The sequence below is a fragment of the Ornithorhynchus anatinus genome, chromosome 7 (assembly GCF_004115215.2).
Source record: "Ornithorhynchus anatinus isolate Pmale09 chromosome 7, mOrnAna1.pri.v4, whole genome shotgun sequence".
NCBI lineage: Eukaryota > Metazoa > Chordata > Mammalia > Monotremata > Ornithorhynchidae > Ornithorhynchus > Ornithorhynchus anatinus.
The window spans coordinates 66758900-66827925 of record NC_041734.1 but is presented as its reverse complement, the minus strand read 5'-3'; the positions used below and the strand labels follow the sequence as shown (position 1 = coordinate 66827925).

The 69026-nt window shown below is 54.1% G+C and overlaps 3 protein-coding genes across 7 annotated transcripts; 1 reads left to right on the top strand and 2 right to left on the bottom strand.

Moving 5' to 3' along the window:
• Positions 1 to 8347: 8347 nt before the first annotated feature.
• On the top strand, positions 8348 to 21944 carry MICAL1 (microtubule associated monooxygenase, calponin and LIM domain containing 1). 5 transcript variants are annotated; one of them, XM_029069356.1, is made up of 26 exons: positions 8348 to 8545; positions 9444 to 9566; positions 10364 to 10747; positions 10912 to 11119; positions 11319 to 11423; positions 11612 to 11716; positions 12566 to 12721; positions 13632 to 13732; positions 13853 to 14110; positions 14356 to 14471; positions 15293 to 15419; positions 15980 to 16064; positions 16164 to 16311; positions 16600 to 16790; positions 16913 to 17007; positions 17216 to 17257; positions 17443 to 17583; positions 17799 to 17955; positions 18272 to 18333; positions 18454 to 18784; positions 18897 to 18982; positions 19472 to 19585; positions 19786 to 19879; positions 21100 to 21205; positions 21291 to 21364; positions 21698 to 21944. In XM_029069356.1, the coding sequence occupies exons 3-26, from the start codon at positions 10490 to 10492 to the stop codon at positions 21847 to 21849; spliced, it is 3312 nt and encodes a 1103-aa protein (XP_028925189.1). In that variant the 5' UTR covers positions 8348 to 8545; positions 9444 to 9566; positions 10364 to 10489; the 3' UTR covers positions 21850 to 21944. The 5 variants fall into 5 exon arrangements, with proteins under 5 accessions (XP_028925189.1, XP_028925194.1, XP_028925190.1 ...); XM_029069361.2 differs by having other exon boundaries at positions 8461 to 8712; positions 9478 to 9566; XM_029069357.2 differs by lacking the exon at positions 8348 to 8545 and adding an exon at positions 8651 to 8712.
• Positions 21945 to 22005: 61 nt separating this feature from the next.
• SMPD2 (sphingomyelin phosphodiesterase 2) lies at positions 22006 to 27374 on the bottom strand. Its single transcript, XM_029069362.2, has 11 exons — positions 27248 to 27374; positions 26668 to 26746; positions 26003 to 26099; positions 25825 to 25901; positions 25456 to 25549; positions 25116 to 25205; positions 23583 to 23665; positions 23026 to 23158; positions 22818 to 22922; positions 22562 to 22700; positions 22006 to 22419 (listed from the first exon to the last, which is right to left on the bottom strand). Exons 2-11 carry the CDS (start codon positions 26715 to 26717, stop codon positions 22028 to 22030), a joined length of 1260 nt encoding a protein of 419 aa, XP_028925195.1. The 5' UTR covers positions 26718 to 26746; positions 27248 to 27374; the 3' UTR covers positions 22006 to 22027.
• A 12398-nt stretch (positions 27375 to 39772) lies between these two features.
• TEAD3 (TEA domain transcription factor 3) lies at positions 39773 to 68640 on the bottom strand (the record flags this gene model as incomplete). Its single annotated transcript, XM_029069662.1, has 14 exons — positions 39773 to 41989; positions 42671 to 42823; positions 43357 to 43497; positions 43704 to 43877; positions 44456 to 44589; positions 44878 to 44939; positions 45274 to 45323; positions 45546 to 45689; positions 45949 to 45960; positions 48599 to 48661; positions 48795 to 48857; positions 52858 to 52922; positions 55753 to 56029; positions 68470 to 68640. Coding segments are annotated over 14 exons (1623 nt in total), but the record flags the coding sequence as incomplete, so codon positions are not given.
• Between the last annotated feature and the right edge of the window lie 386 nt (positions 68641 to 69026).

Sequence of the window (69026 nt, the reverse complement as noted above, 5' to 3'; positions counted from 1 at the left end):
GCAGAGGGCAGCGGCCAAGCCGAGACAATGAGAGGGGCTGCCTTGTAAAGAGTTCAATAGTAAACAAGTCTCCCACCGTGGGACTACTGGGTGACTACTAAGTGAAGACGCTCAATGTAGTCACGGAATGAATTTAAAACAAATGGTGGGTCGCTGAGGGAGAGATTCCAGTTTAGTCCTTGGGCAAATCACTTATCTTCTCTGGGCCAAGGGTTCTCATCTGTAAATGGGGATAAAATACCTGTTCTTTCTCCCCTCCTTAGATGCAGACCCCTCCGCTGTGTCCAAACTGATTATTTGTATCAACTCTGTAACTCCAGTGCTTGGCACAAGAGTAAGTCCTTCAGTGCTTAACAGATATCACAGCTATTAATGGGAAGGAGTTCTCTCCTTAATGGCACTGGTTGATCAGGGCTTAAAAAGAAACTAAAGATTAATAATCCCAAGATCTCAAAATTTATCTGAAGTTCAAGGGTCACGTAAGAGGTGGGGCGGAAGACGTTTCTTAACAGCTGAAGAATTGAAGCCAAAGCTTGCAGTTTGGGAATTCTAGGATTTCTTTGTTAATGAGCAAATAGTGATTAGATTAAGCCATATGGATCTTCAGGGAAAACTAAGTGGATAAATAGTTTATATGAAATCCTTAAAATCAAGAAATCAATGGAGTTTACTGAGCACTTACTATGTGCAAAGCACTGTACTAAGCACTTGACATGTTCCCTGCCTGTAACGAGCTTACAGCCTAGAGGGGGAGACAAGCATTAATATGAACAAATAAATATTTTAAAATATATTATTTAAAGATAGATACCTAAATGCTTTGGGGTTGGGGTGAATATCCAATGTCCAAAGGTCACAGATACAAGTGAAATATGTTCCTGTAGCTAGTTTATTTTGGGGACACAATTGGCAAGGAAGTATGACAGAGATTAACCAGAATGAAATTATAATGGTCAAATAAGCTCTGACAGTTGAGGGAATGGAATGGATGCTATATTGATTAAAAAAAACAAAAAGCACAAGTGTCCTGCATATGAAAAAGGGGTATTCATTTACTCAATTGTATTTATTGAGCATTTACTGTGTGCAATGCACTGTACTAAGCACTTGGGAGAGTACACTACAACAATAAACATCCACATTCCCCACCCACAATGAACTTATAAGCATCCTATAAGTCTCATAAATATCATTTTTCATTGGTTTGTGTTAGAAAAGTCAGAAAGTCAGGAACTAAAAAGAACAGCAAAGACTTAACGGCTGGATCCTTGAGCCAACTGATTATTGGTTTCAAAGTTCTCATCCATCACTCTCCAATATCCACCCTCTTCCACTGCTCCACCCAATCTCATTTCCTTACTAATAATAATTGTGGTATTTGTTAAATTTTTACTATGCGCAAAGCCCTGAGGTGGATACAGTGCAGTCAGATCTAACAAAATCCCTGCCCCACATTCTAAGGCATGTGAGGGGAAAGAGAAGAGGAAACTGAAATCCGGAGCAGTTAAGTGACTTGATCTAGGTCACACAGCAGGCAAGTGACAGAGCAAGGATTAAAAGCCGGGTCTCCTGACTCCCAATCCTGTGTTGCTTGCAAACTGTTTCTCGATTGGGCCCTTCTCTCATGTTGTTCCCACAGCCTAGAACTCCTTCCTCAAAACCCATCAGATCTCAGCTCTCCTCATCTTCAAAGTCTGCCTAAAATCTCCCCTCTTTACATAATTTTTCCCTGATGAAACTCCCAGCATCTGAAGTGTTTCAACCAATAGCCACCTCTAGCCTTCTTACCACATTAATATTTATTTATACTCATCCTCAGCACTTGGCATAACACTTTAAACCCAATTGCGCATTCAGTTTTTTATTCTAATTCTACTACTTGTAAATATTTTAAAATCTGTCACCCCCATTAGAGTGTAAACTTCTTGTGAGCAGGGAATGTGTCTTCTGCTTCTGTTCTACTTTTCTGGGTACTTGTCTTATGCTGTCGAGTCGTTTCCAACCCATGCAATCTACTCAGTCGATGCTCAATAAATATCATTACTCCTCTTGCAGTGGCTCAAAAACAAGAGAGATTTGGGCAGACCCATATGATAACAGGACATTTAGAAAAGAAATAATACATATCGGAGTCTAAAGCCCAGATTTAAATGAAATTCAAGTAGACTTTTTGCAAGACATGTGCCCAAGTAAATACTACACCACAGCAATCACAAGAGGTTAAAGATTAAACTAGAACCACCTGAGGGTAAGGTGGTAATAATCAGATCATCCACTAGAAAAATAATCCAATATAATTTAAAGGTAAAAAAAAATATTGTGCAACTTATTGCTATGCAGAGTAATAGGATGGCAGTGTAGGGATGACAGGCATGTTTAGTTATGTTAGTTATAATTTACTACAGCTAAAAATAGGTATCAAAAAGTACCTGAAGGCAAATTACATACCAGCAATAATCTGAGTTTAAAATTCCAGTAGTATGTGTTCTGTGGAATGTACTATTCATTTTAAGGTGAAAATTTAAAGATGACTAATGAATTGGGAATACACCGACTGATAGAGAAAGTTGAAAGACTTTTGGAAAGAGTCCATGTATTAGATATTCATTCATTCAATCCTATTTATCGAGTACTTACTGTGTGCACAGCACTGTATTAAGTGCTTGGAAAGTACAATTCAGCAACAGAGACAATTCCTGCCCACAGCGGGCTCACAGTCTAGAAGCGGGGAGACCGGCATCAAAACAAGTAAACAGGCATCAATAGCATCAATATAAATATAATTATAGATATATACACATTATTAATATGAATAGAATTATAAATATGAACCTATATTTATTTGCTATTGTTTTAATGAGATGTTCATCCCCTTGATTCTATTTATGGCTATTGTTTTTGTCTGTCTCCCCCGATTAGACTGTAAGCCCGTCAAAGGGCAGGGACTGTCTCTATCTGTTACCGATTTGTACATTCCAAGCGCTTAGTACAGTGCTCTGCACATAGTAAGCACTCAATAAATACTAATGAATGAATGAACGAATGAATGCACAAATGCTGAGTGGGGGGTAGGGCAAAGGGAGGGAGTCGGGGGGATGGAGAGGTGGATCAGAGGAAAAGGGGGGCTCACTCTGGGAAGGTCTCCTGGAGGAGGTGATGCTTCACTAGGGCTTTGAAAGGGGGAAGTGTGATTGGCTGATTTGAAGAGGGAGGGTGGTCCAGGCCAGAGCTAAAACGTTGGCCAGGGGTTGTCGGTGGGACAGGCGAGAACAAGGACCAGTGTGAAGGTTAGCGGCAGCAGAGGAGCAGATTGTGCGGGCAGGGCTGTCGCAGGAGAGAAGGGAGGTGAGGTAAGAAGGGGCAAGGTGATGGAGAGCTATGAAGCCAATAGTGAGGAGTTTTTGCTTGATACAGAGGTTGATAGGCAAACGCTGGAGATTTTTGAGGACGGGGGTGACGCCCAAAATGTTTATGTAGAAAGACAATCCGGGCAGCAGAGTGAAGTATAAACTCAAGTGGGGAGAGACAGGAGGTTGGGAGATCAGAAAGTAGGCTGAGGCAGTAATTCCGTTGGGATAGGATGAGTGATTGTACTAATGTGGTAGCGGTTTGGATGGAGAGGAAAGGGCGGATCTTGGCGATGTTGTGAAGGTGAGACTGGCAGGTGCTGGTGACAGATTGGATGTGTGGGGTGAATGAAAGAGCGGAGTCAAGGATGACACCGAGGTTACGGGCTTGTGAGATGGGTAGGATGATAGTGCCATCCACAGTGATGGGAAAGTTGGGCAGAGGACAGGGTTTGGGAGGGAAGATAAGACTGTAAACCCACCAATGGGCAGAGACTGTCTCTATCTGTTGCCAATTTGTACATTCCAAGCGCTTAGTACAGTGCTCTGCACATAGTAAACGCTCAATAAATACTAGTGAATGAATGAATAAGGTGCTCAGTCTTGGACACGCTGAGATTTAGGTGGCGGGAGGACATCCGCCTGGTCTGCTTCTTCTCTATCTTCTGATCATTGCCCTCCCTCAAATATGAAAGTGCTTCAGTTAAAATTTGCACTTTTAACTGAAGGAGATGTCCTGAAGGCACGAGGAGATGCGCGCTTGGAGAGAGGGGAAGAGAACAGGGGAGGAGATATAGATTTGGGTATCATCTCCGTAGAGGTGATAGTTGAAGTCGGGGTAGCGAATGATAAAAGGGTGGATCATTGTAATGTGTTTGAATCACAAAGAACTGAATTAAGATCAGTAAAGCAGGATATTTTTCCATTACAGGATGGGGTGAGATAGGCAAATATCAGGGATCAAATATTTTTCTTTTCTTGCCTTATCTTCAGGATTCTGACTTACACTACTGAAAGGATCTAAGAAGCTAAAGTGTGCATTTTTTTCAATGGTACTTGCTAAGTTTTTACTATGAGCCAGGAACTATTCTAAGCACTAGGGAAGCTACAAGATAATCAAGATGGACACAATCCACATGCCACATGGGACTCACGGTCTTAATCTGCATTTTACAGATGAGGTAACTGAGGCACAGAGAAGTTAAGTGACTTGCCCAAGGTCACATAGCAGACAAGTGGCAGAGTCGGAACTGGAACCCGGGTCCTTCTGACTCCCAGGCCTGTGCTCCGTCCATTAGGCAACACTACTTCTCTTGCATTCGTACCATATTTGTGTAGACCGGAAAATGAATTTTATAAATACCCATTTTAACTGAAGCATTTTTATATTTGAGGGAGGGCAATGAGCAGAGGGTAGGGAAGAAGCAGACCAAAGCAGAAACAAGACCATTTCAAACACGACTGTTCTGAAAGACAAGGAAAGGTTCCAGAAGGCAGTGGGCAGGTTTAACTTGGAGGAGAAGACATTTAAAGGTTTTATTGGAAGTGCAGTGCTGTTGGGAAAGAGACCATTAAGACAAGATTGACTAGCTAAAAGGGTTTATTAAGAGAGCAGAAATCCTAGCAGGAATGAACTTTTGACTTACTCTGAGATGCAGCGCGGCTTAGTGAATAGAGTACGGGTCTGGGAGTCAGAAGGTCATGAGTTCTAATTCCAACTCTGCCACATGTCTGCTGTGTGACCTTCTCTGGGCCTCAGTTACCTCATCTGTAAAATGGAGATTAAGAGTGTGAGCCCTACATGGGACAGGGACGGTATCCAATCTGACTACCTTGTATCTACCCAAGAGCTTAGAAGAGTGCTTAGCACATAGTAAATGCTTAACCAAGTACCATACTTACTGACAGAGAGAAACCCAACTATCAACAGATGCGCAAAGCCAAAATGGTAGGACCAATCTGCACCCAGACAGAAGGGTCAGGATGGTAACCATAATAATAATAATAATAATAATGTTGGTATTTGTTAAGCGCTTACTATGTGCCGAGCACCGTTCTAAGCGCTGGGGTAGACACAGGGGAATCAGGATGTCCCACGTGGGGCTCACAGTCTTAATCCCCATTTTACAGATGAGGTAACAGGCACAGAGAAGCTAAGTGACTTGCCCACAGTCACACAGCTGGCAAGTGGCAGAGCTGGGATTCGAACTCATGACCTCTGACTCCAAAGCCCGTGCTCTTTCCACTGAGCCACGCTGCTTCTCGTCCACTTTCACATATAATTGATAATGATTAATAATGACAGAGAGAAATGCTTCCTCCGAAGAAGACTGTGAGCCCCAGGTGGGTCAGGGACTGTGTCCAACCTATCTTACGTCTACTCCAGTACTCCCGGCCTGAATGTTTAACAAATACTATTAAAAAAAAAAAGAGGTTTTAACACTTGTCTTCCCACGTGAAAAAAGTTCATGTCTTTTTAATATGGAAGGCCATTTCTTGTAGAAATTGACACTAAGCTCCTACTCCACTAGTCTTCAGTACAGTTGAGCAATAAAGAGAGAAAATCCCTACTCAAATCGGGCTTTCAGTCTAGGGGGGGAGACAGACAACTAAACAAGTAAACAGGCATCAATTAAAATAGAAATATAGATACACATAAAACAAGCAAATAGTCATCAGTATAAGTAAATAGAATTATAGATATACGCATATATACCCAAGTGCTGTGGGGCAGGGAGAGGGGCTAGAGCAAAGGGAGCGAGTCAGGGCAATGCGGAGGGGAGGGGAAGCTGAGGAAAAGGGGGGCTTAGTCTGGGAAGGCCTCTTGGAGGAGGTGAGCCTTCAGTAGGGCTATCTAACAGGTCACCACACTCTCCACCTTCAAAACCCTCTTGAAATGACATCTTCTCCAAGAGGCCTTCCCTGACTAACCTCTCAGGTTCCCTTTCCACCCTTCCCTCTGTGTTGGCTGTACACTCAGACCTGTACCCCATATGCATTTTCTATTTACCTCACTCACTGCCTCACAGCACTTAGGTACTCTCTGTGGGGCAGAGAGTGAGGTAAATAGAAATATTTGAATGTGTCTCCCATTCTAGTCTGTAAGTAGTGATCACATCTACCAACTGTATTGTACTTTCCCGAGCGCTCAGTGCTCTCCACGCAAGTGGTGCTCAAAAAATACCACTGATTAATTAGAAAGCAAAAGTGAAAACAGTTCCAGGCTCTGTAAGCATCAAACATGTCAACACAAGAGACTACCTTCATTTGAGTCCAAAGTATCCCCATTTGTAGGTCCTTCAATGGCCTTTTCAGCCACACACACACTCCCATACCTGAGGATCATTTGTGGGATGGAGAAGTGTCAGAAAAGAGTGATTGATGCTATGTGGTAGATGCAAATTATGAGAAAGCTGAACTTCTTAAAATGAGTGAATTTATGTCATGTAAATAGACAAACAATGTTGGTGGATCAGGAAGTGCTGAGACCCATATCAAAAGACAAGTCGATCAACACACGATTGGCTTGGGAAAATTTAAGATTTTAGTTATTGATTCCTAGTCTAACTTTTCACAGATTTCAGTACTGCAGAGCAATACTATATCAAATAAGATCATTCACATTAAACCTATTTTTGCAGGACACAGGACACCACCTCAGTTGTGCTGAATTTAAGAAATCTTCAGTGAAATGTGACTTTACACATGTCCTGTCCTGCCCTGAATACCCTGAATCCTACGGGTTAACTGAAAATGGGGTCAAAGTCATTAAGTGATTATTTTCAAAAGCAAAAGATTCAGGCGACACCCCATTTATGATATTATTAAATTACCAACCAACCAATGGGACAGTCACCAACTGGGTTATTTGAGAGGAGAGGCCAAACTAGACTGTCAACAAATTTGGAAGCAAAACTGGGGAAGGGAAGACATTTAAAGGGAGAGAAGTCTAGATAATGCTTAACAAATACCATTAAAAAAAGAGACTTTAACACTTGTCTTTCCATGTGAAAAAGGTTCATGTCTTTTTAATATAGAAGGCCATTTCTTGCAGAAATTGACACTAAGCCCCTACTCCACTAGTCTTCAGTACAATTGAGCAATAGAGAAAATCCCTACCCACAGTGGGTGTTACGTTCTCTGTTGGAAAATATTGGGAGAAATATGCCGATAATGTGGGACGAGTCTTCAATCTCGTATGAGGTCAAAGCTGGATAGGAATGGGAGTCTAGAAGGAATGAAGATTTTTATCTTCTGTATTATGAGCTGGGAAGAGTTCAAGCGTATTTATTGAGCGCTTACTATGTGCAGAGCACTGTACTAAGCGCTTGGAATATACAAATCGGTAACAGATTAGACAGTCCCTGCCCTTTGACGGGTTTACAGTCTAATCGGGGGAGACGGACAGACAACAACAATAGCAATAAATAGAATCAAGAGCAATAAATAGAATCAAGAGTGAAACTACAAGTAAAAACTAGGGTGTCCGTGAAAAAAACCCCACAAAACAAACCGGGATAATAATAATAATAATAATAATAATAATAATTGTGGTGTTTGTTAAGCGCTTATTTTGTGTCAGGGAGTGTTCTAAGTGCTGGGGTGGATACAAGCAAATCGGATTGGACACAGTCCCTGTCCCACGTGGCTCTCAGTCTCAATTCCCATTTTACAGACGAGGTGACTGAGGACCAGAGAAGTGATAAGACCTGCCCAAGGTCCCACAGCAGACGTGGGATCCAGGTTCATTCAATCGTATTTTTATCCTCTATCCTGCTGGACTACGGGATAAACCCTAGGTACAGAGGCAATACCCAGGGAGGAAAAAAAGCCTCAAGTGCAAGATGGGTTTGAAAAAGATTGCTCGTGGGAGTAATTTAAACCGTTTAAAGTTTTGAATTCTTAACGGCAACAAAATAGAGTGGGGGTGGGGGTGGGCTGGGCCCCCTCCAGACCAAGAGGGACGCCCTCCAACCAGGCCCGGCCCGCCCACCCACCCACCCATTTCCCGGCCCTCCCCACCATAAGGGGAGGTCCAACAAAGCCGGGATTCTTGATCGGGGGAGTCACACCAATATGGTGCAGGGTTAGATGCGGACGAAGTGACCCCCCCCTCCCCAGTTCCTGGTGTCCAGCCTCAGTTTCCCCAGGGAGGCTTTCCCCAGGGAGGCTGATGCTCTGAATTCCAGGAGTGGAAGGTGGGAACTCGCAGGCCAGCCGTCCCGGCCCCCTCCCCTCTCCTCCTCCTCACCCCCTTTTTCTTCCTTCCTCCCCCCTGGTTTGACTCAGCCTCCCCCCAGCCCCGCCCCCAGCCCGGCCCGGCCCCCGCCCATCTCCTTCCCCGGTACCTTCGTCCTCGGAGGCGGTAAGTCCGCTGCCCTCGCTCGCTCTGCCGGGGGTCAGGGGTCAGGGGTCTCCCCCCAGGGGGAGGGGAGGCCGCTGCCCGGCTGGGCTCAGCGATTAGGGGAAGCCGTTGCCCGGGGATTCGGAGGAGCCGGGCTCGGGTACCGCCCCCTCGCTTCCCCCTGCGCAGGGCACGGGCGATGGGGATAAGGGATGGGGGTTGGGGACAGACCGAGGGAGGAGGGCAAGGATGCTGCGATAAAGCTGGGGGCTCCTTCCTCCTCCTTTCCCCTTCTTCTCTTCCTCTTTTTCCTTCCTCCTTCTTCCCACTTCATCTCTTTCGCATCCTCCCTTCGGTTTCCCCCTCTCCTACACTTCTTTTTCCCCTTTGTCCCCTTCCCCATTTTCTAGCTCTTCCCTCCCTCTTTCTCCCCTCCTTTCCCGTCTTGCTTCTCCTCCCTCCCTCTCCCTCTTTCCCTGCCCTCCTTCTCCCTCTTTTCCCTGCTCCTCCCCATTTCCTTTCCCTGTGCGCCTCCTCCCTTTTCCCTCTCTTCCCTGCTCCTCCCCTTTTCCTTCCCTGCCCTCCTCCCCCCCCCCACCACTTTCCTCCCTCTTTCCTCCTGTCCTCCTCCCCACCTCTCTCCTCGCCTCCCCTATTCTCTCCCCTTCCCCTATTCCCTCCTCCCTCCTCCGGGACCAGATGGAAACTCTGATGGGGCTTCTCCCAGCTGCCATCTCCTGTGACCCTCCCAGGCCAAAATTCACTCCCCCTCTCCCTGGTGTGTAGTCGTGCCTGCGTGGTCATGCCCCTGTTTCCACATCAGCCTCCCTGGAACAGCTGGGGCTCATTTTAATCCAGAAGCAGCTGCAGGAAAGGTAAGAGGCTGACAGTCCGCTGCTGAGTTGGCTGAGACAGAAACCGGTCCCTTCCCCCAGCTGCTCCCACAGCCTGGGACAGTTGGCCTGGAACAGCCGCCCTCTCTGCCTAGTGGTCAAGGTGTCCCGGCCCCTCTACCCTACCCTCAGTAAAGGCTCCGGGAGGCCTCTGCCCACCTCTGCCCTGTGGCATACTGGCCCCATTCTCAGCCTCAGCCCCCTTCCTCGTTTGGCCCCCTCTGTGTCCACCCGTCTCCCCGGCCCCTTTCTTCATTCGCCCCCTCTGTGTCCGCCCATCCTGGCCAACCGAGAAACTTTTCCTCTTCAGTCCTCCCAGCCCGGGGGTGGGGGGACAAAGGAAGCCTTGTGTGTGGGGAGGGATGGGGGAGCCGATGAAGGGACTAAGCGGAGCTTTGAGACCAGCCAGGGGCAGGGGTGCAGGGCTGGAGTGCTGGCGGGGGAAGGCGGGGAGTCGAAACCCTCCTCCGGGGGTGAGGGAAAAACTAGAGGCCCTACCTCCCTCCTCTGATCTGGGACCCCACCCTCCCCCAGTAAATTTGTCCCTCTCTAAACCTGTTCGCTGTGCAAGTGTCTTCCGCTTAACGAAGCTAGGGAAATGACCCAACCGCAGTGAGTCAGGTGCCACATGCAGACTTCCTGGGGCCCGGCCTATTCTGGGGGAGTGGAGCCTGGCTAGCAGCGCAGCACAGACCCCTGGGAAACTGAGGGCTGTAGTGACCGGAGTGAGGGGCCGGTGGGGGCAGTGGGGCTAATCTGTTCCCATTTCACATCACCAGGGACCAAAGCGGGCGAGGAGGCTGAGTCGGCGTGGTCTCTCCAACTGCCAGTCATCGGGATCCCCTCCGCAAGAACCATCTCCTCACTCCCCACGCCCGCCTTGGCCTCCTCCAGCCGCTGGCCCCATGGCAGATCCCACTTCTCAGACCTCAGCCCAGAGTCTCTTTGAGAACTTCCTGCAGGCTCAGTGCTGCCCGGATGTGCTGAGTAGCTTCCAGGCCCTGTGTGGGCGGCTGGGGCTGGAGCCTGGCGGGCAGCTGCCAGGCTACCATAAACTCAAGGCAAAGCTCAATTTCTGGAGTGCCAAGAACCTCTTGGACAAGTTGGACAAGCGGGCAGGGCAGCCTGCCTACAGCCAGGGTCAAGCCTGCACAAATACCAAGGTGACTAGGGGGTGAGTCCTGGTGGAGGGGCATCTTTTGGGGCGAGGGGACACGGAGGGGCACGGAGAAGGCCTGGAGGTAGAGGGAGAGGGTATGGGGGAGAGCGAGCAGAGCTGGCCCTGGCCCTTTGCCCCACTAGCCCCCTTCCCCCTTGGCTATGGCAGTGCCTGGTGGTGGGCGCAGGGCCGTGTGGACTGAGGGCAGCCGTGGAGCTGGCACTGCTGGGGGCTCACGTGGTGGTGGTGGAGAAACGTCACGACTTCACCCGTCACAATGTACTGCACCTGTGGCCCTTCACCATCCATGACCTGCGGGCTCTGGGTGCCAAGTCGTTCTATAGACGCTTCTGCACCGGCACGTTGGACCACATCAGTGAGTGGGCACTGGAGCTAAGGAGGGTGGGCACAGGGACCACATCAGTGACTGGCCACGGGGGAGCCATAGTGGAGCCTGGGGTTGGGATTGTGGGGGCCCGGAACTGGGCTGGGGCCGCCGGGGGGAGGGGAGTCTGTGGTTGGGAGGGGCTGGGTTGCAGCAGCAGACCTGCTCCCCCCACCACTGCTCCCCACAGGCATCCGACAGTTGCAACTGCTCCTGCTGAAGGTGGCCCTCCTTCTGGGCGTTAAGCTGCACCTGGGCGTCAGGTTCACCGGCCTGCGCCCCCCAACCCACTCAGGTCTGTGCATCCTCCCTGTGGTTCCCATGCCCCAGGGGTCAGTGACCTTCCCCTCCCCTCCTCCTGATGAGTGTCCCTCCTGGTAGCATTGCCCCACCTAGACCACAGACACCCCAGGGGCTCTATCCACCCTACTAAGGGAGTGGACCACCCTCTGTCTTCAGCTGTTGGGACGCCTTTCTTACCAGGGAGTGGCTGGCAGGCAGAATTCCAGCATGACGTCCCCAGCGCGCTGGCCCAGTACAAGTTTGATGTCCTCATCTCAGCAGCTGGGGGCAAGTTCGTCCCTCAGGGTGAGTGACTCCGTGCTCTCCCTCCCCCTCCTTCCTTCCAGTGTCCACAATCTGGATCCCTCTCTAGCTTTCTTGACACCCTCAACCTTTGCCCCACTCTGCCCGTGCTACCTCCACCTGGCTTTGTGGGATAAGGGCAGGAGAATGGGGTAGTTGCTTCAGGGCCAAATGGGGATAGGACAGAGAGTGTGGTCATCCATCCTCTTCTTTCCGCCAACCCCTTAGCAGCCCCCACTCTAGTGTCCCTTCTCCCAGTAAACTGTAAGTTGGTTATTGTTGTATTCTACTTTCTGCACACATTAAGCGCTCAATAAATATGACTGAATGAAAGAGTGAAAGGCTTCCAGATCATCTGCTTTTCCTGATGCCTCTGGTGCCCACAACAAGCCAGGCGGAGTTGGCTGGATACCAGGAGGCTGCTCCCTTCCACGCTTTCCATTTCTCCCAGTCTGTCCCTGTGATAGTGTCAGAGTGGCCTGGGGAGGTAACACTTGGCAGGGCCCAGGCTCTGACCGTCACTGCCCACTAGCCCCAGAGCGGCCCCTCAGCCGCAAGATAAGCCCTGGCTCTGATCATTACTGCCCACCTTCCCTAAAGCAGCTGCTCAGTGAAGGAAAAGCCTGGGCTCTGACCATCAGTGCCTGTTTGCCCGAAGTAGCCCCTGGGGCACAGGTAAAGCCCGGGCTCTGATCATTATTGCCCATCTGCTTCAGGGTGGCCCCTCGGGAGCAGGCAAAGCCCAGGGCATCCCGGGCTCCGAATGTACTGCCCACCTGCCCCAGGGCTGCCCCTCGCTCGGGAGCCGGCCCCAGGAATGTGCTGACTTAGATAGCCCCCACGGCCTTTCAGGTTTCACACGGCGGGAGACGCGGGGCAAGCTGGCCATCGGCATCACGGCCAACTTCGTGAACAGGCACACGGCGGAAGAGACCCGGGTTCCTGAGATCAGCGGCGTCGCCCAGATCTACAATCAGAACTTCTTCCGGAAGCTACTCCAGGACACTGGTCAGTGTTGCCCCTTACCAGGGCGTCCCCCTCAGGGCCCCATGGGGTCTGGGCCACAGAAGGACTTCAGGCCAGAGGCCTGACCCCATTACCTACCCCTCTCCTCTAACTCCCCACCCTTCCCCTGAGGCCTCCTTGGGCCATTGGGATGAACAATGGGACACTGAGGGCCTGCCTAGAAGGACTCGGCCCAGCCCCTCTGAGACACTTCATGCCCAGGGTAACCACTGGACAGCAAAGGCCAGTGAAACCACTGGGCAGTGGGACTTGGTCTGGCTGAGTCTTCTTTTTTACTTTCATTGGTATTCGTTAAGCGCTTACTATGTGCCTAGCACTGTATTAGCACCGGGGTAGATACAAAATAATCGGTTTGAACACAGCCCGTGCTCCACAGAGATGAGGTACCAGAAGCAGAGAGAAGTTAAGTTCCTCATACAGCAGACAAGTGGAGAAGCGGGTTTAGAACCCAGGTCCTCTGACTCCCAGGCCTGTGCTCCTTCCACTAGACCACGCTGCTTCTCAGACCCTCCCTCTTGGGGACTGGCCCAGGAAGACCTAAGGCCCCTTAGGGAAGAGGGGAGGGGCCGGGGGCAAGATGCTCCCTCCACCCTTTTCCCCACCCCCCTGCCACTCTAGGAAGCAGCATGGCATAGTGGTAAAGCCCGGGCCTGGGAATCAGAAGGTCTTGGGTTCTAATTCCAGCTCCGCGATGTGTTTGTGGTGTGGCCTTGGGTAAATTACTTCACTTCTTTGTGTCTCAGTTACCTTAGCTGTGAAATGGGAATTAAGACTGTGAGCCCTATGCGGGACAGGGACTATGTCCAACCTGATTTTCTGTATCCACCCCAGTACTTAGTACAGTGCCTGGCACATAGTAAGTACTTAACAAGGACCATAATTTCCATTTCAGGCATTGACCTGGAGAACATCGTGTATTACAAGGATGACACTCATTACTTCGTGATGACAGCCAAGAAGCAGAGCCTGCTGCGGCGGGGGGTGCTGCGCCAGGTTTGCGGGGGAGCCTGCTGTAGTTGGGGGGTGCTGGGCAGGAGGAGGGTAGCAGTGAGAGCCTGGTCTGCCTCCCCCTACCTCCTCAGCCTCTCCTCCAGCCCTCCCCCTTCTCCCCAGGACTGGCCCGAGACAGAGAAGCTGCTGGATGCAGCCAACTTGGTCCCCGAGGCCCTGCAACGTTTTGCCCTTGACGCCGCCACCTTTGCCACTGAAAACCAGCTGGGGGACCTGGAGTTTGCCCTCGATGCCCGCGGCCTCCCTGACGTCGCCGCCTTCGACTTCACGGGCATGATGCGGGCGGAGAGCGCCGCCCGTGTGCAGGAGCGGCACGGGGTCCGCCTGCTGCTGGGGCTGGTGGGGGACTGCCTGGTGGAGGTGAGCCAAATCAGGAGATCCTGCGGGAAGGGAAGGGGAAGTCCCGGGTGGGGGTTGCTTCTGGGAGCACCGCTTTGATGCAGGGCAGGATGGGGATTCTTCCGGCTCTTATGACCAGGAGCCAAGGGAACCATGAATAGAGAGTGGGGCTGGAGCGGACACGTGAATAAAGAGTGGGGTGGTCCAGGGGCTCGATGCCAGTGCCGGCCACGTCCGCCTGACCAGCCCTTCTGTCCTGTCCCTAGCCTTTCTGGCCCCTAGGCACAGGAGTAGCCCGAGGCTTCCTGGCAGCCATGGATGCGGCCTGGATGGTGAAGCGTTGGGCCGGGGGCGTAGGGCCTCTGGAGGTGCTGGCTGAGAGGTGAGCAGCGAGCAGACGGGCAGCTGAAGCGGGCGGCGGGGAGCTGGGCCAGCCACTGGGAGAACCTGATCCCTCCGTGCCCCCTGCAACCCATCTACCCACCCCCGCCAAGAACCCCACTCCCTGGCTCTCAATCATTCAGTGGTATTTACTGAGTGCTTACGGTAGGCAGAACATATGCTAAGCACTGGGGAGAGCATTCACTCATTCAGTCGTATTTATTGAGTGCTTACTGTGTGCAGAGCACTGTACTAAATGCTTTGAAAGTACAATTTGGCAACAGATAGCGACAATCACTACCCAACAACAGGCTCACAGTCTAGAAGAGGGGATACACTCCATCTGGTATTTGAGTGCTTACTGTAGGCAGAGCACTTTATTAAACACTTGGTAGACTACAGTCAATCAGTAGTATTTATTGCTCACTTAGTGTATGCAGAGCACTGTACTAAATGCATGGGGAAAGAACAGTACAATGAGAGTTGGTAGGAGGATCTTACAGTTTAGAGGAGGGGGCAGACCTAAAAATCAGTTACAGATATGTACATAAGTGCTGTGGGGCTGAGGGTGGGGTGACTATCGAGTGCTTAAAGGGCACAGATCCAAATGCATGGGAGATGCAGAGGGAGGTGGGTAGGAGAGAGGAGTGATTAGTCAGGGAAGACCTCTTGGAGATGTCCACTCTCCTGCTCTCTGAGAATCTGTCTCCTCTTCCCTTCCCATCCCATCGATCCAGTCCAAGACTGTCCCCACCTAGGGCTCGTCCCGTTGTCCTCCCTTGACCCTCTCTCCTTCCCTGACTCCACCCTCCTCCCTACCAGGGAGAGCCTGTACCAGCTCCTATCGCAGACGTCGCCGGATAACATGCACCGGACCGTGACCCAGTACAGCTTGGACCCTGTCTCCCGCTACCCTTCCCTGAATCCCCGGGCCGTGGCTCCCCACCAGGTTTTTCCCATGGCGCTTGACCCTATCTGTTCTGTCAGGCAGAAGTCTGCGGGGTGGGGGATTTTCTGGCCGGGCTCACTTGACTGGGGCTACTATCCCCAGCAGCCCAGCATTTGGTGACCCTGGCCCCTGTGGGGTAATGCCACAGGAGCCAGTGGCCTCTCCAGCCTGAACCTGTTTCACAACCAGGTTGGGGGAATGAAAGGGGTGTCTGGCCCAGCCCAAACCCAATGGGAATTTGGGGTTCAGTAGGCAGTGGAATCAGCTCCTGACCTTGGGGGTTCATCTGAATCCTCACCCATTCTTCTACACTAGCCTCCTCACCTCCTGTCCAGACTCCTCTTCCTTGTCCACCCCTGCCTCCACCCCTGCCCCGGCCGCTTCCCTCAGCCTCCGTCTCCCTTCAGCCCATGCCTCCCCTCTCAGCCCGTCCTTCCCCTCAACCTGTCCCTTCCCTCAAATCCAATAGTCTGTCCACTCTTCCCTATAGTGGAAGTGTCAGGGCGGCCGGGTGGGGCAGAAAGAGAGAGGAGGTCAGGGGCCAAATAGAGCTGTTGCAGGTGCGGCACCTATATGACATGGGGCAGGAGGAGCTGGAGCCGAGTGGGGGTGACGTGCCCGATTCCAGAGAGACCCCCGACCAGGGTGAGGTCCCCCTTGCCCCCTCGCTCCCGCCCCCCTATTTCCTCCCCAGCCCCCTAGATGGGGCCGCCTCAGGACGTGGCCACCTTCTTTCTCCCCAAGGGCTGGCAGTCACCCCAGAGGAGCTGCTGCGCTGGTGCCAGGAGCAGACGGCCGGATACCCGGGAGTGCAGGTCACCGACCTCTCAACGTCCTGGGCTGACGGGCGGGCCCTGGCAGCCCTGGTGCACCGAATGCGGCCGGACCTGCTGTAAGTGAAGGAGGGGGCAGAGAGGCAGTGCACAGGGAGGGAAACAGATGGAACCTGGGGCCTTGGGAGGATGTGGGTGAGATAAAGGGGGCCCTGGAAGAGATCTGTGGGTAGGAGGGTGGCCAGGTTTAGGCTGCGGATGACTCCTCCAATAACCCCCGCCTCAAACTTCCCCTGCCCACTCCCAGGCTTTGCTCATCCAAGCCTCAGGATTTGAGCGTCTGACTCAGAGGGTGGGAGCGGAGGGAGGGTCGGTCCAGTTATCCCCTCCCTTCCTCTTTGCTCCAGGGACTTCTCGGCTCTGGAGGGGCACCCGGCCCTGGAGACCACGGCGCGGGTGCTCCGGCTGGCGGAGCAGGAGCTGGGTATTGCTCCCGTCCTGTCCGCGTCAGAGCTGGTGGCTATGACGGATCAGCTAAGCCTTGTGGCCTACCTGAGCCATTTCTATATGGCTTTCAGCAAGACCTCCCGCCCCCCAGGTGAGGTGGAGAAGAGAAGGCCAGGGCAGGGCTGGGGACTGGGGTTGGGGCCGGCCGGAGTGGGACGTTGGCCATCTGTCCAGCCTGTGGTTGTGGTGCCAGGCTGATTATCTGCATTTCAGGCCCAGCCCAAAGCCCCGTCTCCCCCAGGATCCCCAGTGCCATCCTGTTCCTCAGCAAACTGCAGAGGACGCTTCAGAGGAACCGCTCCCAGGTGGTGTGTGTGTATGTGTGTTTGTGCACACACGGGTGTGTGGCGGTGGGGGGTAGAAATCAAGGCAGCCACGTCTGAGGAGGGGTTAGCGGGAATGGGGCTAGGATGGCTCTGAGGGACCAGCGGGGAGACGGACCCCTCAAGAAGCAGTGCTTGGGGACAGTGGGGCAGGACGGGGCAGGGCCTGAAGACTGCTGCTGTGTCATTTCAGGAGAACAAAGAGGATGGAGGTGGCAAGAAACCTCGGCTAGAGGTGATTTTATGGGGAGGGGCACCTTCCCCCCCCCCCCTTCCTCTTCACTCTTAATTCCCGTCTCCTCCCCATTCCTAACCATCCCTTCCCGTTCCCTCTCTTCAGCTCTTCCTCTTCCCCTCTTTCCCCCTCCTCTGGTCCATCTGAGCTGTTCTCACCCGCCATCTCCGTCTCTCTTCCCCCAGGCTCCTGCAGCCAGCCCTACCAGTCTGCCCACCGGGTTGAGCGCCGCTGCCTTCCCCACCGAGCCTGAGCCTGGGTCTCTTCCCACCCTGGAGCCGGCCCTGCCCGAGCCCCCAGGTCCCCTGGCTGCGGCCGACCGTGAGGTGAGAGTGCCGCCGTCCTGGAGGAACGGGAGGCAAACCTGACCCGGGGAGCAGGGGACTGATTTTCCTGCGTCTGGGGAAGTTCAGCCTCGGGAGCGGGGGACCCTCTGGGATGGCTCTTGTCAGCCCTCTGAGTCCCAGCCTCCACAAGCTGCCATTTGACCTGGGCCCTCCCCTTGCTCTCCCTCCTTTTCCTTCCCTCTCCTCCTCTTCAGCCTGGGGAAGGAGCACTGTGCTCCTTGTGCGGGGGGCATCTGTACATCCTGGAGCAGCTTCGAGCCGACGGCCGCTTCTTCCACAGCAACTGTTTTCGCTGCCATTTCTGTGAGGCCAAGCTGAGGCCCGGCAACTACAGCCGGGACCCTAGAGATGGTGAGGACAGCAAGGAGGCCACCCAGGGAAGGTCCCCCAGAGCAGAGCGGGGCAGGGAGAGGGCTTTGGGGCTCCCACCCTGCCCCCCAATCAAGGGCCTAGGGTGCTGAAAGGAGTGACTGACTAGCTGGGCGGAGGCAGGCTCATCTCTCACCTCCCAGAACCCTTGGGGCCCAGATCAGGAGAGGGTGGTTGGGGAATTGGACGGGGGCCCTGGGCTGGAACCCCAGCCAGGGTTGGGGAATCTGCTTTGGTGGCTAGAGAGCTGGACGGGGGACAGCGATGGTCACTCTTATCTGAACTTCCCCGGCCCCAGGTCACTTCTACTGCTCCTTGCACCTTCCTCCGGCCAGCAGTGATGTCCCCACTGGGGAGCAGGTGAGCATGATGGGCAAACATGGTGGGTGAGGCAGAGGGCATGGATCTAGGGTTCTAGAGAGGCTAGCGGGGAGATGTAGGGCCTGACTTCTAGCCTGGCATCAACTTTGATTTGGACAGGAGCCCCCCAAGGAGGAGGAGATGATGGAGTCTCTGCCCCCAGCTTCGCCACCCACAGAGGCGGGCGATGTCCTGGACGGCCCGGTTTGCCCCCCACTCCGGCGGATCAGACTCTCCAGTCTCGAGCGCAGGCAGCTCTCCTCACTGAACTTCGGCCCCGAATCCCAGAATGACATGCCCACGGCCCCGTGCCCGGGGGTCCCGCCCCCCAAGCCTCCCCGCAGCATCATGGTCGAATCCCACCACGCCCTGGAGCGCAGCTTCGGGGGCTGGGGGGTGTCCAGCCTGGGAATGCCCGGCCTGGTGGGGATGCCCGGCTTGGGTCTGCCAGGTAATGTAGCGCTGCCCAGATGGATGTGTGCTGAGTCCAGTGGGGAGGAAGGGAGGGATGGAGGGAAGGTGAGCTCCCTCCAGTCAGATGGATCTGGATCTTGCCCCCACAGGGCAAGAGGATGACAAGGACCACGAGGAGGAGGAGGAAGAAGAAGAGGAGGAGGAGGAGGAGGATCATTTGGGGGAGGTGGAGCAGGTGAAGAAGGAACTGTACCCCTGGACCAGTAGTGACTAGTGACCACCCCCAACCCCAACCTGGGACTAGCCACTGAGTCTGGTCCCCTTGGACTCTCTGAATCCTTTTGTGCTGGTCCAGCAAGTTCAAGAAGGGCTGGATCAATTTGGGGCTGAGTGGTCCACAGTGGCTCACTAGAGGGAATGTGGGGGTTGGGGAGATGTTCCATCCAAACCGTCAGGGGCCTTTGTCCAGGAAGGCTACCATTGCAACAGTTGTTGCCGAATTGTACTTTCTAAGCGCTTAGTACAGTGCTCTGCACACAGTAAGTGCTCAATAAATACTACTGAATGAATTGCAAGCTTCCTCCCAAGGACCTGGGCAGGTAGGTGGGCTAGCCCTTGTTTTCATTCATTCATTGATTCAATAGCATTTATTGAGCGCTTATTATGTGCAGGGCACTGTACTAAGCACTTGGAATGTACAATTGAGCTGCCCTGTTGTCCATAGGGCCTGCTGACTGTGGCTGGGAGCTCAGACCCACAGAGGCAGTATCCCACTTGGCGGCGGACACTGATGCGCAGGGCCCTGGAGGAGCAGAGGAAGAGGTTCTCCAAAGCTCAGGTGAGGCTAGGGGTGGGCGAGGGCAGGGGGTGGGGGGCTCGGGACCTTGGACTAGAGCAGAGTCTGTTGAGCGGGATGGAGGTCAGCGGTGGGGGTAGGTATCCTCTGCTGGGAGGATCGCTGCTCTTGCCTAGCAGAACCTGAACGGTCCCAGATACCCCCCACCCTTCTCCTCTCTTCTTCTGCACCCCGTTTCTCAGGCCATCCAGAGGCGCCTGGATGAGATAGAAAACACCATACGGGAGTTGGAGGCGAAAGGTGTGACAGAGGAGCTGGCACTGAGGAAACAGGAGCGTGAGTAAAAGCAAGAGGGTCGGGCCTTTACCTGGGTCCAGGTGTGTCCCGGGGTGAGCGTTATCATTGACTCATCTTTCTCATTCAACCCCCAAATATTACTAAATCCTGTTCGTTCAACCTTCACACCACCACTAAAACCTGCCCTCTCCTCTCTATCCCTACTGCTACCAAAACCTCTCTCACCCAAGTCCTGGGCTCTGGCCTGGAATTCCTTCCCTCCTCCTATCTTCCAGCCGTTCACTCTACCCACCTTCAAAGCCTTATGAAGAGCACATGAAAAGCAGCGTGGCCTTGTGGTTAGGGCACCGGCCTGGAAGTCAGAAGCTCTTGGGTTTTAGTCCCGGCTCTGCCACTTGCCCAAGGTCACAAAGCAGACAAGTCACTTTGCTTCATTGTCCTTCAGTTACCTCATCTGTAAATTGGGAAGCAGTGTGGCTCAGTGGAAAGAGCACGGGCTTGGGAGCCAGAGGTCATGGGTTTGAATCCCAGCCCTGCCACTTGTCAGCTCTGTGACTGTGGGCAAGCCACTTAACTTCTCTGTGCCTCAGTTCCCTCATCTGTAAAATGGGGATTAAGACTGGGAGCCTCACGTGGGACAATCTGATTACCCCGTATCTACCCCAGCGCTTAGAACAGTGCTTTGCACATAGCAAGCGCTTAACAAATACCAATATTATTTATTAAAGTGGGGACTAAGACTACGAGTCCCATGTGAAACATGGACCGTGTCCAATTTGATTACCTTGTATCTACCCCAGCACTTAGAATAGTGCTTGGCACACAGTAAGTGCTTAACAAATACCCTTAAAAAAAAAAAAAGCACATCCCATCCAAGCGTCCTTCCGTGACTAAACCCTCATCTCCTCTTTTCTCAATCCCTTCTGCGTCACCCTTGCATGAGGATTTTCACCCCTCCCTCAGCCCCATAGCACTTATGTACATAGTCATAATTTATATTAATGGGAGTCTTCCCCTCTACACTGTAAGCTCACTGTGGGTAGGGAACAGGTCTACCCACTCTGTTATATTGTAGTCTCCAAAGCGCAGTGCTCCGCACACCATAAGTGCTCATAAATATAATTGACCACAGGGAGAACCTGTCCCTCTTGTGCTGGGTGACCTGTTGAGGTACCATGCCCTGTGCCCTGCCCTCAACCCCCAGGGACTCCCTGTCCAGCGCCCCTCCCCAACTGAACTCCTGGCCCTGTGCCCTGCAGTGCCAAACTCCTCGAAGGACCAGAAGTTGCCGGGGGTGGAGAAGCTGTTGCAACTGGTGCAGAGAAAGAACATGCTGTTGGCAGAAGAGGCAGACCTCATGATCACGTGAGCCCTAGGGAAACGGGGTGGGGGGCCTGGGCAGGAGTCAGCTGTCCCCCCCGGGGCTTCTTCACACCGTTTCGACCCAAAGGGTGAAGGAGCTGCGCCTGGAAGAGGAGCAGTGCCAGCTGGACCAGGAGCTGCGAACCTACATGAACCTAGAAGGCGAGTGTCAGTGTGGAGGGGACGGAACTGGATTTGCTCCCTCTATTCACCCAACGTCAGTCCCAATGCACTTCTGTACATAGCCGTAATTTATTTCTATAAATGTCTGTCTCTCTAGATTGTAAGCTCCTTGCAGGCAGGGAATGTGTCTGCCAACTCTGATACTGTTGTCTCCTAAGTGCTTAGTACAGTGCTCTGTACACAATAAGCGCTCAACAAATACCATGGATTGATTGATGGGGGCCGAGTGGGGTCTGCCGGGCCGAGGGGGGTCTGCGTCAGCTGCTGCCTCCCTGCTCCCCGTCTCACCCTCCCCGCGCCCTCCCCTCACAGAGGCCCTCAAGACGGACACTGAGCGACAGGCAGAGAAGCAGACGCTGCAGCGGCTGGTGGATGTGGTGAACCAGCGCGATGCCCTGATCCGTTTCCGGGAGGAGTGCCGACTGGGCGAGCTGCCCCCGCTAGGGGCTGAGGGCCGGGGCTAGGGCCGGGACTCGGACTCGTCTGGAAGCTCGGCCCCCCCGGAGCCATTTTCGACAGGGGCCAGCACGACGTCTACAATAAAGAGGCTTCTGCTGGAGCGGGCAGCCTGCTGTGAGTCGTGTAGGCGGGGCCCCCTCTCTCAGGGATGAGGTGCAGGCTGCTGACCACTTAATCCTTTATTTATTTAGCTCCCCCATCCAGTTTGGGGTCGGTCCCGTCCCCTCCCTCCAATAAGGCCCTCGGCCCTCCCTTGTTCAGGCCATCACTGCGGTCCAGGATCTCTATTACCAGCTGTAGCTCCGTCTCCGCTTCCCCCAGAGCCTTGGCTTCGTAGGTGTAGAAGAGGTGGCGGGCGGCTGCCCCCATGAGCAGGGCCAGGCCAGGGGCCCCTAACAGGAGCCAGGACCACCAGGCCCCCCAGGAGCCGGCCACGGCTGGCATGCTCCCGAGCAGCAGCGCCAGCCCCAGCCCCAGCAGGCCGGCCGTAGCCATGCCTCGCTGTCTGGCCCTGGCCAGGCCCCGGCCCAGCTCCTCCCGTGCCTCGCTCAGCACGTCCACTAAGGGCGGCTCATCTGCAAGGAAGGAAGAGACGGGTGGCAGGGCCGAGGGGCATGAAAGGAGAGCACAGTCAAGAGGGGAGGAGGAGAGGGGAGGGGGGCCTCAGTTGAGTCAGTGGGACGGGGGCGGAGCGGGGGGAGGGGAGATGTGACTCACTGGAGCTGGGCTGGGCGGCGGGGCTGGGGCCCGGCTGGATGCACAGAGTGGCCATCAACGCCTCGTGGTCCGAGTAGGAGGTGCTTCTGCCTGTGGTGGTCCGGAGGGTCTCACAGGATATATGGAGCTCAGAGGAAGCCTGGGAAGGGGCCACAGGGTCACCCCGAGCCTCCCCTCAGAGCCGGTCCTCTCCCCGACCCAAACCCCAGACTCCTGCCGCGGGTGGAGCGGGGCCCTGGGCGAGGCAGGGCCTCACCTTGAAGAGCACGTAATCGATGCGGATGCCTTCTGGAAAGGGTCCCAACTCCTTGGGGTTGACAAAGTAGTTTTCGGGCACCAAAGTGTAGCCTCTCTGGCATCCCTAAGGGTGCAATCCACTCAGTGGCCACGGTCAGGGTGTTGGGGGTCAGCAGAGGCAGGGAGGGAGGGAGGGGTGGGGCCGGGGTGATAGGATAGATGCTGACCTCAAAGGATTTGGTCTCGCAGAAGGCATCTAAGAGCCCGGTCCATCGCCGCAGGAGGCGGCAGCCCACATCCTCAGGGTGCATGTTGAGGTCTCCGCAGAGCAGCACCACGTCGGCAGTCTTGGAGGTGTGGCTTCACGGACAGCCGAGGGTGGTGAGAGGGAGAGGTTCTGAGCTCCGACACCTACCCCCAGCCCCGCTCCCAGCTCCCTCCCTCCCAGCTCCCTCAGAGAACCCGAGGGAAAACAAGCCTAAGGCCCAGGCACGGAGACGAGGGGAAACCTCCCTCCCTCCTCCCCCGGCCTCCCCTATTCCCCCCATTTTGGTCGGCATGGGGGTCAGGCTTTTAACATGGTGGGGTCAGGCTCCCGATGCCCCCAGTTCAGGCCGAGAACTCTAGTGCTCGCCCAACTGCTCCGGACTGATCGACACCCTGTTGTGTAGGATCCCCTCCCCACACCCAGCGTCCCTTAAGCATAGGTAGGGAGAGGGACCGGAGCTGGATTCACTGCCTGGACAAAACTTTTCCTTCCCATTCCCACGCCCGGCTCACACACTGGATGAACTGGGCCAGCTCCCAGGCCTGGGCCACTCGGTGCGGCAGGTAGCAGTCACTTTCACGGTCATATTCGGCGTGGAGCTGAGAGAGAGAGAGAGAGAGAGAGAGAGAAACCACCGTGTTTCCGTGGATCGGGCCTGCCTTTAAAGTAATAATATTTATGGTACTTGTTAAGCACTTACTATGTGCCAGGCACTATGCTAAGCGATGGGTAAATACAAGCAAATCGGGTTGGACACAGTCCCTGTCCCACATGGGACTCGTAGTCTCAATCCCCATTTTACAGATGAGGTAACAGACACAGAGAAGTGAAGTGATTTGCTCGCGGTCATAGAGTAGACAAGCGGGAGCCGGGATTAGAACCCATGACCTTCTAACTCCCAGGCCCGTGCTTTATCCATTATGCCATACTGCTTAAGGCCCAGCCTGGTTCAGCACAGCCCTTGGGATAATAATGTTGGTATTTGTTAACCGCTTACTATGTGCAGAGCACTGTTCTAAGTGCTGGGGTAGATACAGGGTAATCGGATTGTCCCACATGGGGCTCATAGTTAATCCCCATTTTACAGATGAGGTAACTGAGGCACAGAGAAGTTAAGTGACTTGCCCAAGGTCACACAGCTGACATGTGGCAGAGCCGGGATTTGAACCCATGACCTCTGACTCCCAAGCCCGGGCTCTTTCCACTGAGCCACGCTGCTTGTAACAGATCCACCCCTGTCCCCAAGCCCTGTCCTGACTCCTCGGCCCCTTGGCCGGGGAAAGCGGCAACCCTTGGCCCGTGGATTAGCTGGGCACACACTGGGACCACCAAGCCCACCAGTCCGCAGGAGGGAACCGCTCCTCCCTTCCCCCTGGAAGTCTGCAGAGCAGATTGGTCACAGGGTGGTGGAGTTTGGGTCAAAGCGCACCCAGCTTTTGTGCTGCTGTTTGTCCTGAGCCAGGCTCCAGGATTTCAGTACCTTAAGACTTCTACCTAGGGAGGACGGAGTGGGATTCTTTCAGGAGCAGAGCTCAGAGGATGTAAAATCGGGGAAGAGCTCCCGAGTCGGGGAGTGCAGTTGCAGATCTTCCTCCTGGGTCCAAGGTCTGCTGTGTGACCTTTGGCAAGTCACTTAAGTTTTTTGCACCTCAGTTTCCTTATCTGTAAAGTGAGGACTCAATACCTGTCCTCCCTTTAACTTAGCGAGCCCCATGTGGGACAGGAACCGTGTCTGACCTGATGCTGATGATCTTGGATCTAGTCCACTATCTAATTTTGGCTCCACCAACTTGTCTGCTGTGTGATCTAGGGAAAGCCGCTTAACTTCTCCGTGCCTCAGTTCCCTCATCTGCAAAATGGGAATTCAATATCTGTGCTCCCTCCTTTATTCTAAGAGCGACGGGTGCGCCCTGATGATCTTGTATCTACCCCAGTGTTCAGAGCAATGCTTGGCATATAGTAAGCACTTAACACAAACTACAGTTCTTCTTATTAGAATAATAACTCTCTGAGCCCCAGGCCTCTGTGCCCAGACGGTTCCACACTTACATGGGTGACATAGGCATTAAGCTGGAGCGTGCCGATTTGCAGCCCCAACAGTCCCACGGCTTTTCCACAGAACCACTCTCCGTGCTGCAGCTGGGGGAGAATGGGGCATTCAGGAGGATTGCGGAGGGCCCCCGGCGGCAGCAGCTGGGGAGGAAGTCCTGCCCATTCCAGGCCTTCCTCCCCTGCCAGAAGAGTCTCCCACGGAGAAGTTGAGGTGGGGGTGGGGAAGCAGGAGGGAGAAAGCAAGGGAGTTCAAGGTTGATCCTGGGAAGAAGAGGAGCCAAAGATGAGAGACTGGCTTACGGAAAGGCTGGGGAAGGGGATCGGAGGTCAGACTCACCATGTAGGGGTAGCCATTGAGGGTGAAGGGGTGCAGGAACACCTCACGGAGGGGATGTTTAGAGAAGATACAGAGGCCGCTGCCTATGAAGCCACTGCAACACAGAGCCCATTCAATGCGGCACCCCCGCTTCCTCCATTCCCCCCACCATTACCCTCCCCCACAACAGCCATGCACACTGATGACAGACATGATGAGCTTAGTATCAGTTAGACCAGGCAGTTTAAAGTTCACCGAGGTGGGTGTGGGGCGGAGAAGCACCAAGCTGCCGCCTTGAGTTGCTAACGTTGGCCTTGGGAGGCAGAAAGGTGGGGGGGCTCGTGAGGGAAAGGGGTGGGGGGACCCTGGTAGACGGAGAAGGGCTCTCACCTCCTGAAGTAGTGGGCGGCGGGGTACGTCTTCGAGAGCTTCCGTCTCAGCTCCTCAAAGTCTCGCTCGCTCCACACCTGGGGAAAACAGGATAGGCTGCTGGTAGTGGGGGGCTCTGGCTCAGAGCTCATCCCAGCCCCCCGGCCCGTGGACACCCCACCGTTCCCTAACCCTTCACCTCCTGCAACAGCACCAGGTCGAAGTGCTCCTGGCTCAGGAAATCCGTGAGACGCTGCAGTCGCTCTTTCCGCTGCTGGCTCAGGTAGCGGATGGCCCTGGAAGGGGGGAGGGGAGGATAAAGAAAGGGGTGTATCTAGGCGCCCCCTAACCCCCCATTCTGCTCTGGCTTTGTTCATTCATTCCATCATATTTTCTGAGCACTTACTGTGTGCGGAGCACTGTATTAAGCTCTTGGGAGAGTACAATACAATAATAGATCCGTTCCCTGCCCACAGTGAGCTTATGGTCTGGAGGAGGGGAGCCTGACAAGGCCTAGGTCCAGGGACCGGGGACCAGGGACAGAAGCTAGGGACGGGGTCAGAGGCTAGCGACCTCCGGCACGAGGAAACCAGCTCCCTCTCAGGATCAGGGCTTGTGTGTGGCCCTACTAGCCTCCCCCTGGTCGTCCCAGGGCTGGGGTCAGCCAGGAACAGTTGTTGCGATTCCAGGACCGTGGCCGGGTGCTCCTGGACGGTGGCCCAGGGCTGGAAAGGAAAGCAGCCTTCCTGCTCCCCGAGACTCCAACCCCAAGGTGTCTCGGGGGGTGAGAGGCACGTAACCTTCTGGGACACCCCCAGATCTCCCGCAGGAGGAGGGGCGGGTTCCCAGCCTCTTTTCACTCACCAGCAGTTGAGGTCGAAGACCTGCAGGCGGAGGGCATGGCTGGGCTCCATGGTGGGTTTGCGCTGAGGTGCCCGGGGGCCTGTGGAAACAGAGAGGTTTAGCAGGGGCTGAGGCTGGAGGTGGGGGGAGACAGTCTCAGTTTCCCAGGAAGGAGGGCGGGGCTGGCTAGTCCTGGGTAGGACGGGCTAGTCCTGGACAGGACCCAGCAGGTGAGGGCAAACTCGGGAGGCTCTTCCCAGGGGATGGGGGATGGAGTGGGCTCGGGGAAACCCATCCTGGTCTGGCTCTCCTTGCCATGGGAGGACCCCCCCCTCCCAGTGCCTAGTTGGGGCTCCATGGCCCCCAGGCCCTAGGGGGTCGGTCTTAACTGGGGGTCCTCCCCGAGCCACAGGTCTGGATCTCAGCAGCAGCGAGCAGCAGGGGGAGAGGAGACGGCTGAGGGGGGAAAAAAAGGGGAGTCACAATGGGACAGGGGGTTGTCTCCATGGAGAGGCATGAGCCCCTTGGGAGCTGGAGGGAGAAAACGGTCGGGCTCCTTGGGGGGAAGCCGGGGAGAAGGGATCCTGGGCCCGGCTCCCACCTGTTGAGGGAGTTTAAAAACTCTTCTTCCGAGGAGAAGAAGGAAGGAGCAGCTTCTCAAGCCCCCGCCATCGGTTGCCCCGATCACCCTCTGGACTTCGGGCTCCAAGCTGGGGCGGGGCGCGCGCGAGGGCGTCTGGGAAATGTAGTCTTTTCTCCGGAAGGGGCCGGCCCGAACTCCACAGCGCCGCCCGGAGGGCGGGAGAAGAAACGCAAGCGGCGAACGCGTCAGCGACGGCCGCGAAACTGCAGTCCCAGCTGGGGAGTCCGAGGACGCGGGTTCGAATCCCGCCTCCGCCCCTGGAGAAGCAGCCTGGTTCAGTGGAAAGAGCCCGGGTTTGGGAGGCAGAGGTTACGGGTTAGAATCCCGGCTCTGCCACTTGTCAGCTGGGTGACTGTGGGCCAGTCACTTCATTTCTCTGGGCCTCAGTGACCTCGTCTGGAAAATGGGGATGAAGACTGGGAGCCTCAAGAGGGACAACCTGATCTGTGTGACTGTGGGCAAGTCACTTCACTTCTCTGGGCCTCAATGACCTCATCTGTAAAATGGGGATGAAGACTGTGAGCCTCGTGGGACAACCTGATTACCCTGTATTATCCCAGCGCTTAGAACAGTGCTCTGTACATAGTAAGTATACCAACATTATTTATTACCCTGTATATACTCCAGGGTTTAGAACAGTGGTTTGCACGCAGTAAGCGCTTAACATACCATCATCATCAAGACTGGAAGCCCCACGTGGGACAACCTGATCATCTTGTATTCCATCCCCCCCAGCGCTTAGAACAGTGCTTTGCACATAGTAAGTGCTTAACAATTGCCATTATTATTACCATGCTCCTAATTCATTCATTCTTCAATCATATTTACTGAGCAACCACTATGTGCAGAGCACTGTACTACGCGCTTGGAATGTACAATTCAGCCACAGAGACGATCCCTACCCAACAACAGGCTCACAGTCTAAACGGGGGAGACAGACAACAAAATGAAATTATGGCCATATCTGTTCAGCGCTTACTATGTGCCAAGCACTGTTGTAGAAACAAGGTGATCAGGATGTCCCACGTGTACTTGGGAAAGTACAGTACGGCAATAGAGAGTGCCAGTCTCTGCCCACCACAAGCCAGGAAATACAGAAGCAGCGCAACTTAGTGGAAAGAGCCTGGGCCTGGGAGTCAGAAGGATCTGGGTTCTAATCACACCTCTGCCACTTGTTTGCTATATGACTTCAGTCACCTCATCTGTACAATGGGGATTAAGACTGTAAATCAGTCAGTCATATTTCATGCATTCATTCAATTGTATTTACCGTTACTATGTGCAGAGCACTGTTTGTTTATTGTTAAGTTTTATTCTTCCAAGTGTTTAGTACAGTAAAGTAAGTGCTCAATATGACTGAATGAATTAATTAATTAATGCACTAAATTTTTGGGAGAGTAAGATATATCATATCAGCAGGCACATTTCCTGCTCACAATGAGCTCACAGTCTGGAGGGGGAGACAAGACATTAATAGAAATAATAAATTACAGATATGGACATAAGTGCTGTGGGACTGGGAAAGGGGTGAATAAAGAGCAAGTCAGGGTGACGCAGAAGGGAGGAGAAGAATAAAGGAGGGCATAGGCGGGGAAGGCCTCTTGGAGGAGATGGGCCTTCAGTAAAGATTTGAAAGAGGGGAGAATAATTCTCCGTCGGATTTGAGGAGGGAAGGAGTTCCAGGCCAGAGGCAGGATGCGGTAAAGAGATTGGCGGTGAGATAGATGAGGTCGGGGTTTACTGAGAAGGTGAGCATGAGAGGAGCGAAGTGTTATGGCCTGGGTTGTAGTAGGAGAGTAATGAGGTCAGGTAGGAGGAGGCAGGGTGGTTGAGGGCCTTAAAGCCCCCACGTGGGGCATGGGCTGCCTTCAACCTGATTAGCTTTTATCTTCCCCAGCATTTAGTAAAAGCAGCATGTTTAGTAGAAGCAGCAGCAGGAGAAGCACATGAGAAGCAGCATGGCTCAGTGGAAAGAGCCTGGGCTTGAGAGTCAGAAATCATGGGTTCAAAATCCGCCTCCGCCGCTTGTCAGCTGTGTGACTTTGGACAAGTCACTTCATTCATCTGGGCCTCACCTCATCTGTAAAATGGGGATTAAGACGGTGAGCCCCAGGTGGGACAGGGACTGTGTCCTTCCACCTCCACATCAAACAGAAGCTCCTTGCTATCGGCTTTAAAGCAGTCCAACACCTTGCCCCCTCCTACCTCACCGCGCTCCTCTCCTACTACCACCCAGCCCGCACCCTCCACTCCTCTAATGCTCACCCTGTCACTGTACTTCCATCTCATCTATCTCGCCACCGACCTCTCACTCACATCCTGCTTCTGGCCTGGATCATTCTCCCTATTCGTTTGTAGCCACCCCAGCACCTAGTAGAGAAGCAACGTGGCTCAGTGGAAAGAACCCGGGCTTGGGAGTCAGAGGTCATGGCTTTGAATTCCAGCTCTGCCACCTGTCATCTGTGTGACTGTGGACAGGTCACTTCACTTCTCTGTGCCTCAGTTACCTCATCTGTAAAATGGGAATTAACTGTGAGCCTCATGTGGGACAACCTGATTACCCTGTATCTTCCCCAGCGCTTAGAACAGTGCTCTAATAACCCCAACCCTAACCCTAACAAATACCAACATTATTATTATTATTACAATACGTAGCTAAGAGTAAGCACTTAACAAATACCACAATTATTCCAGCACTTAGTACAGTGCTTGGCACATAGTACGTGCTTAACAAATGCCATCATCATCATCACTATTATTATTATTATTAGTGCAGTCCCTCGTCCACAGGAAGTTGGGCTGCCGGGCCTAATGGATTCGTTCTGGGGCACCTGCGTCCATCTGTAAAACGAGGATTGAGACTATGAGCCCCACGTGGGGCAAGTTGATCACCTTGTATCCTCTCCAGCGCTTAGAACAGTGCTTTGGACAGAGTAAGTGCTTAACAAGCGCCATCATTATTATTATTATTATTAGTGCAGTCCTTGGCCCACAGGAAGTTGGGCTGCCGGGCCTAATGGATTCGTTCTGGGGCACCTGTGGCCATCTCTAAAATGAGGATTAAGACCATGAGCCCCATGTGGAACAAGTTGATCACCTTGTATCCTCCCCAGCACTTAGAACAGTGCTTTGCACATAGTAAGTGCTAAACAAATGCCAGCATTATTATTATTATTAGTAGTAGTAGTAGTAGTACGGTCCCTGGCCCACAGGAAGTTGGGCCGCTGGGCTTATGGCTTCGTTCTGGGGCACCTGCAGCCTGGTCTTGACTGGAAGCGGGCCCACCTTCCCTTGCCAACGAAGCCATTGCCATTTCCTTCCCCACTCTCTGGAACCGCCCCCCTCTCATTACTCCACTGCTCTGGGACTTAAGGTGGGCACCTCCTGGGGGCAATGGGGCTTCTGCTCACCTCTCCCTCAACTCCTACTGAGAGCTCACCTCCTCCAAGAGGCCTTCCCAGACTGAGCTTCCCCTTTCCCCTCTGCTCCCCTTCACCTCCCCTCAGCTAAGCCCCCTTTCCTCTGCTCCTTCCCCTCTCCCCCTCCCCTCAGCACCGTGCTCATTTGAATATATTTTTATTACCCTATTTATTTTGTTAATGAGGTGAACATCCCCTTGATTCTATTTATTGCAATTAAGTTGTCTTGTTTTTGTTCATCTGTCTCCCCCCCCATTAGACTGTAAGCCCGTCGATGGGCAGGGATGGTCTCTATCTGTTGCCCAATTGTCCATTCCAAGCGCTTAGTACAGTGCTCTGCCCATCGTAAGCGCTCAATAAATACTATTGAATGAATGAATGAACTGAACGGTTCTAGCCAATCAGGCCGCGAGGAGTTCCGGGTGCGTCATCGGTTGCCGGGCAGACTCTCCCTTCGAGGGGCGTGGTCTCCTGCTGCGGCCCGCGCGCCCCCTGGCGCCTCTCCGACCTGAGGCTCGGTTGTCCGGGCGCATGCGGGGCTGGGGGAAGAGGTCAGGATTAATAAGAAGAAGAACAATAATACTAATGATAATGGTATTTGTTAAGCGCTTACTATGTGCAGAGCACCGTTCTAAGCGCTGGGGTAGATGCAGGGCCATCAGGTTGTCCCACGTGAGGCTCACAGTTTTCATCCCCATTTTACAGATGAGGTGACTGAGGCCCAGAGAAGTTAAGTAATAATAACAATGTTGGTGTTTGGTCAAGCACTTAGTATGTGCACAGCACTGTTCTAAGAGCTGGGGTAGATACAGGGTCATCAGGTTGTCCTATACGAGGCTCACAGTCTTAATCCCCATTTTACAGATGAGGTAACTGAGGCCCAGAGAAGTTAAGTAACAATAATAATGTTGGTATTTGTTAAGCGCTTACTATGTGCAGAGCACTGTTCTAAGCGCTGAGGTAGATACAGGGTCATCAGGTTGTCCTACACGAGGGTCACAGTCTTAATCCCCATTTTACAGATGAGGTAACTGAGGCACAGAGAAGTTAATAATAATAATGTTGGTATTTGTTAGGCGCTTACTATGTGCAGAGCACTGTTCTAAGCGCTGAGGTAGATACAGGGTAATCAGGTTGTCCCACATGAGGCTCACAGTCTTAATCCCCATTTTACAGATGAGGGAACTGAGGCACAGAGAAGTGAAGGGACTTGCCCACAGTCACACAGCTGACAAGCGGCAGAGGCTGGATTCAAACCCATGACCTGTGACTCCCAAGCCTGGGCTCTCTCCACAGAGCCACGCTGCTTCTCTATACAACAATAATACTAATAATAACAGTATTTGTTAAGCGCTTTCTTTGTACCAAGCACTGTTCTAAGCGTTGGGGTAGATACAAGGTAACCAGGTTGTCCTAGGTGGGGCTCACGGTTCTTAATCCCCATTTTACAGATGAGGGAGCTGAGGCACGGAGAAGCAAAGTGACTCGCCCAAAGTCACACAGGCAGGGCAGGGACTAGAACCCACGACCTCTGACCCCAAACAGGTGTTCTTTCTACTAAGTCAGGCTGTTTCTCAGGGAATAATGGGAAGGCGGGAGAAAGGGGGTGGCTAGAAGAGGCCAAGAGTGGGCCCGAAGGAACTGGAAACTGTTGGCGAGAAACTCAGGGGCAGGGAGATTGTCACTGAAGGAGAGAGAGATAGAGATGAGAGGACATTTTACCTCAAGTAAGCACCCTGGGGGCTGGGATTCGATAAATGCCTGCAGAGACTGAGAAGAGGGAGAGAGACAGTGGCAGCAAGGGAGGGACAGAGTGGAATTAGGGATGGGGGAAAGGTGATTTGGTGCCAGACTCTTGGCATTCAATCAATCAATTAATGGTATTTAGTGAGTGATTACACTGTGCAGAGCACACTATACCAAGCATTTAGAGAAGCAGTGTGGCCTAGTGGGCTCTAATTCCAGCTCTGCCACTTGTCTGCTGGGTGACCTTGGGTGAGTCACTTAACTTCTCTCTGCCTCAGTTTTCTCATCTGTAAAATGGGGATTAAGATTGTGAGCCCCATGTGGGACAGGGACTGCATCCAACCTTATTATCTCGTATCTACCCTAGTGCTCAGTACAGTGCCTGGCACAATTATTATTAGTAGTAGTCAGTCGATCGTATTTACTGAGCACTTACTGTGTGCAGAGCACTGTACTAAGCTCTTGGGAGCGTACCATATAACAATAAACAGACACATTCTATGCTCACAACGAGCTTATAGTCTAGAGTCTAGTTGTAGGAGTAGATTGAAATGGAGTTAGTAGACACGATCCCTCTCTCAAGAATCTTATAATTTAGTTGGAGAGACAGATGCTAAAATAAAGTACAGGTAGGGGGAAGCAACAGAGTTTAAAGATTTAAATCCAAGTGCTGTGGGGGGAGGAGGTGGGGGGAGTATCCAAGTGTCCTCCAAGTATCCTCAAGAATCTTCCTTCTCAGGCTCAGCAGAGAAGAGCAAGAGCAGAGAACAACCGGTAAGCACTGGAAATTTCCTTTTTTAAGGTTATTGGCTAAGGATTATTGTCCTTCTCTGGATCACACCTGCCGAGTTTCCAGTCCTCTTCCAGTTGTGACTATGGGTGGAAAGGTCAAGCAGAGGCCTACTCATTTCTAGCTTGAGCAGTGGCTAGCGAGTGGAAGGCAATCTGCTACAAGTCATAACTCACCTGTGCCGGGCAGCAGCAGCACAGGAGAGAATCAAGGATGGAGATCAAAGTTTACAGCGCGGAAAGAGGCAGTGGTAAACGACTTCCTTATTTTTACCAAGAAAACTATGGATCCACTACCGGAATGATTGCAGATGGCAGTGGGGCGTTCTGGGAGAGATGTGTCCATGGGGTCTCTGTGAGTCAGAGGCGACTCGACTGCATAATAATAATAATGATGGCATTTGTTAAGCATTTACTATGTGCAAAGCACTGTTCTGAGCACTGGGGGACACAAGGTGATCAGGTTGTCCCACGTGGGGCTCACAGTCTTAATCCCCATTTTCCAGATGAGGTCACTGAGGCACAGAGAAGTGAAGTGACTTGCCCAAAGTCACCCAGCTGACAAGGGGCGGAGCCGGGATACAAACCCATGACCTCTGACTCCCAAGCCTACGCTCTTTCCACTGAGCCACGCTGCTTTTCCTTACCGGCATAAGACGAGACAAGTTTATCCCTAGGGTCTCCAGAGTTCAGATTGGGGCCAATTTGAGGTATTATTAGAGGATTATCAAAACTGCTCTCCGGGCCTCAGAGTAGGGAGGGCTGTATATTCCAGGCACATAACTTCACCGATGTTTCATGCGAATGCAGTGTTGCATAATGACTTTAAAAGTACCATTTTGTGGAAGTCAATCTCAGGTTCTTGAAAACAGAGTGTTTCTTCATCCCTCCACTGGCCCCAGAGCCTTTGCGTGTCTGTTTCCAGGTCTCTGTGAATGCGGGTGCCGCTTCCCAGCTGTCAAATTGGGGGCAGTAGGAGTCAAGGCTGAGGGAGGCCGGGTGTTCAAAAACAAAAATTCTAGATATAAAGGCCGTTCCCTTACCAGGTTAGGGTAGATCAGCTGGAAACCAAACTGTCCAGTATAAAACCGGATGAATGGCTATCCTATCTCTTAGATTGAGAGCCCTGTGTGGGACTGGGACCTAGCTTAGTGGAAAGAGCGCAGTATTGGGAGACAGGTCGTGGGTTCTCATCCCGGCTCCGCCACTTGTCTGCTGTGTGACATTGGGTAAATCACTTCACTTCTCTGTGCCTCAGTTAGCTCATCTGTAAAATGGGGATTAAGACTGTGAGTCCCATGTGGGACAACCTGATGACCTTGTATCTACCCTAGTGCTTGGAACAGTGCTTGGCACATAGTAAGCGCTTAACAAATACCATCATTTTTATTTTTTATATTTTTATTTATATTTATTTGTTCCGATCTGATTATCCCGTGCCTACGCTCTCAACACAGTGCTTGGCACATGGCAAATGCTTAGTCAATTTCATTATTATTATTATTAAGACCGAATTATTACTTCTTTGTAGAAGACCAGCGTTCCCTCCATCTCTGGCATGGTCAACTGGGCTTCCTTTGTCCTAGGAACAGTTATCATCCAGGCCACTTATGCCTTTTGTCCCATTCTTTCCATTATGTTTTTGTCCCTCCCGCTCCTACATACCACATGGTTCTCAATGTTCTTGTTTCCAACTGTGGGATAGGCACTTTCCCTTATTGTTCTAAATATAGGAATATGCTCTACAGTGTTTTTACCTTTAGTTCCCTAGACTCTGTTTGGTTTTACTAGTGTTTTCTTGGGTTCCTACTACATATTTTCAAAACTGGTTTTATAATGTTTTATGCATATTAACTTTTTGGATTCATAAATGTACTACGCAAGATGATATCTCAAGATGATGTCTCTTACTGCTTTCCTTGCTTGTGCTCAGACTTCCTGGGTTTTTGCCGTTTCATTCTCAGATGGATCATCAGGCCTTCTAGTTGTAATTTGCCATTTTAAAGGGTCTCTTCTTGGCAGGGGACTTTTTTTGTTTAGGTTTTTATATTGTATGTTTTTGCAGTTCCACAAGGTTATGTACTTGTCAGCTGTGTGACTGTGGGCAAGTCACTTAACTTCTCTGTGCCTCAGTTCCCTCATCTGTAAAATGGGGATTAAGACTGTGAGCCCCACGTGGGACAACCTGCTTCCCCTATGTCTACCCAGTGCTTAGAACAGTGCTCGGCACATAGTAAGCGCTTAACAAATACCAACATTATTATTATTACTAGTCACAAGGAATTGTCCTCATTTGCAGTCATGACATGACGGCAATAAAACAAGGATCTTAAATAGGGATCTTAATTATCTGTGCCGCCATTTTATAACGATCTGACTCTTGCAGGCTAATTTTATCAAATTTTATCCAAAATTATAATGAGCACAAGAGTCAGTGAGTCACTTTGCCTGATGTCTGAGATTGATGCTAGAGTTGACGGCCAATGGTTTTAGTTTATCCTTGTTTTACAGTTGTTATCGATAACTTTAAATCGAGAATTGAGGTGTTTCTTGTTCAGCTCATTTTGGTGTGTTATCGAGGGTTACTGAGGCCTAAGCTGGGCTCATCCTGGTGTATGATTAATGATTTTTAATGGCATTTGTTAAGTGCTTACTATGTGCTAGGCAGTCTACTAAGCCCTTGGGTAGATACAAAGTAATCAGATTAGATACAGTCCATATCCCACGTGGGGCTCAGAGTTTTAATCCCCATTTTACAGATGAGGTAACTGAGACACAGAGAAGTGAAGTCGACTTGCCCAGGGTCACACAGCAGACAAGTGGCAGAGCTGGGATAAAAACCCAGGTCCTTTTGACTTTCTCTAGCCACCAGGCCCATCCTCTAGCCACCAGGCCACATGCTGCCTAAATAATTAATTTTTAAGACTAAAAAGCTTTACCAAAATAGCACTTCAGAACAGCCTGTATTTTTATTAGTAGTAATCGTGTTTGTTAAGCACTTACTAAGTGCCAAGGACTGTATTAAGCACTGGAGTAGATACAAGACAGTCAGGTCAGACACAGGTTCTGCCCCAATCAAGGTTCACATTTTAAGTATGAGGGAGAACAGGTATTGAATCCCCATTTTACAGATGAGGAAACTGGGGCATAGAAAAGTGAAGTGACTTTCCCAAGGTCACACAGTGGACAAGTGATGGAGTCGACATTAGAACCCAGGTCCTCTGACTCCCAGGCTCATGCTCTGTCCACTAGACCACACTGCTTCTCTGTGTGCAGAGCACTTTACTAAGAATGGGGAGAGAATACTCAGATGGGAATTAGACATGGTCCCTGACCCTCTTCATCGTCTCATTATTATTGTATTAGAGTTTGGAATAGAATTTAATTTTTCTTGGCAGGAAGTTAGAAAATTGACTTTCTGATTTTAATTTAAATAGTTCTGTAATTCCTATGGTTTGGTTTCTGTTCACATTAAGATATTTGATATTCACCTCCCCCCTCAGCTCTAGAGTTCTCTTGTACATACCTATAAATTATTTACATTAATGTCTGTCTCCCCCTCTAGAGTGTAAGCTCTTCTGTGGGCAGGGAACATGTCTACCAACTCTGTTGAACTTTCTTCTCAAATGCTTAGTACAGTGTTCTGCACATAGTAAGCCTTCAATAAATCCATCGATTGATAGAGATGCATTTTCTGTGAATTTACCATTTTTATTTTGATTTGTTGTGTCCTCGAGCATTGTCTCCCCGGTAGAGAAATGTAGAACTTGATTAGAGCCTGAAACTCTGACTGACAGGGCGTGACCTCAGATCAAAGCGGGAGTAGGACTGCCCAGGCACAGTGGAATAAGCACATGTGTTGTCTCCGTGGACTGGTGGGATTTATGGACCATGGACTGGCTCACGGGGATGGCACATGTGTGTGTTTGTGTGTGTGATTCTTTGGTACATGTGCAAATGTACCTGATTTCCCCAGCCCTCCGAAAGCTGCGTGGAGGGCCTTGGGGGGCCTGGATTCCGCTACCCCAGATTGTGAGTCTCTCAAAGATTAAAAGCCCCCTCAACTGACAGGGTCCGTGTCCATTTTCCATGGACTGTGAGTCCCTTATAGATTGTGAGCACCTCAAGGGACAGCATCCGTGTCCAGTTTCCACAGATTGTGAATCCCTTATAGATTGTGAGCCCCTGAAGGGACAGGGTTCAATTCCTACCTGTGTACTCTTTGCCAATGCTTAGAGCAGTGCTCTGCATACAGTAAGAGCTGAATAATACTACTACTTCTCCTCCCCCAGAGCCGGGGAAGCCTGACACTAGGAAGTTCAGGCCAGTCTTTAGAGTGCTATTTTATAATGGTGTTAACTGCTCCTGTGGCCCGGGAGGCGGTGGGAGTTTAAAAGTGTTATTCCACCCCCATATCAGCACCTGACACACCATCCCTCCCCAAACGCCCCTTCTGACTGAACATGCCATCTCCTCCTCAGTGATTATTGGAAAACTCACTGGCCTGCTGGATCCCGGCACTAAAATAAACTCCGATGGGGGAGGTGCCGGGGGACAGGCCTGAGTGGGGGAGGGGGGTGAAACGCTACCCTTCCTCTCACAATCAGATGGATTTGGAGGTGAGTGGCAAGCTGGGTTTGGGCGGGCCGGGTCTGTGACTGCTGACCAAGCCTTTGTCCACCTTGTCCCGGCCCTCCCCCGACTCTGGGCCTGTCGCCAGCCATCTTTCTCAAAATTGAAAGTTAGTGCCCGTGGGTAGGATTTGGGGGTTTCATTTTTCAAAAAATCCAGGAAGGAAAATCAACCCTTTTAATGTCTTTACGAAAATACCATATTTATTCTTATTCTTTTTCAGTAGCTCGTTATTCTTTCAAAAAAGTTTTGCAGCACATCACAAATTCCGTGGTGTAACATGGCAGGGGCTTTTAATCCTGAGGATCAAGATGGGGCCCCAGCTTAAACCTGTTTAGTCAGGAGCTGGGCCTGTGGGTTGCTTCTCAGCTCCTAGTAGGTGCACAAGGATGGCAATGGGGGAAGCTTGCACCTTCCTCTTTCCCCCCGGCCCCCTTTCTTCCAGAGCCAGAAACCTGAAGGAGCCAGGGACGTTCTAAGGAGCCAAAACTTGGCACATAGTAAGCGTTTAACAAAGACCATCATTATTATTAAAAGTGGCTACCTGTTTTCTTTCCTGGGGAACCCCAGAATTCAGAGTGGGCTGTATTGAATAATTTTGAGGGAGACTAGGGAAGTTCAGGATTTGGAGTTCTTGGATGGCCTGCTCAACAACCTCCAAGACCCCTGGCCGTGAGGCAGGGTGAGGTAGAGCCTTGCACGTCCTCCGTCAGTGGGTCTTGGGCCAGCCCTTGAAAAGTTGAACTGGGCTCAGGGCAGGATGGACCATAAAACCCTCATCTTTGACACCTCCTTGGGCTGGGGAAGGAGGAAGGTTGGTGAGCTCGTTGGCTGTAGGGCCCAGGTGCACGTGTGCTGAGTCATTCATGGAACGCCCTGGGTGTCCACTGGGATTACAAGTGTCGGAAGCCCACAGGAATAACAATGCATATGTGGCCTCGCCTCTCCCACAGGTGACCTGGGGAATGGGTCCCACACTCCTGGGACTCATTTCGGGTCAGTCTGGGTTAGGCTAAGTCAGGCTAGGCCTTCAACTGTGGCCCAGATGAGGCAACAATTCATCACCCTGCGACTAGGGGCTTGCAGGGTCCCATCTGGACTTCCCATGGTCACTCACTGTCCATGGGGTGGGGCCTCTAAGGGACTCCCAGGCAAGACTAGGACTGACCCAGATCCCTTGGGCACTGTTGGCTAAGACTCAGGCCCCTGATGGAATGATGACTGGGGCTGGGCCTTCATTCCCCTTCCATCCCTCCAGCCTGCCCCTTCCTCTCTCCGGTTCTTTCCTTCCTCCCCCGGACTGATCCCACCCCATTCTCTTCTCCAACTCCGCTCGGGTCGATCGGCAGAAAGCGCAGTTGGAGAGGGCCTCGCTGGGAGTCAGAGACCCCTTGGGGACCACTGGTCCAGATAGTGTGGGGATCAGTTGCTCTTCAGGCAGCCGGGTGAGGATCTAGGGTATGGGAACCCATCACCCGAATGCAGCTCTGGGGACCTGGGGATATAAAGACGGCTCTGGGAACACAGCCGAACTCCAGGCCGACTCAGGGCCTTCCTCCTCTTGGCTGCACAAGGAAAAGGCTCAGTGGTTACTCAAAGACACAGTCAAACACCAGCTTTTTCCTGTTCCTTCTCCCCTCTCCCTTGGTCAACTGGGCTCCAAAAAGAGAAGCCAAACGGGTCTGGAGACTGTGGCTAAGTAGAGGGGAACGGGTCAATTGTGGGGCGGGGAAGGCGGTGAGGGGAGCAAGGAGGATGTTCATTTGGAACTCAGTACGTGCCGCGAGGGTTGGGAATTGGGACTTGGTAGAGGGGGGTGAGGGAGACTCCCCCCCATCGCCCCGCCCAGACCAAGAGCACCCGGGGCCCGGTTGGGGGACACAATCTGAGGCTCCTGCCACAGACCCACAAACAAATCACTTTAATGTTTTTTGTTTTCTGAGTAAGAGCTGCCCGCCCCAGCCCCATGACCCAGAGAGGACACACCCCTCACAGCTGAATTAAAAAATACACAAACAATATAATATAATGTACAGTACAAACCAAGGGAGTGGGTGGGGGAGGATATTTGGTGAAGGGCCTGGGAAGCTGAGGGAGAGGAACACACAGTGTGAGGAGGGTGGGCACAGTACTTCATATGAAACTCATGAATCCCCCAGGGCTGCCATAGAACCCCCTCGCTGTTCCCTCCATCTTCACTGATGACAACCGTGGACGGTCTGTCCCTCCCACGTCATGGGGCGACCGGACGTCGGAATGGGGGGCCTGAAAGGGACGGCTCTCGGGAGACAAGGGGTTAAAAAATCTTCATTCCCAGAGTTGAGGCAGCTAGGGGGAGCTGCCTGGTGGTTCCCTGAGGGACCCCGAAGAGGGAGAAGGTGGGGTGGGGTGAGGAGGGTGCATCAGCGTCTATTGCTTTCCTCAAGGAGCCTAACACATCCTCAACCCTCAGTCTTTTTCCTAAAACCCAAGCCAAACCTCAAGCCACCGCAGTTCCTCTGAGCTAGGGGCGGTCCCTCACTCCACTATCCCTTCTTCCAAATCTACTTCCCTATCCCGGAGCCCATGAAGACAGCTTCACCTGCCCCTAGGATAACCTGCCCTCTGACACAAGGCTCCTTAACGACTCCTCTGACCCTGGCCAAAGTGAGGGTGGGGCTGGGAGGGAGTGGTTTCCATTGCATCCTGGCCCCCGGTTACTCATAGGCTCTTAATTAGCTCAGGGCAATTTCTTTCTGGGCTGGAGGAGAAAGGGTGTCACTAGCACCGGGCTCAGAGGACTGAATTGGGGGCTGGAGGGGGAGGAATTAGGGGGTGGGGGAAGGGGCCAGGTCGGGGTGACCTGCTGGAGTGGCAGGAAATTTGTGGGAGGGATGAGACCTCCACCAAGGCCTCCCCAAGCAGGCGTCAAGTTTGGCAGCATCCAGGGGTGGGCCGAAGGTTGGGGGACGGGGATGATCTTGAGCCGTGATGGGGAGAACAATAGTTGGCGATGGTGGGGTGGTGAGTACTGGAGCTTGGCTGAATGCTGCAGCTGAAGGGAGAGTGGTGGGGCAGCCAAATTTTCAGGCCTCCCTCTGTCCCTGTTACTTCCCACCCCAACTCCCATCTGCCTCGGGATGTTCTCTTGGGCCCCTTATCTTGGACAACCTCCTCTCCCCATTCTTCAGAGCAGGTTGGGAGCACGCATAGCAAGCTCCACTCTGTCATCCCTGCCCCCTTTTCCTTCCACGGAGGGTTCTGGGTTCAGGCCTCCCTCTCATCGTGGCCTGGCTCTAGGCGTGAAACCTCGCTCCGCTTCCTCAGCCTCTAAATCCCTTTTGTTCTCCAAGTCCTTCGTTCCCAAGTTCTGGTTCCTGTCATGTCCTCCTGCTCATCTCTCCCACACGGTCACACTCCTGGCCTGCCCATTCTCCCCCAATCCCTGCCCTCCCCCACCCTCTTCACCTCCTGCTCACCCCTCCTCCACACCTGCTTTCCATGCCTCCTCAGTCCCAGCCCTTACTCCCCCCGCCTCTTTCTCTCTCTGCTCTCGGGGGACCACCCCCCACTGCAGCCACTTCCGCTGACGTAGGGTAAACTTCCTCAGACCCTTTCTAGCCCCTGCTCTGTTTCCACCCTGACCGTCTCTCTCCTTCCCCCGACCCCTACCAAGAGCCCAACCCCCCTCCCCCAGGAACCCAACCCTGGGGTGCTTCCCTCCTGCCAGCAGCCATGGACCCAGGCTGGATCTTGGCAAGTTGGATGGAGAGATGGGAAACTCCTGTTGCCCTCAGTCCCTCTGCTCCAGCTCTGTCTTCTTTCCTCTTCTTTGAAACACGGCACAGGCCCTCGCGGGGAGGGTCAAGTCACATCCTGGCACAAGCCAGGGGGAGTTGGAGGAAAGGGGGCAATTCTGGCACAGTCCCCCAGGGCAGTGGGGTAGGTAGAGGTTTGGCAGGGAGGAGACAGGTCCTGGCCCAGGCCTCGGGGCAGTGGGGAGGCTGGGGAAGGGGCTGCACTAGTCCTTGACCAGCTTGTAGACATGATGCTGGGCGCCGTGCTCGCTGGTGGAGACCTCAAACACGAAGGCTACGACCAGAAGCGTCTCCTGTGAGTCCCGGCTCGTCACCACCTGGGGGAGAAGGGGAGGAAGAGTGTGCTGGATCAGGGAGGGAACGGGTAGGGAGGTCAGCGGAGAGGGGAAGAAAAGATTCGAGGGAGGGAGGCCCAAGGGAATGGTGCATTGGGGTATTGAGAAGCAGCGTGACTTAATGGAAAGAGCATGGGCTTGGGCATCAGAGGTCGTGGGTTTTAATTCCGGCTCCACCACTTGTCACTTGTGTGACTTTGGGCAAGTTGCTTTAACTTCTCTGTGCTTCAGTTCCCTCATCTGTAAAATGGGGATGAAGACTGAGTCCCACGTGGGACAACCTGATGACCTTGTGTCTACCCCAGCGCTTAGAACAATGCTTGGCACATAGTAAGTGCTTAATAATAATAACTTACTAATAATAACATTATTATTACCAGAGGAGAGGGTCGGCAGGGAGTCAGAAAGGAAGGGATCAGGGGAGCCGTGCGTCTGGGTGTTTGTGGGATTCTCCAGTTCCTTGCTCAGGATGAGTGGCTCGGGCTCCCCGTCCCGCTCTCACCTCTGGGTGCCCTCCAACTTTGAGGCCTCTTGTTTTCAAAGCTCTGTCTCCCTTGCCTTCCCCCTGGTCCAGCCCTTTTTTCTCCCCGTCTCAGCTCGCTTCCCATCGTCCCTCAGGACTCCCCAGCCCCGGGACCCCACCCAACGGCCCAGACTCCGTGCCTGCAGGATGGTGAAGTTCTCTAGGACGCTGTTCATCATGTACTTCTCAGGCAGATGTTTGAGTTTGTGGATGAAGTTGACCATGTACTCACACATGGGTGAACGGTGGATTCGGTACACAAAGCGGCCACCCTCCAGCCGCGCGTACTCTGTCTGGGGATGGAAAAGTCTTGTTCAGGTTTGGGGGATCCTAATGTGGTAGTGAGTTGGAGAGGTCTGACTCCAAACAGGGGGAAGACTGACACTGTAAATGGGAGGGTCAACTGGAAGGATAATGGGGGCTGGGGGCTGACATGATCATTTGGGGGCAGGGGTGGGGGGTGTGGACGGTTGGTACCATACCATAATGACAGGGTGACTGACCTAAGGAGGAAGACTAACATGACTCAGGACCCTCCTTTCTTTCCCAGCGTTGTGAAACTTGATCTCCTAGCTCCCCCAACCCCCAACCACACCTTCGAGGGGGTCTCGCCCTTCCCTTTCAGGCACACTTCTGTCCCCTTCACTCTACGCCCCGGTGCCCGCCCCGCCCCTGCCCTCAAGCCCCTCCCCATGCACCAAATCCTGTCTCTAGTAATAACGACAATAATGTTGGTAAATACTAACTGCTTACTATGTAACAACCACTGTGCTAAACACTGTTCTTATCCTCTCCTCCTCCCCTTTCCCCACCAGCCCCTTCTTACCTCCACCTTCTCCACCACCTGTTTGCCAAAAGAGCAGACTTTAGTGGAAACGCTGATGGTCATGCTATCAGCTGAGCTGTATTGGGCACTGACCCCGTAGAAGGCCCCCGGTCCATCTTGGACAGTGCTGTTCAGGTCGGCCTGCAATGAGGGGTGGTTGTTAGAAGCAGCATACAGACGAGAAGCCCGGGGGCCGAGAGTGGACTCGTGCCCACTAACCCGGCCGAGAGATGGCCTCTCCTTCCAACTAGGTTCAGGAAGAAGTCAGGATGCCAGGGAGTGTCAGATGTTGGCAGGGCATGTGGTGCTTCAGCGGGGAGGATAATGATTCAGGGGCAGGGCCTCACCCAGAACTTGACGAGGAAGAAAGCGCTTGGCGGGCCCCTCTCGTAGAGCTCCCGCAGGCCGCCTTTCTTCTCCGGGAACTTGTCATAGATCTGTCGTACATCCACTGCCTCCAGAGGGGGGTCCGAGAGGGCCGGGTTGGTTTGGCCGATGTGCACGAACAGGTGTTTGCTGTACTGTGGTGGGGGGGGAGGGCCAGGCATGGGGTCATGGGGTCACAGAAACAGGGTGGGGGATAGCTGAGGGGAATCTAGGAGGGGTGAGGGACTGAAGGGATCCAGAAGAGCTCTGCCTGGGCCGGGTCAAGCCCTTGAGTTTTCTGGCCCTCGAGTTGTTTCCCCTGACCCATGTTTGCCAAGCTTGTTCTCTTTTTGAGGTGGCTGGTCCTGGAAGATGTGTCATCAGTCTGTTCTCCTAGAATGCTGGAGTTCTGTTCCTGCAGAACTTCCCAATTCAGAAAAGTCATGTTCTAGTACTCCATGCTTTGACTGACCTCACACCCACACGCCCAACTGCTTTAGTACATGCTCCTACTTCTTTCCGGACTTGAACAGGCCTCGGAGGTGCCTCAGCCGGGCCAGAACAGTTCAAACTGCACCAGACATTTGCATCCCATGTCATTCTTTGGGCTGCTGGGGACTGAGGAGGCTCAGGAGGTTTGGTGGGACTTGGGAAGGGTCATTTTGGATCTCACGGGCCCTTGGCAACTCCCAGGACAGTTGGACCCATCCCGTTCCCCACCCCCCGCCATTACCGTGTCGGGGTCCCGCTGCACCTCCATGAAGGCTGAGTACTCGAGCAGCCGCAGCCGGGAGGAGGCGATGGTTCGGTCCTGCCAGACTGGCACGGCAGAGGCGGCTGGTGGGAGCGGGGCCAGGGGTTCATAACCTGGTGAAAACCCACGGTGGGGGGTGGTGGGGAAACTTAGGGGCCGAAAGCCAACACTGGAATAAGAGGTGTGGGCGGGTGTTTTTATTCCCTGATGAGAGGTGGCCTGGAGCCGGGGGTTCCAACCCCGGGAGAATCCGAGTTGGCCGGGGTGGGAGTGATGGGGCGGGCAGGGATTTGTAAAGCGGAGTTGGGGAGGAGGAGGTATGACGGGAGAAGACCTGCTGCCCCCAGGGGAAAGGGATAGGATGGAGAACTCCCTTCTGGAGTGAGGAAGGGGACACTTACTGGCGAGCGTGGGCGGCAGGGGTGGTTGGCTGGGGTAGGCCGGCTGGGCAAAGGGTTTGATGCTGTAGGACACAAGTAGAGCCAGGTGGGTCAGTTTCTTTTCTCTCCCCTCCCCCTATTTTCCCTCCCCCATCTCTCCCCCAGCCCCCATCAACCCAGTTTTCTCTGATGAGCTCTGAGGTACTCAATGCAGCCCTAGGAAGCGGTCTTGGGAAGGAAGAGTTAGCACTCAGGGGACTCAGGGAACAGCTTTCATCAAAGTGTCTAGTCCCCCAAGAGGAGACGGGGAGGTGGGTGGCAGTCACAGAGAGATGCTCCGAAATGGGAAGTCTGGGAAGGGGTTGGGTCGGGGGTGGGGGAGGGGGAGAGAGGAGAATCTAAGGTTTCCATACTCACTCCTGAGACGGTCCTGGCTGCTGTCCTGGAAGAGGGGGACCACTCCAGAACTACAGAGATGTGTGAGAAAAGGAGTCAGTGATGGCCTCCGTGAGTACCAGGCATCCAGGTCCCTGGCTCCCCTTTCCCTGCTCCCTTTCCCAGCTCTGGGCCTGTACGCTTGCCTCCCCCAGCCATAGGCTCTTCCCCTCCTTCCCCATCCTTTCTCACCCCAGACCTTTTTAATCTCATCCCCCCTGCCCACACCTCCTCTCCTACCCAGGCCTCCTTACTCGAGAGGCGGCAGAGAAGACAGCGGGGGTTAGTGGGGGTGGCGGAGGGGGGTTGAGCTTGCTTTGCAGGACGCTGGCAGACACGATCTGGGCAGAGGACATGGCCGCCATACTCTGTAGTGCCTTGTCCTTTGAGACCTGGTCCTAGAGGGACAGGGATTGGGGGAGAAGGTCAGCCCCCACTCTCAGACAGCCCCCACCCACCCTCATGATAGATGGAGGAGCTGTTGCCTTTCCTGGACTGAGATGCAGCCTTAATGGGATGGGTTTGGAAGAGGGGAGGGAGCGGGGGGTGAAGGGGCTGCTGGGGAGGGGGCGAGTGAACAGGAAGAGGGGAGGGACCCTGCTGTGCTTCCTCAACTTCCCAGATCTGAAGGAAGGAGACGAGGCAGCTGCCACTTACCAGGTTCATGGCCTGTGAGAAAGAGAGAGAGAGGGAGGATAGGGTTACACGGACATCCTTTGACCACACCCCACAGAACCCTCCCCACCCATGGCATGCTTTGCCCCCCACTGTCCCTCCAGCCTCCTCCCAGGAGAGGGGGCATCTGGAAGCTCACTGCTAAATGTCTTGGATTGGGGTCTTTGAGGATGGGGAGGGGGAGGGGGAGGCGAGGGGCAGAGAGGGGAGCACGGTGAGCAATGCCCGAAGGGAGTAAGGGCCAGGATAACCCTGTGGATCCCAGGAGGGGTGGGAAGAGAGAAGCCATATGCCCAAGGGGAAGGGGGAAGAGGAACTCTTTATGACCACAAAGTCATGTGGCTCAGTGTTGGGAGAGCCTTGGATCTGGGTTTGGGAAGAGCCTTGTGCCTGGATGCTCCGGAGAGAGAGAGAAGGGAAGCTCTGGGTTTGTGAGTATGGGAGGAAGCCGTGTGCTCAGGAAGGACTGCTGGGTGCCTTTGGGGGTGGGGTGGGGTGGGGGTGGGGGGGGGTGTAGGGATTAGCCTTCTGTCTGGAATAGGCAACATTATATAGGGGGAGGTATACAGGTCTGGGAGCCAGAAGATCTAGGTTCTAATCCTAACTCCGTTCCCAGCCTATTGGATGATCTGTGCCTTAGTTTCTTCATCTGTTAAGTGGGGATACTGTGAGGTTAAAATAAAGTAATTGAGATGAAACTCTTTGGAAAATAGAAGCACTACACCAATTCAAGATAGTATTATTATGGAAAACTGGAGGGCAGGAGAGGGCAGGGAAACTGCCTTTTGGAGGGGAAGCCATATGCACAGGGAGGCTAGGAGGACAGGGTGATTTGGGCAGGGGCAAACCCAGCGTGCCTGGGGGTCATGGAGAACTGTATGTGCTGGGAGAGAATACACTGGTGGTAGTTAGATATGGTCCCTGTCCCTCTGGAGGCTCACAATGCGTGTGTTTGTGTGTGTAAATGGTGATGGTACACGGTGCTCGGAGGGGGTGTGGTGGTTATGGAAGAGGGAGGGAAAACCAGTTGAGGACTTTACAGGATGTGTGTGTGGGATGGGGGGGTGGGGGGCGGAGTCAGATTCCCAGAGTTTTCAGCCAGAGGGCAGGGGAGGAAGCAGGGTGCCTGGGAGCTTAGAAGAACCTGTATGCTTGTTGGCTGTGAGCCACCTGTCTGCATGGAGGGACCTGAGCACCAAAGGTGTGTCTTGGATTTCTCCTGGAGCTGGAAAGCCACGGTCCTTTCTCTGCCCTCCCTTCATCTCCCCCTCTCCCTTTCTCCCCACATCCTTTGTGGACTCCCACTCAAGAGAACCGAGAAGCTCCTGCCCATTTGGGGCAGCCAACATTGTGGTCCCTGCTGTGACAGGCAGGGCAGGGCGGGGCTGGGCCGGGCAACTGCCCAGACCCTCCCCGAGGGAAGAGAGTCCTGCATGGGTCAGGCCTGGCTCCCGGACCCAAGTCAGGTTCAGCTGCCTTTCCCATGCAGTAGCAATAATATTATTTATGCAGCGTTTACTGTGGGCAGAGCACTGTATTAAGTAGGGGGAGAGGCAGTTTAGTCCACTTCAGACTGCAGGGAAGTGAGCCTGGGCCAACCAGAAATGGCCTGAAGTTCACTTCCACTGCCGTGTTTTTGTACTAGGAAAGTTGCCCTCTATGTTACCAGGGTTCCTGCAGTACCACTGAAACGAGGCTCACTTTTGGATTGTTTTGGACCTGGACCGGTGACCGGCTTGGCTGGAGATGTCTGGCCCCTGCAGGAGGGAGCCCAGTCTTCCCTAAATTCCACAATTACTATTATTTTCCTCCTTTGAGACCTCTTGTGCACCCTTCTTGAGGCCTCAGGAGTTCAATGTGGGGGGGGAGTTGGGGAGAGAGGAGGCTAAAGTCCCCCAAACCCCCTCTCCTTAAACCCTCCCCTCACCCCTCCACCCCATCCCAGCAGGATTAATGAGCAGCAGTGAGGAGGGAAGGAGAGAAAAGAAAGCGGAGCGGAGAGATGGACCCTAGTGGCCCCCAGACCCTTTTCCCTCCCATTATGGTGTCTGCTCATCTGTGATTTTTCTCCCTTTACTTTGGGATCACTAGCCACAGGGTCAATGCTTCCTCTTGACTACGAGGTCACTTCTTCTAGGACTATTCCCATCCCACCCCATCTCCTCCCCCGGCCCCCCCACCCCACCCCCTCGCAGAAAGAGTCACGGACTCCTCTCACTATAGGTCTGGTCACCCAGCTTCCATTTACCCGCCTCCCACTCTGAGTCAGTCACCCCGGGATCGTCCCTCCCATAATAGAAGATGACTGCCCCAGTTCGGTCCCCCATTCCTCCGCCCACTGCAATTCTTGGCTGAGCTTTCTGCCTCGAACTTTGGCCCGGATCTTGAGGGACCCCAGCCCCAGACTCAGCTGCCCCTCCAGCCCGAGCTGGAGGCCTCCGATGTCACGCCAGCCCCTTCAGACTAGGCCGCGCCCACCCAGGTCTAGGCCCCGGGAGGTCGGGGCCGAGCGCGCTCTAGTCAGGGTCTTTCCTGCGGTGCCCCGGTTCCCGGCCTCAGGATTCCACAGCCGGGGGGCACCCTGGAGGGGCCAGGAGCGGGCTGGGCCAGGCTAGAGGCGGGGAGGGCGTACCTTCAGTTTGGACTGAATCTCCCGCGATTTCCGCCTGGCTAGAACCTGCAAATGGCTAGAGACCTGCAGAGAGAGAGCAGAAGGAGAGGAGACAGCGTGGCCGTCAGCCAGAGGAGAGATGGGAGCGGAGAGGGGGCTGGGGAGGGGACTGCCCATGCTGCATACCGGGGGGGCCCGGGCAGCGGCGCCAACATACCTTGATGCCAACCTGGTACTCCCGCACCTTCTTCCGTGCTAGAACCTGTATGTGGCTGGACACCTAGGAACCCGCCCCGCATCCAGCCGGAGAGGAAAACAGAGTGAGGAGGGTGTCCCCTGGGGTAACCGTGCCCTTCTTGGCCCCTGGGTCAACGCAGCTCTGGCCGTCCCACGCCCCACCTCCCAGTTCCCCCTCCCCCAACTCTGTCAATAAGGGAGCTCCTGGAAAAGACCGTCACCTGAAAGGTTCAGTGGTTCCCCACTGAGACCAGCTTCCCGGGGCAATGTTGGGGGTGGAGGGAAACAGCACTCGGGGGATACCTGGTCCTGTTCCCTTAAACTACAGGGGACTCCAGGATGGGCCCATTATCTATCAGCCAGTCAATGGTATTTAATGAGCGCTTACTGTGAGCAGAGCACTGTACGAATTCCTTGGGAGAGTATGTTCTCAAACAGTTGGTAGACAATAAGCTACAATAGGGCTCACAATAAGCCCTAGGTCCAGAGTAGACTCCTGGGGCCACATAGGCACTATGTGATCTGGGGACCCAGTCCAGGCCCCGTGGGGCTGCTGGAAGGATGGATGGCCCCCTCGGGGAAGGGTAAGTTATTGTTCCCTAGGCCTTGACCTCTCCCCCCAAGTCAGTGGCAAGCTATAGCAAGAGTGGCAATCTAGAAGATGTCCTAGAAAATAGCAGTTCCCTGAGCAGGAGCAGACCTAGCCAGCACTGATTCCTTGGGTTGTCCCAGTTGTTCTGATGGAAGTCAGAAATAGCTATCAGCCGTTACCGTTTGGGGAGGATGGACAGAAAAGAGTCAGGTTCCATTTGAATCAACTGGGGTGGGGGGTTGGATCTGATCTTGCCTGGAACTTCCTGGGTGGATAAGGATCTCTTGAGGATCCAGAACACCCTGGTGATCCCAGACTCAAGGACCCTAGGGAGAACGAGGCAGTTCTGGGCCTCCCCCATGCTCCCGAGACAGAATCAGAACCCTGAGCCTGCAAAATAGTGATCTAAAGCTCCCGGGAGAATCAAAAATGACCCCCGCCCCGACCTCACCCCAAGGTCTTTGGCCCGGGGGGGGGGGGGGGCGGGCGGGGGGTTGCTGCTGGGGCCAGAACAGCTCTGACCAGAACCCAAGAGATACTTATGTACCCCCAAACTGGATCAAGGGAGTGGTTTCCAATGCCCTAATGGTTATAGCTTTACCAGCTCACCTCACAGGACATGGCCACTGCAACTGTTTCTCCCCTCTCCCAGGAGCTATGAAAGTTCTTGCCACCTCAGACTTCAAGGCTGAGACACCTCCTGCCCCAGTGACCACTGGATTGAGCCCCTCTTATTGTAGCGCTGAGGTAAGAGTCACCCATCACTGCCCTCGTCTTAGACGATAAAGAAGGCAGTTTCTTCTCGTATAGGCTCCAGTGAGAGAGTAGGGTGGGAGTTCAGTAGCGTCCTGATGGAAATGAAGCCCAACGAGGCCTCTAGGGTTGAGAGAATCTCTCAGATTTGCGTTGGAGCTCTCTGAAAAGGTCTGTGGTGGCTGGAAGGGTTTCCAGCCTAATTCTGGGGTACTTTTAGAACCAAAGACCATGGGGAGATTGGGTGGTGGAGAGGAATAACTGTTCCTTGTTCCCACTTCTTGTACTGCCGGCCTGTGGCTCATTAGAGAAGCAGTGGCTCAGTGGAAAGAGCACGGGCTGGGGAGTCAGAGGTCATGGGTATGAATCCCGGCTCTTTCACTTGTCAGCTGTGTGACTGTGTGCAAGTCTCTTAACTTCTCTGTGCCTCGGTTACCTCATCTGTAAAATGGGGATTAAGACTGTGAACCTCACGTGGGACAACCTGATTACCCTGTTTCTACCCCAGCGCTTAGAACAGTGCTCTGCACATAGTAGGCACTTAACAAATACCGACATTATTATTATTCCCACCCCGCCCTCCCGGCAATTCCCACCACTCTCCCTTCACATCTGACAGACCACAGATCTCCCCATCTTCAAAGGCCTACCGAGATCACATCTCCTCTGGGAAGCCTTCCCTGAATGATCTCTAATCTTCCCATCTTGCATCCCCCAACTGCTACCTTGGCCCTTCCCCACTCCTCAAACATTCCCCTACCACAGACCCCATAGCACTAATATACCTATCTCATTAGCCTTATTATCCTGCTACCTGCAATTTATTTAAGTGCCTATCTCCCCCACTAAACTGCCAGCTCCTTGAAAGCAGAGTTAATTTCTTCTAATTATTTTGTAATCGCACAAGGGTTCAGTCTAGTGCTCTGCACCCGGTAGTGACTCGATAAATGCTATTGATGATGATGATGATGATGATGAGTAAAGAAGTCCTTGATGGCCTCGGGGACTGGTTGATTTAAGATCCCTTTCTAAAGCTCCTGTTGCTATCAAACATCAACTCCAGGACCTAATGGGAGGTTCTTTGGAGTCAATCCATTTTAATCGGCGGTATTTACTGAATGCACGCTGTGAACAGATCACCAAGTGTTCCCCGCCAGGGCTTTGGCAGAAGTTGGACACCCAGAGGCTTAGTGGGAGCCAAACGAGGTTTGAGGCAGAGCCCATGGATGGGTCACTTGCTTCATCCGTCTCTAGGTTGGCCTCCTGTCGGAATTTCTCCCCGTGCTTGGAGCTCAGCAAGCTCCCTGAGGGAAGGGCCCGATCCCCAGGCTCCAGGCGTTTGAGGGTGGGGTGGGGGGTACACACTAGAGATCAGGTTTCCTTAGTCCATCAGGTCTTCCTTCCCTGACTTACCTCTGGCGACGGAGGGGAGCAGAGTGAGGGGTGAAGGGCGTGATGGAGCCTGGTACCAGCTCCATCAGCAAGAGAGCCTGGACCACAGTGCATTGATCTGGGCTCACTTCCAGGGGCACTAGCCACTTAAGCATTTGTCCCCAGGGATCTTGGAATTGTCCCCAGTTTGGAGGATTTTCACACCTGGTGATGGAACCCCCCAACTGCCCTGCCAAGGCCTCCCGGGGCTGAAACTTCTGGAATGGGGGTGGCAGAACGGAGGGGGTAATGGGCGGCTGCTCCAATCTCCCTGAGCCCAAACAGGTTGAGCTTGCTTCTGGTGCACTCTCCGGGGTTTAGGGCAGGGGTGGGTAAAGTCGATTTCATCCAGCTCACGGAGCCGGGTCTAGAGGAAAGAGCATGGGCTTTGGAGTCAGAGGTCATGAGTTCGAATCCCAGCTCTGCTGCTTGTCAGCTGTATGACTGTGGGCAAGTCACTTCACTTCTCTGTGCCTCAACCTCATCTGGAAAATGGGGATGAAGACTGTGAGCCCCATGTGGGACAACCTGATTCCCCTGTGTCTACCCCAGCACTTAGAACAGTGCTTTGCACATAGTAAGCACTTAACAAATACCAACATTATTATTATTATTATTATTAGGCCGCCAGTCGATGAGAAGCAGTTTGGCCCAGGGGAAAGAGCCCACTCCTGGGGGTCAGAAGGACCTGGGTTCTAATCCCCGCTCTGCCACTTGTCTGCTGTGTGACCTTGGGCAAGTCACTCCATCTCTCTGTGCCTCGGTTACCTCATTTGTAAAACAGGGATTAAAACCATGAGCCCTTTGTGGGACAGGGACTGTGTCCAACCCAATTTTCTGGTTTCTACCACAGTGCTTAAAACAGTGCTTGGCACATAGTAAGCGCTTAACAAATTCCACCATTATTATTACCTGTGGAGGCGGCCACACTTCCACTCGTGGAGGCTCCTACCTGGCTCTGAGCCCGCTGTGGATGTGGCCAGCAATCTCACATGGTCCAGCCCGGAGCAGCGATGTACCTAGCTGACCACTGACTCTGCGGCCAGCTAAGAGCCAGGCAGGCGCTACCCAGGGTGGGAGCGCAGACATTTTCACCTCTCAACACGTGTCATCCCCACCCCCAGCCCTCCCTCTGAGGGAAATCCACGAACGCTCTCGCGGCCAGATTCAGAATCTGGAAAGTGCCTCTTGGACCCAAATCACTGCCCATCCACGCTGTGATGGGTGGGATGGGGAGCCCGGCGATGAGGGAAGTGTGGCTCGTTACCTGCTTCCTTGTCCGCGTCTTCCCAGTCCGCAGCTTGATGTAGCGGGCGATCAGCTCATTGCGGCCTGAGGGGAGGAAGGGGGGTCAGTGACCGGAGGAGTGAGGGGAGGATGAGTTGTGAGGAGGGAAAAGAGTGAGTTGGGGGAGCCTCTCATCCCTCCAGGCCCGGCCCTGGTGACACAACCTTTGCCAGTGGCTCTCTAAATTAGTAGGTGGAGGATGGAGGGTTTACTCAGCTGACCCTTGACCCCCTTCCCTCCTGGTAGCCAGGGTGGTTTGTAGTAGGGTAGGCAGAGGCAACCTGAGTGTATATGAGAGGAGGCAGGGAGATGCCTGGCGTAGTGGATAGAGCGTGAGCCTGGGCGTCAGAAGGTCGGGGGTTCTAATCCCAGCTCAGTCACTTGTCTGCTGTGTGACCTTGGGGAAGTCACTTCACTTCTCTGGACCCGGTAGCCAGGGCAGTTTGTAGGAGGGTAGGGGGAGGCAGTCTGAATGTGTATGACCAGGGGGACGCTTGGCGTAGTAGAGCGTGGGCCTGGGAGCCAGAAGGTCGTGGGTTCTAATCCCAGCTCAGCCACTTGTCTGTTGTGTGACCTTGGGGAAGTCACTTCACGTCTCTGGACCTCAGTTACCTCATCTGGAAAATGGGGCTGTGAGCCCCTCGAGGGACAGGGATAGCGTCCAATCCGATTTGCCTGTAGCCACCCAGCACTTAGTACAGTGCCTGGCACATAGTAAGCGCTTAACAAATACCACAATTATGATTATTAGGACCTTTCTTAGAGGCCTTGGAGGAGGGGGTGGGGAGCGGGCAGGGGTGACAGCTCCTCCTCAAGAGGAGGAGGAAGGGGAGGAAGGATGGCCGGCCGGATAGGTGGAGGGACATGGGTCAGCTCTGTTCCACGGTCCCTCTTGGACCCAGCCCACCACTTCCTCTGATAGACAGGGTCAGGTGTAAAGACAGCTGGAGAACTCTGTGTGTATGTCTTTGTCTCCCTGGGTGGAGCTATGTGTCTCTGTAAATGGGGGTGTGGCCCAGTTTATCTGTTTGGTGTCCCAGACTGTACCTGAGAGTGCACATGTCTGATCGCAATGTGCGCGCGAGCATGTCTGAGCGTGTGCCCCCCCCCCCGTACCCCTATATCCCGACTGAATATCTGTGTGGGTTCTTCAAGGGGTCTACTGTCTCTCTGCCGAAGGGCCCTCCCTGATTTCTTTTCTCCACCCCTTAACCCCAGGTTCTCCCCAAATGTCCACATTGCCAGAATTCCTCTGTCCGGACAGCAGCCAGAACCAGTCTCTCTGCACCCACCCGCCCCCCAGCTCTGTCCTTTCCCCTCCCTCCCCACTCCTACTCTCCCCCGCCTCTCTGGCTAAAAATACCCCACGGGCTGCCTCTGCTGTCAGGAAGGGGGAAGAGAAAGGCGAGATAAGAGGCAAAGGCCCTCGGCTCTCCTCTGCTGGGTAGCAAGGCCGATCCCACCCCTTCACTCTACCGGCTCTGCGCCCAGTGCCCCAACCATCTTTTGTGACCTGCCCAGGAGGCTGGGTGAGGGTGAATGCCCCCGGCCCCGGGAGCGCAGGGAAGGCCACAGGGCAGGGGTGATAAGAAGCTGGTCAGGTGGTCCCCCACTTGCAGGAGTCATCCTCCAATTAAACGAAAGATTCCCAGGGGGACGGAACCTCTTCTCTGGGACAGAACAAGGACCCAGTGAGTGAACACTAGAGCCTGGGCCGCTCCAGCTCCCCTTCCCCTTCCTTCTCGTCCCCTCCCCCGCTCCCCTCTCCCCTTCCCCTCTGGTTCAGAGTGGGCTGGGCCTGTCTCTTTAAGTGGCCTCCAGCTGTCTGGGCTGTGGCTGGGAGAGCAGGTTTTTGGGGGAGGGGGGAAGGGGAACAGACATCCCAGAAATGTAGCTCCACTTTGGGCCCTGGGGGTGGGGTGGGGGAGGACAAGGAGGGCAGAGCTCCACTGGGGAGTGTCCAGAGGCCCGAACACAAACACCTGCCACAGTGATGCCTGGAGCTTAAGGCTGCCGGGGTCCCGGGGACAGAAGGAAGGGCAGAAGGTTCTGGCTCTCCACAGCCCAGCTGCTCCCGGCCTGTAAGAAGAGGGGAGCGGCCAGAAGGGGAATGGGCCGCCAGCCTCGACCCCTGCCTAGCAGCCCACAGAGTCCCGGGCTCTTCCGGGCCAAAGAGTTACCCTCGGGGTCGGCCGTGAACTCAGCTCCCCAGAAGCCCCAGCTCCGTCCAGCGCTCAGTCCCTTTCCAACCCCGGGGCCTACCGAGCCCTAATTCCTCAGGCCCCAAGGCAGGGAGCCAGCCTTGCCCAGTTTCCTGGGCCTCCTGAGTCGTCCCCAAACTGAAGAGCCTCTGAGTAGGGGTCGTGGGTGGGGGTGAGGGAGTGAAATCTGGGGGAGGGGATAGGCCTCAGCCAGCATGTTTATGAGGCACCAGGATCCAGACACACTGGCTCACACGCCCAGACACGCCTGTGACGGGCAGGTGGGAGGGGGGGCGGGGGGGAGGTGATACTTTACAAAACCGGTTGGATGAGGGACAGAGAGCGGGAGGGGCAGCGGGCAGAGGTGGGAGCCGCAGAAACCCGGCGCATGGGAGGAGCCCAGTCCAGGACGGCCCAGACTCTCGGCTTCCAAGCCGGGCCACCGGCCCGGTCGTTGGCCCGGTCCCCGGCCCCATCACCGGTCTCCCTCGGCCACTTGCCACCAGGTCCTGGGCCTCCTACCTGTCTGAAGGCTGCTTCCTCTCCCCATCCCTCACTGCCCATCTTCCACTCCCCTCTGGGTCATCCCTTCCCCTCACCCCACTCCTGTCCCATCTCCTCTCTTCCCCCCCTCCCCGACCCTGGCTCTCCCCGTCGCCACTCCCCTCACTCACCGTACATCTTGCCTTCGTCTGACAGGATGATCTTGCGGCGGCCGCAAGGTGGGTAAATGGCGAGCGCCTCCTGGAAGCTCTGCTCGATGTCAGGGCTCCACACCCCCTCCGCATCATTGTCCAGTCCCTTGTCCAGGCCCTCGGCCCCATCGTCCCGGCTCTCGCCGGGGCTGCCACTGGCGCTCCAGCTGTTGGACGCTATTGTGCTGGCTGCTCCGGGCTCCGGCTCTGAGCCCACTGGGCATGCGGCGATCTGGGGTAGGGTTGGGGGAGAAGACTGAGGCAGAGACCAGGCGAGGTTAGATTACGCCCTTCAAGATGCCCACCCTCTTCCCCTAATCTGACAGCCCCTGGATCTGGAGGGGAGGGGGACCTGCTATTCTATAGGGCTGGAGGGCCCTAGGTTCCCTAATTTTCCAGCTCCCCATCCTCTGAGACCAGCAGACCCCTGGAGATACATCCCCAATCCCCAAGAAGCCCAGACTGATGGGGGTGACCCAGGAGAGGAGACGGAAACCAATTCCCCTTAGAAGGGGGTCAGAGTCAGTGGCACGGTGTTTTACACAGGGGGTGGAAAAGGAATATTCAGCAGAGACGGGAAGCCCCCAGCTCCCTTCACACCCAGAAGGAGTCCACTGCCTCCTGTCCATCCTCTGTTTCCCTCCCGCTCGGCCTTTCTGGTCAACAGGAGCTGGATACAGCAATCCTACAGATTTAGTGCATTGGAGAGCATTAAGGGGACTGGCTGATTCCCCAGGTCAGGACTGCTCTTTCCAGGACATACGGTTCATCCTGGGGCTTGTCAGGAGGACATCCCAAGGTTCATGAAATGGCGACTCAACTCCAGGGGGCGCAAACCAAAAATAACAATAATAATAATAATAGCAATAATGGTGGAATTTATTAAGCAATTACTATATGCCAAGCACCGTGCTAAGCACTGGGGCACAGATACAATAATCAGACGGGACACAGTCCCTGTCGCACATGACCTGCACAACCTAAGTGGGAGAACAGATATTTCACCCCCATTTTACAGATGAAGAAACTGAGGCGGAAGCGACTTATCTGAGGTCACACAGCAGGCAAGTGACAGAGCTGGGATTAGAGCCCAGGTCTTCTAACTTCCAGCTCCATGCTCTTTCCCCTTTCAGAGCCCAGCCTGTCGCTCCAGTGGCCTCTGCCATGGGAGCGGATCCAAAAGAGAGAGTCTGGGATGAACATGAGATGAGCCAACTCTTTACCAGGGATGCGGCAAGGTGAATTCACGAAACCTCAGGTGGAGAGGGCCTCTTTCTGGATTTCTGTCCAGCCGCCCCGCTGCACCCCCCTCAACCTCTTTGCATGCTCTGCTCCGGGCCCTCTTCCTCACTGTCCCATAAGCTTCCTCTCACCCTTGACCTCATCTCTTTCCTGACTGCCAACTGCCCCTCATCCAGGGGCAGCACTTAGCCGGGCGCAACCCCTAAAACGGGCTGGAATCTCCAGGGCAAGCTTAGGGATTTCGCTCCTGAGGATGGTGGGCTGGGAAGGCTCAACCAGGCCTGAGGGGACCATTCCCCTCTATTGTCCACGTGTGACCCCTCCGCCCCGGAGGGGCCCCCAAATCCAGGACGAATGGTATGGGCAGAGGGTGCCCAGTGAAGGGGTCAACATTCTAGGGCCTAGCCCAAACGGAGTCTTAACCCAGCCCCAGGCTGGTCTTTCTAGGGGCTAAGATTTGAAATGGGGAGTGGCGTGCTGGATGGGGGGAAGATGAGGAAGGAGAATTCTATCTCCTCCCTGCATCCAGGAAAACAGTCTCTTCCTCCACCTCTCCCTCTTCCTTCCCCCGCCAAACGTGAGCCCATCATCAGACTTTGAGCCCCATGTGGGACAGGGACTGTGTCTGATCTGTTTATCATGTATTTACCCTAGGGCTCAGCACAGTGCTGGGCACCTAGTAAGCACTTACTACCATTATTATTAATAATTTCCACCCAAGGGGAAACAGACCCCAAAGTTGTCTTGAAGATTGGTCAGTCCCTTGTTCCCCCAGGAACCAATTCAAGCGCAGGATCCGAGGGCCGTCAAGGCAGGGCCCCCCAGACTGCTGTGCCCCCCCCCATAGGCTCTGATGGCCTCCAGGACCGGGTCCTTCAGAGAGCAGGGGCAGGGACAGGCTCCCCCTGTTCCTTGGGTGTCTCAGGGCCCCTCCTATTCCCTAGCAACTGAAGTCACAGAACGGACAGGACTGAAGAGGAGACCCCCTCAACATTGCGGTGCCCAGCCCCAGGGTTTTTAAAGAAACTTTGGTGGCTCCCCCCCCATTCCCCTTCCTCCACCCTCTCCCCCTCCCTAGCGAGGGGGTGATGTCAGCCCCCCGCCCCGCCCCTGGGGGAGCGCTGTGGCCAAATAAGGAGAACACGGCGGAGGGAGAGTGTGCTGGGGAAGGGGGGAGAGGGAGGGGGAAGGAGAGGGGGGCCACTCCGAGTGGGCGAGTGGGCGGGGGCTGTGTGCAGCTGGTGAGCAGAGGAGGGGGGGAGGGGGAGATCTGGAGGGGAGAGTGGGGAGGTTCGGAAAGGGGAGGTAAAGGAAAAGAGCAGACCCCCCCAACCCCATTCCTCACCAACTTGCACATATGAACATGCAGACAAATGCACACATACACACACACACACACACATTCACTCTCTCTCTCACACCCAGCGGCGCCTGGTACCTCAAGTTGGTACTTTCCCGAGTACCCAAACTAGAGAGGGTTGGGAGAACAGGACCTAGGGGTAGCTATAGGTGGATCAAACCCCCCTCCCATGCCCCTCCAGGTCCCCGCTAGGTATGTGACATTGGGAAGAAGTCCTCTTAGAACCAACCTGATGGGTCTCAAATTCCACATGGCAAGAATCTCTCCTTTATCCCTAGATCCCCCTCCCTCTCCATTCTGGGAGCCCACCACAACCCTCCACAAACTGAATCGAATAGTCCCAGTATGCTCCCTAGGAGCTGCCTCTGGCCTCTCCCAGGCTGCTTTCCCACAGCTATCCCAGGCCTTGGGGAAGGAGGCTGAGAAAGGAGGCTAGGGTGGGCTGACAGGGAGGAGCTGAGGGAGGCTGGCAGATGGGCAGTGGGAGGGCAGGAGGGAGTGTGGGAGGGGCTGGTGGGGAGTTGAGGGGGACTGTGACCCTGGGAAATGTTTCCCTCTCTGAGCTCTGACCCTAGTCTGACTCCCTGAGAACCAGGTAATCTTCTTGAGGTCAGGAATCACGTCTACCAGCTTTAATATATCAGACTTTCCCAAGTGTTTAGTACAGTGCTGGGCACCCAGTAAGTGCTCAGTAAGTACCCTTGAGGGAATGAATGAATGGAGACAATGCCAGGATCCAATTGAGGGAAGGGGGCCTGGTGGGCGAGCCGGGGGTGGATGAGTCGAGGGCCCTAATGGACAGTCGAGGACCTGAATGGATTCAAATCCCGGGAGCCTTACCCAGCCCGACGTCCTAAGGAGGCCCAGCTCACTTCCAGGGAGGAGGTGGGGCCCTGCATGGGAAGTCCTGTATGTGTTTGTGGTGGCTCCGGGGGCCTGCTCTAATTCCAGCAGGCCACAGGAAAAACCACCCCGGTACTAATGCTGAATGCATGTTGGGAGGTGCTGCCCAACTTGGTCAAAGGAAGCCTGAAATAGGGGTGCACGGGTCCTGCCATTCTGGTGGCTCTGGGGGTGGGACCCTTCTTCCCTCCTTCCTCCAAGATTCGGGGGTCACTGCCTTGCTTTCAAATACCATCTTCTGTCAAGTGGGATCACGGAAAACCTGAAGGAGTCCAACACCCCACCTAGCTGACCACTGCAATAGTGCCTCTCCCACCCCCACACCACTTCACCTTTTCATTCATTCATTCAATCGTATTTATTGAGCGCTTACTGCATGCAGAGCACTGTACTAAGCACTTGGGGAAGCACAAAATAACAATAAAAAGTGACAATCCCTGCCTACGTTTCCAACCTCAGACCCTCCTCTCCTTCTACTTCAGAGCCAAGTTCTTCCGATTCCCATCCCCTCCACCCCCACCCCGCCAACCCTGCGCTGCCCAGAGCCTTTCCCATCTATCCATTTCTCTCTTTCACTCCCTTCCTTTGGCCTAAGGTTGGCTGGATCAAGAGGTCCTCCCCATGCCCCATCCCCCCAGCACTCAGTCTTGCACGATTCCACCTGAGGTGAGGAGGGGAAGTGGCCAAGTCACCTTTGGGGCAGGAGAGAGAGAGATAAGGGGCCTCACTCCCTGCTGTGTGTTCCCTCCTGCCCACTCCCTTGGGCTGGAGCACCAGAAGAACCGGCCGGACCGCTCTCCGGAGCAGAGGCCGGAGACCCGGAGTGCAGGCCGCAGCCCAAGGAACCCCAGTGCCCTTCAACCAGGCTCCCGGACGGGCCCCCTCTGCCTCTCTTCACCTTTGTTCTCCTTCATTTCTTCCAATGGCTCCGGGTTCCGGCGGTACCCAGACCCCAAGGCCCTAATTTTGGGAGAGGGGAGGCCTGGATGATGCCTCTCTGGGACAGTTAAAGGAACACTTCAATTGGGCAAGTCCTGGCAGGGGTCAACTCCCCATGCTTCTCTGATCCCAGCGGTGTGGTTCAGCCCCTTGCATTAGACAGCGTTAAGGATAGGGGCAAGGGGCATGAGGGAAAAGAGGGCAGGAATCCTGAGGGAGAGGTCCCTCCCTCTAGAGATCTTGGGGACTTGAGGAGGGGAGCGGTGGGGGGGGTGCCAGGAAGTCTACGGTTTATCTCCTCTTCACCGCAACCTGGATGAAGACTCGGGGGCCGGGCTCTGGGAGGAAGGGGAAGGAGGGGTACGGTTAGGGTTGAGAGTAGTCAACGGGAAAGTCGCAGATTCCCTCCATCCTTCACCTCGTCCCCCTGCTGTTCCGACGCTCTTCCCCCACCCCTCCACATGTCCCTAGCTGGGGCCCAGAGGTGGTCCCTGAAGCCCCAGGCGGGAGGAAGTTTGGGAAGAGCTGAGTTTTGGGCCACCCGGACCTGACTTGCAGGCCCAGCCCTCGGGGAGACCCTGTCTAATGGGCCTTCTCCCCCAACCCTGGGCGGGAACAGGCGGGTCCCGGAGCAGAGTCTATTCTTCTCCAGGAGAAAATAATTTACAGAGCAAACTGGCACCACTCCCCACTCCCTACCCTCCCTCGTCTTGCTTCCCTCCTCCCCTCTCACTAATGTGCTTCTAATTTGGGCTGGGCTGCCGGAGGTCTCTTCACATAAAGGGGATTGGAGGAAGCTGGAGGACGAGAGAGAGTTGAGGGAAAGACGGGACTGGGGTGGGGGACAAGGGAAGAGAGAGGGGAGAAAAAGAGTGGAGGACTGAAGGAGCGTATGGGAAAAGGGGACAAGGAGGAGTTTCACTGCACAGGATCTTGTTCCTTTTTTCAGGAAACTAGGAGAGGGACAGTCCCTAGTGAACAGCTTCTATGTGGACCAAAAATCTGGAGTGAGGGGGTGCGTGGGAGAAAGGATGGGACTCAACTTCTGACTTCCAAACTCCTCCTCCATCCCAGTCCCATCCCAGTGCTTAGAGGAGCAGACGGCTGCCTCTGCAGTTTCCTCGTACAGTCACAAATGGGGAGGGTTTTGCATGATCACACAGTGTCAACCATGCCTAGACACCCACTGAGTATTGTGTACATGTACACACACCAGTATCGCTGTGCTCACCTTCACCCACAGTGTGTCATGCACAGATATACCCACACTCATTTGCTTATAGAGAGTCATCTGTGCATCCCCTTTCCCTTGATAATAGATTTGATTGTGCACATCCACACGCACACACACAGAGTGTCACCCATAGGTGGGCTCGACCCAGACTACGACCGAACCCTTCTGGGTTAGGACACGCCCTGTGCCCATCACAGCTTCCCTTTTATGGCCATTCCAGACCAAGGGATGCCATGACATGGCAGCTGGGCCCCTAATGTATGTGCCTGAACCTATTACCATGGCAATTGTACAACCAGGAAATGAGACCTGGGCATTCTTCTGGTCCCTCAAACACTCACACATACACACACTCTGGGATCCTCACACTAGAACTCTTTATGGATCAGAAATCCCAAGCCCGGCATACCTTGGATCTTGGTACGCATCTGGCCTGGAACCAGCACCCCATCTTGGAGTGGAAGTATGTAAGTTTCCTGGGTGTTCTGTTGTGTCAATGCCGGTTGCCTCTGTGGCTGGAAATTGTAGTACCAGAAACCCAGGAGACTAGCACACATGCATGGCTACTTTCTCCCACGAGGGGGTCCTGGCCACTTTCAATTTCATTTGAAAGGAATCAGGGCCTGGAATTAGTCGAACCTGACCCAACCCACTTCAGGTTCAACTTTTGACCAGCCTGGCTTTGCGGTTTCCGGCAAACCATAGGCTGGATTTGGCCCATGCCAAACTTTCTCCCCACACGTGAAAGTATCACGATAACACAGTAACACGAAAACACGCACATCTACCTATGGCAAAGCCTTTTACCCATACATACACCTGGCGGATCTCTCACGGAGAAGCCACGTCTGACTCAAATAGCATTCACCCAGTGAGTCTATCACACACAGAATGAAGATCTCATGTATGTAAAATCTGTCACACACTCACAACAGGCCTCACTCAGTCACATGATGAATCTCACATAGACCAGTCTCATGCATACGCACCGCACACAGAGACTCTCACCTACATGGCAAGTCCCTTTCTCTTTCACACATGGTGAGTCTCTCACAGACACCTGAGTCTCTTACAAACAGGTCAGCAGTCACATAGTAACAGTGTGTCTCTTGTGTCTCCCTCTCCATGTGCAGTAAGTGTCTCTCATACATGGAGAGCCACCCAAGGCAAGTGGTTTTTTACATATGCATGGTGAGTCTCGCATAACTGATGAGTCTCTCACACACGGGGAGATATCACATACACACAAACGTGGCAAATCTCTCACTAGGCTCAATCTCTTACCTACAATTTATGAGTCAGTCACACACACAGAGGCCCAATGAATCACACACACAAATACAAAACACCCAGCAAAACTCCCACATGCACATAGTAAAGTCTCATTCACACTGGGTGAGTCACTCCTACACACACACACATACACACCGAGTCTCCATCACACATTGTAAGTCTCCAACATACACACCAGTATTATTATGTATTTGTTAAGCACTTACTGTGTTCTAAATACTGTTCTAAGCACTGGGGTAGAAACAAGTTAGGCTCGATACACTACCCCATCCCACAGGAGGCTCACAAATACAGTGACTCTCTCACACACACCTGGCAAGTCTCTCAAATACTTGGTGGATCTCAAAGACATAACCGTAGTTTATTTATATTAATGTCTGTCTCGCCCTATAGACTCTAAGCCCTTTGTGGGCAGGGAACGTGTCAACCAACTCTATTATATCATACTCTCCCGACCGCTTAGTACAGCGCTCTGCACACAGTAAGCGGTCGATAAATACCACTGATTGGCTGTCTTACACACAAAGACATCAAGAGTCTCTCTTGCACATGCACCAAGACTCACACTCATACAGCGAATCTCTCTCTCTTATCCAAACCCATATATAAATATGTATAGGGAGCGGGTTTCAAACACATGTTCACAAAGTCTCTCACATACACATACACAGGATTCTCACTTGCACATGTTTAGAGAATCACACACCCAGCAAGCATCTCTGACATATTTACAGACCCAAGGCAAATCTGTCACACACAGCCTGTCTCATACAAATGTTGAATCTCAGGCACACATATGGTGTACCCATCTTAGAGTCACCTAAATTTAATGAGACGGTGTCCAATTTGCTTGCATTCACCCCCGCGCTTAATACAGCGCCTGGCACATAATAAGCGCTTAACAAATACCACAATTATTATGAGTCTCTCCATCTGTACTCATACATATTTTCCCCACACAGTTATAGTGAGTCCTTCTCCTTCATGGGGGTTTTACGCACACTGTGAAACTTTCTCCGTTCCCCATATATTATTCCATTCTATTGTACTCTCCCAAACGTTTAGGACAGTGCTCTGCACACAATAGGTGTTCGGTACATATTGTTGATTGATATACACTCATACACGGAGTCTGTCACACTCGTATACACTCAAAGATTGAGTCTGTCACACTCGTACTGACAGCAAGTGTCAAAAACACAGAAAGTGGCATCTTATACATACGGTGAGTGTTTCACATGCACGTGCCTGCACACACACTCACCCACAGTCTCATACATGGTAAGTCTCACATACAGACAAGATGTGGTGAAACCAAGATAGAGGGGAAGCTCACACACACACGAATACACGAATATATGATGAATCTCTTTCTCAGGCACATATGGTGAGTGTTATACACACACTGTGAAACTCTCACACAAACTCAGTTTTACACACTCATATTTGGTGAGTTTCATCCATCCTCAAGGAGTCTCACACGGACACAAACAGAGAAACAAAGGACGAGTCTCATACACATTCCCAGTGAGCGTCCCATACGGTAAACCTGGTCCAGTAGACTGTAAGTGCGATGTGGGCAGGGAACATGTCTACCAACTCTCGCGCCCAAGCACTTGGTACATAGTAAGCACTCAATGAATAGCAGTGACTGATGGGAAATTAGGCAAATCTCATTTTCACACACACGTAGTGTCTTTCGCATTCAGTCTCATGGCGAGTCTCTTACATACATACAGTGAGTCTCTCACATGCATGAGACAAGTCTCTCTCACACAGGGACATGTGGTAAGTCTTTCTCGGAACAGACAGACACAAACAGTGATTAACACACATACTTAGCAGATTTCACCCCCAGAGTTCTGCCTTGGCTGTAAATCTGGAGTGGGGACTAGCGTGCATTAAGCTGGGACTCAAATCTGGACCCAGTGGCCAAACCCCAAACTGATCTGGAAGATAGGCCGGGCCAAGCCCGCTCTGGCTTGTTTCCAGGGTGTGTTGAGGCGATGGGGAGAGGGGAGAAGCTGTTCACTGATGCACATTTGCAGTTGGCCCTGTAGGCTGCTGGGAATTTCAGTTCCAGCAGCCCAGGAGGCTATCACACCTGAATGCCAGTGCCACCAGGTGTGGGACTTGAACCGGTTGTGGTGCGGTCCGGATTTTTGTCCAGTTTGGTGGCGATGAGTTACTTTCCTTTAATCTACAGTGAGGGAGCTGCAGGACGCTGTATGAACCAGGCCTGAGTCTGCACATCCTTCAGCCGCTCTCACACCCAGTCGCCTGCTCGGACGGCCTCACACACGTCGACGAAGCAAGTCGCTCACCATCAGTGGATCCCCTACACAGTCAGTCTCTCTCTCTCCAGTACACACACACACACACACACACACACAGAGTCACTCACTCTCACTCCAGGTCAGTTCCTCTATCATTTCCTGTTCCTTCCGATCTGGCTAAGAGTGCAGGAAGCAATCAGAGTTCCAGGAAACCACAGAGTCCAGGGCTTCTTTCCTGGTGGGAATTAGGACTCCATAGGGCCCCCTGGGGGTTAGTGTGGCTATGGCTTCCCCCCGCCCCCCACCCCTTCAGGGGCAGCCCAGTGGACCCCCCCCTTCCCCTCTTAATACCCTGAACCCTCCCACCTCCCCCACCAGACAGAACCTCAAGCTCCAGCTGGGCTCCCTCCCTCCATCTTCTGTAGCCACCACTTCGGGAGGGGTCCACCGGCCGAAGAGCAAGCTCACAGAGCAGCCCCGGGGGGCTGGGGCGGGGGCCCGCCCCTCCAGTCCGTGGGCAACGGGGGGGCCCTGCCTATCCACCAAGTCAGCAGGGCTAGGGACACTGTGGGACTCTTCGCCACATGTCTTACATCTTCTGCTGCCACTGGATCTAGGAAGGGAGGTACCATCAAGGAGCTCACCGCCAGGGTCCTGCTGCTTCCCCGATCCGAGTCTGCCTCGGCTCAGATCAACTCCTGTTCCCTTCCCCCTCCACTCCTCCCACTTACCACTCAGTCCACTAACACCTGGCCCTCCTTCTTCCATTCCCTCCTTTTGGAGGACCCCAGAACTTTCCCCGCAGCTGAGCCCCCAGACCCCCTTCCTTCATTCGGCCTATGCTCTTTTAACACCTTTGAGGCCAGTAGTCAGCTGAAGGTGGTACCTCATACTCCTGACTTGGGAGTTGTAGGCGAAGGGGAATCCATCCACAGTTCCTTCTTCCCCCTACAGAAACTGTTCCCCAAGCCTTCTTCCTGGGCTCGACCAATCAGCGGTATTTATTGAGCGCTTACTATGTGCAGAATGCTGTACTAAGAGCTTGGGAGAGTACAATACAACAGAATTAGTGGACACGTTCCCTGCCCATAATGAGCTTACAGTCTAGGGACTACAATCTACAGACCAGCACATTTCTCCCTGCCACCCTCTATTTCTTACTCTTCTGGCTCTAGAGCCCTGAGGTCTGTCATTTGGATCCTGGAGGAAATGAGGATGTCGGCAGAAGGGGGAGAGGTCCCCCACCTCATAATGACATTAGCCGTAGCCCAAACTGGGAGTCGAGTGTTTTGGGTTGGCTCCAGAACCTCGCTGGACACCCAGTTTCACCCTCTCATCCTGAAGTGCTTTGGATCTGTCGACGGTTGGGTGGGTGGGGGTTATCCCTAGCAGGTCATCCCTCCTTCTCCACATTTTCCTTCTCCCAGGAGAGTTAACCCCTTTCGCCTCTAAAGTCTAGGGCAGTGGAGACTGGACTCTCAACTCCACGAGGGGTCACATTCCCTCGAGACTGTAAGCTCATTGTGGGCAGGGAATGTGACTGTTTATTGTACTCCCCCAAGGGCTTTAGTACACTGCTCAATAAATACGATCGACTGACCAGGGAAGGTCAAGCACCTTTTCCTCTGTGGTTTCTACTGCCACGGCCAGGCTTCTAACTTAGTGTCTGTATCAGTCCCTTATTGGGTTCACATTGTGTTCATGAGGGTTCAATCCCTCTTCACTTCCTTTCTGTTTTCCCCTCAGGTGGCCCAGGCTGAAGCCTTGGGGGAATCCTTTCTTGGGAGGAGCCAGTGACCAGGGGACAGAGTTTTCCAGCCTCCAGCAGGAAGCAGGCCCTGCCCACACTAGAAAGGACCCAACAGAGGTAGGGGCAAAGGGGACTGTGGCACATGGGGGGGATGGAAGCAGGTAATATTGCCATGGAGGAGAAGGGGAGCTGAACCGTGAGGCTTCCCCTTCTCTTGGGAGAAGCAGGTTGAATAGGACCCTGGATGGACTGGGGGTTTGGAAGGTTGGGGGGGAAAGAGACGAAGACAGAGAGAGCCTCTTACCCGCCGCCCCAGACCAAAGCAGCCCCCCGGCCCCAGCCTAAACTTGAACCTCAACATCAACAGCCCTGCCTGGAGTCCCTAGAGCTTGGTGGGCATCAGGAGGCCCCGCATCGAAGCCTTGGGACTCCTGGACATTGGCAGGGAGGGCAGGACTGGGGGAGACGGGGACCCCCGACTGGCTTAGAAATCCCTGTGAGCCCCTCCGCATTGCCTGCTTCCCTCTTGCCCCCTTCCCACCAGGTGCCCCTAGGGCTGTGTGTTCAGGCCTGATCTGGCTCTCTCTTCATTGCAGAGAAAGCAGAGCATCTCCTCAGCCTCCCTGCTCCGGTTTCCCCAGCTTCCAACACCCTTCTCCTCATCTAGTTTTCGTTCCACCGGGGTTCCCACCAATTTCCCCTCGCTCACCCCAAGACCTGCCACGGGAGCCACCTCTCTGGGATTCCCCTTCCCGCCCCCCCCCAAAGGTTTCTCCACCATGAACCCTGGTGTTCGGCCTGGCCTGTCCTGGCCTGGCTTGGCTAGGGAAGAAACCGCTGAGAAATCCGGGTGGAGAGTTGGGCAAGACCCAGAGCCCGAGTGAGACCATCACGGCGGGGCCGCTCCCGGGAGATGGGAGAGGGTCCCACAGCCTCCCGTCCCACCCCGTCCCGTCTCTCCGGGGCCCAGACACTGGGCTAAACTCTCGTCCCGCGGCCCCCACGGCTTTAAACTTGATTTCGTGTGTCCAGAGACACTCGGGGACACGGAGGAAGAGGGAGAGAGAGAGACTGCCCCGGGTAACAACACAAAAAGTGCTAGGCCCTCGTTTTACTCACAGGCAGACACGCGTGTACACACACACACACAAACCCACACGCGTGTGCACACACACTCATCCCGCCCCCTCCGTGGTCCGGCCGCCGGGCCGGGGCTGGGGAGGGCTGGGGAGGACTGGGGAGGCCGAAGGCCCGGTCGGAGGGAAGCCCAAGCCCGGGAGTCTAAAGGGCGGTGGGGCACTAAGTGGCGGAGCTCAGCGGCCTGGTCGGAGGCTGGGGGTCGGGGGGCTGCCAGGCTGGGCTCCAGGGGTTCCAGAGGGGGGGAAAAGACCCCCCATCCACACACACACCCCTTTCCTCCGCTCGGCCCCTGCCGGACTCCCGGACCAGCAGGCCCACTGGTCACAGCTCCCCCCTTCCCGGCCCTCCACGGTCTCCCTCTCGGGGTTCCCCCGGATTGGGGGGTTGGTAAAGCACCAAGGGGCGGGGCTTTCCAGAGAGGACCCCCCCCCCCCCGCCCTCGACTTTCCCTCCGATCTGAAAGTTTTGTCCGGCTGGACAATGGGGGGACCCCCCGCCTCAGCAGGACTGGTCTGCGGCTCCCCCGGATCAGGACCGGCCGCCCCACCGCACCACTTACCTGGTCCGAGTTCTGGGGTCTCCGGTCGGGGTCGCCGCGGGGGCGGTGGTTGGGGGGGCGGGATCGTCGTGGTTGGGGGGGGGGGTGTAGGGCAGGAATGTGCGGAATGAGCCGGGTGGGAGCGGGAGGCGTTGGGCGCGGAGGAGGGAGCGAGAGGGGCGGAAAGTTTGTGCGGAGGAGACGGGGCGGGGGGCGGGAGTCGGGGAAAGGGGGGGTGGGGGGGGCTGGCCGGGGAGGGGCGGGGCGGCCGGCCGGAGGGACCCTCCCCTCGGGACTAAACTCCTCCTCTCCCCCCTCCTCCTCCTCCTCCCCGGCCTCCGGGCCTGGTCCAGCCTCCCGCGCTCACCCCGTCCTCCGGCCCCCCAAAATGACCCCCGGGGTCGCCCCAACCCCTTTTGTCCCCCTGAGAGGGTCTGTGGGGCTTGTTGGGGGGTCGCTGACCTGGGCTGGGAAGCCCGGGCGTCCTTTCAGAGTCGGGGCTGGGGGGGGGGGGGGTCACTCGGGCTTCGACGCTCCTCTCTCTCTTCAGGTGGTGCCCAAGGGAGACAGGACTTTTT

Bases quoted from the DNA above. Each gene is read 5' to 3' on its own strand.
- MICAL1 (XM_029069356.1), top strand. From the start codon at position 10,490: ATGGCAGATCCCACTTCTCAGACCTCAGCCCAGAGTCTCTTTGAGAAC. The intron at 14,111-14,355 runs GTGAGCCAAATC...TCCTGTCCCTAG, and splicing joins TGGGGGACTGCCTGGTGGAG to CCTTTCTGGCCCCTAGGCAC. The intron at 19,880-21,099 runs GTGAGTAAAAGC...TGTGCCCTGCAG, and splicing joins GGCACTGAGGAAACAGGAGC to TGCCAAACTCCTCGAAGGAC.
- SMPD2 (XM_029069362.2), bottom strand. From the start codon at position 26,717: ATGGAGCCCAGCCATGCCCTCCGCCTGCAGGTCTTCGACCTCAACTGC. The intron at 25,902-26,002 runs GTGAAGGGTTAG...TGTTTTCCCCAG, and splicing joins ACCTGGTGCTGTTGCAGGAG to GTGTGGAGCGAGCGAGACTT. The intron at 22,701-22,817 runs GTGAGGCCCTGC...GCCCCTTCCCAG, and splicing joins TCGATTACGTGCTCTTCAAG to GCTTCCTCTGAGCTCCATAT.